The 62,766-nt window shown below is 43.6% G+C and overlaps 1 long non-coding RNA gene and 1 other non-coding gene across 2 annotated transcripts; one reads left to right on the forward strand and one right to left on the reverse strand.

Annotated features, from left to right (window-relative positions):
• Positions 1-46,024: 46,024 nt before the first annotated feature.
• trnar-ucg (transfer RNA arginine (anticodon UCG)) lies at positions 46,025-46,113 on the forward strand. Its single transcript is given in 2 exon segments — positions 46,025-46,061; positions 46,078-46,113. It is a non-coding gene; the product is annotated as a tRNA-Arg (tRNA).
• Positions 46,114-50,673: 4,560 nt separating this feature from the next.
• On the reverse strand, positions 50,674-56,869 carry LOC140724119 (uncharacterized). Its single transcript, XR_012098042.1, has 3 exons — positions 56,457-56,869; positions 54,262-54,294; positions 50,674-50,829 (listed from the first exon to the last, which is right to left on the reverse strand). It is a non-coding gene; the product is annotated as an uncharacterized lncRNA (long non-coding RNA).
• Positions 56,870-62,766: the final 5,897 nt, after the last annotated feature.

Genomic DNA, 62,766 nt, shown 5'->3' on the forward strand with positions numbered 1-62,766 from the left:
CTCTTCATGTTATGTTAAATCTGTTACACAAAAGTGTGATGTCTGCTCTTATTTCCAGTGTGAGTATTAATTTATTTTAAATCCATCTTTTCCAACTGTTTTTCTCGGCGATCCAATCTGGACTCTCAGTTGTCTATAGACTCAGGGCGTCCGTCTTTCCTCACACAATTTTGTTCGGAAAAGTGGGGACAAACACTTGGATCTTTTCCTTCCCCTGTGATATTTCGATAAAACTGCCCTTGTTCTCTGGGTAAGGGCACTGACAATTACCCCATTGATTGGAACTGTTCCAGTCTTCTAGGAACGTCCTCAAGTCTCCCAAGTCAGGGCCATCATGTAGATCAGTTACTAATGGCGATAACATTCCTGATTCTCTTCCGCCATTCTCAGCTGGTTGATATGATACCACCCACGTTCATCCGGAGAAATCTGTTCTTTGTACACTGACGGACTTGTTTTGCTTCTAATTTCACCGGGGCCAGCAACCCTGTAATGTAAACATGAAGAAGGTTGGTGTATTCTAATCATCACTCGTTGTCCTGATGAATTCAGTATCCGGAGTGACCTCTGTGTCAATGTAGATTTTACACTGTTGATTCTTCTACCCTTCTGGTTGGCTTTCACAGACTCTACCATTATTGTACCGAATTTTCCTACACAATCCCATCGATTTCGTGTTCTGACGAATTTAATCCTAACAACTCTTCTAAGCTGTTCATGTCCCATCCAGTCCTGAGTTTTTAAGGGGAGCAATTGTTGAAGATGCTAATATATTCCATATTATTATCAAGGCATGAGGCAAGGCTCCCTGCCACGTTTTTCCGCTGCACCATTTCTGCAATGATAGTTTTTCATCGTTTGATTCATCCTTTCCATACTTCCTCTTGACTGTGGTCTACAGAGTATATGAAGTCTTTGTTTGATCTCTAATAGTTGCATGTCAACTTGCATTATCTGTGCCGTGAAAAATCTGCTTTAATCAGTTTCCCTACTCCGGGATAGGTCGCAGCTAGTGAATTTCTTTTCCGAAATGATTTTTGAAGTAACCTTTGCTATGTCTGTCCTAGCTGCGAGAGCTTTCACCCACGCCGTAAAGCTATCTATTATTACAACCGTATATCTGTATCGTCCAGAGGTGGTCGGTAAGGGACGAACGATATATATCTACAAAGTAGTCCAAGTCCCTTATGCCGGTCTGGTGTGTCCAACGGCTCTTTTCATTACACTTATGCAGGATTATGTTGTGCAGAAATCATCAGTTTAAAGGCAGTGACATTCAGTCCCACCAAGCTGCCCATATCCCCTTCTGTCGAGGGACAAGTTACAGAACAGCCACTCTTCTCTCACACAGAAGCTGTGTTCCGGAAGACAGAGAACCCGACAGCTCATCAGTTGCACATTCTCGGACAGCAGTGACATTCAGTCCCACACTAAGCCCAAGCTGCCCATATCCCCTTCTGTCGAGGGACAAGTTACAGAGCAGCCACTCTTCTCTCACACAGAAGCTGTGTTCCGGAGCAGAGAACCCGACAGCTCATCAGTTGCACATTCTCGGACAGCAGTGACATTCAGTCCCACACTAAGCCCAAGCTGCCCATATCCCCTTCTGTCGAGGGACAAGTTACAGAGCAGCCACTCTTCTCTCACACAGAAGCTGTGTTCCGAAGCACAGAGAAACCGACAGCTCATCAGTTGCACATTCTCGGACAGCAGTGACATTCAGTCCCACCAAGCTGCCCATATCCCCTTCTGTCGAGGGACAAGTTACAGAGCAGCCACTCTTCTCTCACACAGAAGCTGTGTTCCGGAGCAGAGAAACCGACAGCTCATCAGTTGCACATTCTCCGACAGCAGTGACATTCAGTCCCACAATAAGCCCAAGCTGCCCATATCCCCTTCTGTCGAGGGACAAGTTACAGATCAGCCACTCTTCTCTCACACAGAAGCTGTGTTCCGGAGCAGAGAACCCGACAGCTCATCAGTTGCACATTCTCGGACAGCAGTGACATTCAGTCCCACCAAGCTGCCCATATCCCCTTCTGTCGAGGGACAAGTTACAGAGCAGCCACTCTTCTCTCACACAGAAGCTGTGTTCCGGAACAGAGAACCCGACAGCTCATCAGTTGCACATTCTCGGACAGCAGTGACATTCAGTCCCACACTAAGCCCAAGCTGCCCATATCCCCTTCTGTCGAGGGACAAGTTACAGAGCAGCCACTCTTCTCTCACACAGAAGCTGTGTTCCGGAGCAGAGAACCCGACAGCTCATCAGTTGCACATTCTCGGACAGCAGTGACATTCAGTCCCACACTAAGCCCAAGCTGCCCATATCCCCTTCTGTCGAGGGACAAGTTACAGAGCAGCCATTCTTCTCTCACACAGAAGCTGTGTTCCGGAGCACAGAGAACCCGACAGCTCATCAGTTGCACATTCTCGGACAGCAGTGACATTCAGTCCCACCAAGCTGCCCATATCCCCTTCTGTCGAGGGACAAGTTACAGAACAGCCACTCTTCTCTCACACAGAAGCTGTGTTCCGGAACAGAGAACCCGACAGCTCATCAGTTGCACATTCTCGGACAGCAGTGACATTCAGCCCCACAATGAGCCCAAGCTGCCCATATCCCCTTCTGTCGAGGGACAAGTTACAGAGCAGCCATTCTTCTCTCACACAGAAGCTGTGTTCCGGAACAGAGAAACCGACAGCTCATCAGTTGTACATTCTCGGACAGCAGTGACATTCAGTCCCACAATGAGCCCAAGCTGCCCATATCCCCTTCTGTCGAGGGACAAGTTACAGAGCAGCCATTCTTCTCTCACACAGAAGCTGTGTTCCGGAGCACAGAGAACCCGACAGCTCATCAGTTGCACATTCTCGGACAGCAGTGACATTCAGCCCCACACTAAGCCCAAGCTGCCCATATCCCCTTCTGTCGAGGGACAAGTTACAGAGCAGCCATTCTTCTCTCACACAGAAGCTGTGTTTCGGAACAGAGAAACCGACAGCTCATCAGTTGTACATTCTCGGACAGCAGTGACATTCAGTCCCACAATGAGCCCAAGCTGCCCATATCCCCTTCTGTCGAGGGACAAGTTACAGAACAGCCACTCTTCTCTCACACAGAAGCTGTGTTCCGGAGCACAGAGAACCCGACAGCTCATCAGTTGCACATTCTCGGACAGCAGTGACATTCAGTCCCACACTAAGCCTAAGATGCAGATGCACATTTTCAATACGACTGTTACACTAACAGACAGCCAATCTTTCCATTATATTCTGTACCAGAGTGTCCTGCAGGCCAACACACAGGCCCAGACCCCACATCCCCACCAACGCGGCTATCCACAGCCACAACAGCGTTGGCAGAGTCAACGTGGATTCAGAAAAGGACAAACAGATGCAAAGTTGGGAACTGATGAATGTGGTGCGGGTGGAATGTAAGATATTTTCTGATAAGCACATGAGAATGCGGGTAATGTATTTTTGTGGACTCAAAGCTAATCAGCACGTTAAAGGCAGAGAGACGGAATAAATCGGCCTGTTTCGATGTTGGAAGGCGTGACCAGTCGGTTTACATGGGCATTGGACCGATTCCCCAGCAGCTCTCCCTACAGAGAAAAGCACTAAACCCTGGCCAAATATTCCTCGCGCTCCCGATCTCCAGTGTCCGTCGTATCCACGATGGTCGGTCTCTCGTTGCTGAAGAGTTACCGTCTTCATTCTCATAGTGTTCCTCATCATATGAACTGTTGGATCCACATCCCATTGGCTCACCGTCACGTGAGCTATTTGCGTCACCTTCTCACTGATCACTTTACAGGACTAGAACCAACACTGTGTCATGGCTCTGCCCACCCCTGCCTTTCTTACTTGTGTTTGTTTTAATTCTGACTGGTCCAGACCAGTTAAATATAGACACCAGACAGAGTCTAACGAGATTACAGATTGCTTCTTTTAGAGCTCTGGCAGTTTACACGGTAAGCAGCTACTTCGCCGAGAATGGTTTCAGATTTGGCAGGACATTACCTGACATTCCTTGTGAACATATTCAGTTGCTTTAAATAGACAGCTGCTTGTCTGAAGATGGTCTTGAGTTTAGCAGGTAATCACAGGAACCTTCTTGCCTCCACGTTAGATCGTTCTAAATACATTATCCCAGAGTCAGTTCAGAGACCACGAAATCGGTGGAAAACAAAGGCAACCTTATTTTTCTGCTTCAGAGTCGTCTAGGCCGTGTATTATTATCTGATGACTAGTTGCTTGAAAAAGCTCTCGAGGATCGTCTTTGGGCACACATGCCCCAATATCTTTAGCGATATCTTTAAGACGCTGTACACCGAACGGTATGGTGTATGTTATATTCCGATATTGATTTGCTCCCTCGGCTGACCCCTCTCTAATGGTAACTAGTTGCGCCGTTGTTAGGGCGACCGTGGAGTTCCTCGGGAAATGCTGCTTTGAAATTATCGTAAACTGATCTGGTTGTTTCTGTCTCAGAAGTCTCTGTGCAGCTTCAGTTTTGGAATCTGCTTTAAACACCATGTACGATCTTCGGTGCTGCTGTTCCTTTCCTGTGCTGATTTCTGAATCACATTCATAGCCGTCTTTGAATCAGTGCTCTGTTTCCTTATTCGTTCCACTTTATCCTTCGCTATTCAGCTGCTTCGTCGTTAAGTAATTTCTTACATTGAAACTGGTTCATATGCATCGCGTCCATACCTCTTAGACTAACCCTTTCTCTAAAGGTTTCTACTTCCTTTTAGAGCCTTTTTTGTTCTATTTCACACCTATCTCGCTCGGCTTATACGCAGAATTTTGTTTTCCGATTTTAATCTGAGTCGTTCTGAATTAGCATTTTATCATAAGGCTAACAAATTCTCACTTAAACAGCCAACTCCTCCTGGTTGTTGTAATTGTTTATACTTCCTACTCGTCACCTTCCTTGAGCGATTTTCCATAAGTCATCCCTAGCAGTTTTTCCTTCACAGCCATGGTGACCGACAATCTCCTTATATTGCGGCCACTTCTGCAGCACGCACTTCTGGAGGTATCCACTCCAACTACAACAATCCAATGCAGTTTCCTATATTTTGCAGGCCGGGTTAGTAACCGCTAACTACCCAGCCCCAGATCGCTCTGTAGCTCAGCCATGTGGTCCGATTCGAGTCCCGCGCTGCTAAAGCCTATGCGGGGAAGCAAATTCTGTTCAAGTATCACACCTTGTAATAATGATCACTTAGGTACAGAGAATCTGTAATTACCGACAAATCATTGTCATTGTCTCAACTGACAAATATCTGGGTTCACAAACTATTTACCTTTGTGCACCCGAGCAGAAACCCTGACCATCCATGAACACTCAATCAAGAGAAAAGGTATTACCAGGGAAACAGAGTCTATGCTGGCCGGGCGCTGTTCATGATCCGGATCTCCACGTGTCCGCGGGGTCCTCGTTATCCGCGATAGTTGTTCTCTGGATGCTGGAGATTTATCGCCCCGACGTATTGAAGCTCCTGCCTCTTATAGTTTTCGTCCTCAATTGAACGGTTTGATTGCCATCAGGTTAACTCAAAGTCACCTGAGATATTTTCGTACTGTTCATTAAACAGGGCTACAAACAACATTGTCCCACCCCAGCCTGGTATTTGTGTGTTTCAACTCTGACTGGACCAAGCAGACAGAATCTAACGAGATTACAGATTACTACTCTTTGGTAGTTCTGGCATTTTACGTAATAAGTAGATACTTCCCCGAGAATGGTTTCTGATTTAGCAGTTCATTACCTAAAGATTCTTGTGTCCACATTGAAATGCTCTGAATAGATTATACAAGATCAAGAATCAGTTCAGAGTCCACAAAATTGGGGTAAACAAAACCAACTGGTTTGTCTGCTTCCCCTCTCTGATTGAGCTGCAATTTGCTCTGACTAACACTTAAAGCAACCTTATTTTTCTTTGCACTTATAAGTATTTTTCTAACATCTTCGCAGATGCATTTGATAGCAAATATGTGTTATGAGTATCTGTTATGTCTTTCTCCGCATAATGTAACGCACCACTATTATTCCTAATATATTTAATTTACTCCTGGACTTTTCTTGTACTACTAAATTATTGGGAAATAAAATGCTGGGTCGAATTTAGCATTATCGGCAATATCCTTCTAAACTTATATTTTGGTAGTCCGAAATTCGGACATGACTATGGCTATCATATTTGCATATAACATCATTGCCATTTTTTCTTTATTTTTATACAGCTGTCTTTTCTACAATACTTTATGTATATCTTTATTCATCCAAATCTAAAGATTTTCTAAATATGTTCACAGTCAAAAGATCTAAGATTGTATGTGAAAACATGGATGTCCTTTGATAATGTTTTACTTTCTACTTGGAAAAGTAACAAAGTAAAACAGTATTGTTTTTTTCGCTTCTGACGACCTTGGGTTTTAACGTTTCCTGACAGCGTGTATAACCTTTTTATACTGAATCTGTTGTTCCTCAACTGACTCAACCTCAAGCAGTTCCTTACAGTTTAACTTCTGAAGTTTTATTTGCGTCTGCACAAACGGGGCCTTTATAAAATTCAGTTCAATTGTTTGGGCTTTATTAGTATACTTACCAAAAAAACCCTCAAAACTCTGATCACTTGTTCCGAAGAGCTCGACAGCTTCTGAGTTCAAAATTCTATCCTGAATTGTTACATTATTTCAAGTCTAGGCGGGGCTCCCCTCCAGGTGGTGCACTAACATGCTGGGTCAAAAATATAATTCAATGACTCAATGAATTCACTTCCCTGTAATGCATTAGTCACTGGGTTTCCCCCACTCAATATTTGGGAAGAGAAGTCGCCGACAACTATAACATCATCCTCAGAACTTGTCTTTTTCAATATTCTGATGGAGAAGTAGATAACGCGGAATTCTCCTCAGTGTGGACAATTTCCTGGTCAGGGATGTATGAAGGAAAATGAAAAATATCTGTGATAATTACCCATGGGCCAACGGGAGGCAACAAATGTAAACGAAACCAGAGCAGAACAGTGCTTCATTGAAGATTGCATAGATTGGCGGCAGCAAGCCTCATTACAGCGGATCTGATTATAAGAAGCATCCTTATTTTACATGATGTGGTGATTCGTCTTCAAGAGAAGCTGTCCATATTCATGAGAAAACAATATATTTGCGAGGATATGAGGAGAGAGAGTGTGAGGAGAGCGGAAATAATGTATTTGTATCAGTTTTAGATGGCATGCTAAAGAATAGACTGAGTGATAAGAAGCAAATTAGCTAGTCGCGGTGGAAGGATTGAGTAAAATGTACTGATTTAAATACAAAGCGTTTGTACATTTTGAATGTAATGACGAAATTATTATCAGAAAAGAAGATGAGATCAAATGAAGTGTATAACGCAGACAGAAAGGCTGCTGAGGAAACATTGCGTTTCAGAGAGATATAGTAAACGGGGGCTGGATTGGAAACAGGACGTTAGTACTGCAGGTTGTAACGCAACCCCGAAAGGTTATGTAAATGATAGGCAGCGAACTTCCAAATATCTTCTGCCAGTATTCAACTAAAAAACTCAGGGCTACTGTACCTACTCCTACACCCTTCTCCATTTGTGACCAGCGAGAAAGCCGCAATAGAAGGAAGCGGGAAGGAATCTGAAAGAACAATATAACATGCAGTACAAACTTTGTGTCTCAGCATGAGAGAGATATTAATCATGATACTGGGCATTACTGGCCGCGGAATACCATTGTGAGATGTTACAGGCAACCGATCACCGTAGAGCAGTGCACTGCAGGTACTGCAGAGGAAAGCGAATGGGTTGCTATGGGGAAAATTCATAAGGACATAACACCTGTCAGCCTTTTAAAGCCTCAGAATTATTCTTAACACTCGACTTTCCCGATAATACAAAGATAGGGGAGCAAGTGAAGAATTAACTAATCCGTTAAGTTACTTATGGACGTTAACAGAGGATGCTGCCAGACGTGATAACCAAATGTAACCTGAGTACCGGCAAGCACCCAACGACATTTACGTCAGATCTATGACTGGTGTTCCAAGGGCTACAATTAATCAACATTATATCGGGACAATTTGAACCAGAAGTCACACATATTCCAATCAAAATTTTAGTGTCTCGCAGCACCGACGAATCTGGAAAGTCTTTGGGGAATGTTTGGTCCCGCTGTCCTTACACACAGTGAAGCATGGAGACTTAGTAAACACTTATCATGTGTGCATAAGAAAGTACAGTTGCGGCATTATAAGGGAAGTAACACACTGATAAAATATACCTTCAGTAAGGCGAGGAAGGAGATAGTTCGGGACTGGAATTGGTGGGGAAATGTTTCCTGTACAGTGTCCAAATATTTTCATTCAGCGGTGGTAATGAAGATAATTAAACCCGGTACTATACAATAAAACTTCCATTTAATCTTAATCCTATCTTTGGTCAGATATTACAGGCAAGGGAACGTGGAAGCCACTTGAGATTTTGTGAAGCGGTGACGTCATGTTTTAAATTGTTGAATATTAACTTGCGGACGATATGCAACTTCTAGCGTCCTTCTGCTTTAAACTCGGAAGCATTTGTTAAATGTTGTATGATTCTAATTATTGATTATTCGTGAACAGTTCAACACTCCTGTGGCCTGTGAAGACGAAAATATTATGTCCAAAGCAGCGCAATATCTTAGCCTGCTTTCTCTAATTACCTGGGTATATCACCTCTCGCACCGGAAAATTATTTACTTTAATGTTTTACAAGTTTCTAGAGCATAATTCGTAACGTCAGAATGTCCAAACATTTCAGTTTTTTTTTCCACGATATAAACATATTCAAAAAAGTTGCGCTCACTGGTGAATAGCGAAGCAAAGTATCATTAAGGACCTTCACAGCCTCCTTGAACTCCAGACATATGCTTACTCTATTTATCCCTGAACTGTACTACCCTCTCTCTAGTCATTATCACTTACTTATTGCAACTCTCCAAGGTCTTCCCATGTCCCCGTTTATCTCTTCTAAGTCCATTGTTAATTTCCTTCCTGGTTACATCTTGGCATTCCATAAACTTGCCTGATCTTTTATTCCTGACCCTTAAGTATCTTTCTTTCTTCTTCCTGACGAGCTTTTCCATATCTCTTGTCAACCAGGGTTAATTTTCACTACGTTCCGTTCTTCCCTCAATGAGACCAGTCTATATTGAGTCCTTAGCAAATCCTCCGTTAACAATCAACTGTTGCACATTAATGAGTCTAAACGTGAATATAAACTTTGGATCTCGTTTCGGCAGTAGTTGGCAGTATCACTTTCCACACGATGACAAATCGCAGTCACCGGCCACAGTTCGAAATTCCCTGGGAGAACGTCATGAGCTAACTCATAATTATTGGCAATTCATTCTTGAAATTATTCCTCTGCACAAAGCTCTCCTGTCAATAGGGTCTCCCCTTCAGTTTGGCTCCTCCAAGCCTCTACCATTGTGTTCTTTTCCACGCCCCAAACGGGACTACTGTTCTTCAGAATCAGATCCTGCGCAATTCTCTCGTAACTTCCATTGCATCCCACAGGACGCAATGTTTCAACACGCTACAAAACGAACTTGGCTGGCTGACACAGCATTCCTACTTTTGGCAAATGGTTCCTTGTGTTACGTGTGATGAGAAAATCAGATGGAGATGCGGTCCAGAGTTGACTGCCCCCACCCTGTGAACTATGCTTCTAACAAAAGAGAGATGGAGAACAGAGGGAGAGGCATCTGATACAGATAAGAGAGGGAGACAGACATGATTTAGTATTCTGGCTTCTTCATTGATTATTTACGCTTTTCTACAAGGACACTTCTTCGCTCGTTAACATTCCTCCTGAGACAGGAATTTGCATTTGCATGTATATTTGCATGTTTGATACTGTATAGCTTAGTTTACTAATAAACACCTTTAGTTACAGTACCACCGGACTCCAACGTATCAGTCCATTTCTGCTGGTTTGAAACCCAGTAACGGGGCTCATTACAAATTGGGGGTCTTCCAGGATTTGATTACTAAATTTGAGAGGGGGGCGTGGGTTGATTGGGGTACATTCCTTTATCTGCTTGGTTGTGTGGGAAACACAGAAGGCAAAAACAGCAGAAATAGAGTTTGAGGTTAATAAGTTTGTGGCGGATCCAACCCCTGAGGGGCTGGACGAAGTTAAAAGGGAAGTACTGCTGGGAATTGCTCGGAAGTTAGAGATTAATGTGACTACTCGCATGAGGAAGGCTCAGGTACAGCTGATAATAGCGCATCATTACGTAGCCGAGGAGAATTTTGAAGAGGAGGAGTTGGAGTTGTTTGTTGAGGGTAAACCACTTACTGAGGCTGAGGTTCAGCTTCAGGCGGATAAAATAAAGTACGAACATGAGTTCCGAATAAAACAGTTGGAAGTAGAAAGACAGAGGGAAGAAGCAGAATGACTGAAAGAGGAAGGAAAGAGGGAGGAAAGGAAAAGGGAGCATAAGGTTCGATTAAGGAAGCTGAAGGCAGAGAAAGAAAGAGGAAAAAACGCAGTCTGAGCTAAAAAAGATAAGAATATTGCAGCCTGGAGGTCCAGTGTTTAACACTGATGATGTATATAACTTGAAAGAGTTGGTTGTAATTGATGAATTTAAGAAGTGTGTTCCCGATGATGAAAAGGAAGCCGTTATCATGAGGGAGTCTGCGGGTTAGCAAACGAGGTTGTTTTAACCCGCAAGGTTGAGTTTACTCCGGATAGGAGTTGCCCAGAGAGGAAATGTGAGGATCAGGGGAACTTGGATTTGGAAATTGGGGCTGGTATTGAAAGCCTGCAAGAGGCAGATGTCCCGTTTGCCTGTGGGCAGGTTGTTGAAGTACCTGTGAAATACTATGCAAACTCAGGAAAGGTCTGAGGTGTTTGATTTGGTTAAAAAGGAATGCAGTCCTTTTGGGTCAGATGGACTCGGTTCAGTGAGTAAGGGGTTTACCCTGGCAAAGGTGGAAAGTGAGGATTCTCAGTCTCTGGTGTTAGACGTTGCTCTAAAAGTTAGTGATGAGATGAAAGCTGGTGAAGGGAATTTAATGGACAATAGTGGAAAAGGGGCCGTGTCTGTTTTTTTTTTAAAGAAAGAACTGGAGAAGTTTGGACTGGTTTCACGTCATTTGACCCTACTTGCAGGACATTGGTTTGTTGGAAAACTTGTCAGATTGTTAGATTATATTTTAGAAGTTAAAAGTAAGCAAGGTCATAGAGCTGTTGGTTAACATTACAATTGGAGGAGAAAAGATTGTTTTGGTTTTGAGAGGCCACCTGCCTGCGTTACTTTGGGGACGAATCGAAGTAAAAATCGAAGGAACAGATTAGATAGGTTATTTGGAAATTTCCAGAATGTAAACATGGTTTTCATTAGTTTAGTTATGGTGTTGAGCTTGGTAGACATTAAATTGGCACCTATCCAGGGTGAAATTAAATGAGCAGAACGGCTAACGTGCACGCTCCTGGCTGGCAACCCACGCATAGATATTGGCGCAGTTAGCAGAGACAGGAGTTTAATTTATGGAAGTTTGTCAGAGTTTTTTCTGCCTTTCATGTTACAGCAGGATTTGGAGAGTAAGGAGGATGAGAAAGGCTTGTCTTTCTCAAAGGATGAATTTACAGCTGAGCAAAGTAGGGATTCTGAAATTACTGCGTTAAAGGAGATAGTTATCGCAAAAGAGGGGGTTCGGAGAGGGTCAGCAGGATATTACCTGAAAGATGGGGTACTGATGAGGAGGTGAAGACCACCTACTGAGTTTGCAGATAAGGATTGTGCGATTGAACATCAGGTGGTTGTCCCGAAAGTTTACAGGGCTGAAATTTTAAACGTGGCTTATAATATGTCTTTAGGTGGAGACTTCGAAGTGGAAAAGACAGTAAATGGAAGTGAGAAGGAGCTCTACTGGCCTAATTTAAGGAAGGATGTTGTGAACTTGCGCAGGGCTTGTCATACCCGTCAGGCTGCAGGAAAACATAATCAGGTGATCCTAGCAGTACCTTTTAGACCGATACCTGTTCTTGGTGAACCATCTTCCAGGGACATAGTGGATTGTGTGGGCCCATTGCCAAAGACTGAAGTGGCTACGAGTATCTGTTAACCATCATGTGTGCTGTTTCTAGGTTCCATGGAATGGTGCCCCTCTTGAACATCAAGGCAAAGACTGTGGTAAAAGCACTTATGAAATTTTCTACTCTGGTAGGTCTAGCTAAGTGAATCCAATCTGTCCAGGGTAGTAACTTTACATCGAGAACATTCCAGGGGATAGTTAAAGAGTTGAGAGCTAAGCATATTGTATCACCCTTGGCCTTACTGAGGGAGCAATGGTCAGAGCAGAATGAAAATGTGATTAAGGGTTATTATGATTCCTGCCCTGCACCAGTGAGTACTGTTATGACAACGGAGGAGATTGTCGTGTCTGGTACTGGAGTACCCATTCACTCCACTGAACACCCTGTAGTTTTCAAAAGACTCAGAAAGTCTGAAGTTTTGGAAAATATTGATGGAAAAATTCAACATTTGCAGTCAAAGCAGCAAAAACAACCGAAGAGCTTAATTGAGAAGTATAAAGGTTTATTCCATGATATTCTAATACAATACATGATGTCATTGTAAATTCAGGCCAGGCTATTAAGCAGCTTCCCTACACAGTGACCTTGGAGGAAAGCAAGCTGGTAGAAGAACTGTTTAAATGGCTGTCTGCAGCCAATCTCACAGTGAACATCACCGGAAGTGAGTTCAACCATGCCATGGTCACGTACCTGGGGTATGTTGTAGGACAGGGGCAGCTGTCCCCTGTGCAGGCGTAAGTACAGGCTATTTCTGAAGTTCCCGTCCCGACTGATAAGAGGGCTGTGAGAAGGATTTTGGGAATGGTAGGGTACTATCGCAAGTTTTGTAAGAACTTTGCGAATATTGCCCTTCCTCTTACAAAGCTCTTGCAAAAGAATGAAGAGTTTGTGTTGAGCAATCCTTGCCAAGAAGTCTTTGAAAGTCTGGAAACATAATATGTTACCACTCTGTGTTGAAAGCGCCTGAATTTTCAAAACCCTTCTGCCTAGCAACAGATACCAGTGACGAAGGGGTCATATCCGAATGACCACATCAGTAAAACGGAACAATAAGACAATGGAAGGTTTGCCTGCTGCAGCTGCTTACATCTCGCTCGCTCTCTCTCTCTCTCTCCAACGTCACACCAGCATCTATTTCGACCTAAGCTAAACTGAACTGAACTGAACTTTCACCATCTCCTAAGACTATTCATTTACTCCTAGACTTTGGAAGAGCTTGGTTTTTGATTCCAATTACCGCACTTCTGTATATAAATATATATAAATATTATATATATATATATAATTCTAACCTGTAACACACACACACACACACATATATATATATATATACACACATACATACTTGCATTTTATTTTTGTACTGTATTACATAGTTTTCTAATAAATTTATTAGTTACAAGTAATTACAGACTCCAACGTGTCTTTCATTTCTGCTGGTTTGTTAACCCAGTTACGGGGTACGTAACACTATGTGAGAGTGTGGGTTTCATTCTATATCTGTCAGTCTCTGCTACAGTGTGAGAGTGTGGGTTTCCTTCTGTATCTGTCAGTCTCTGCTACAGTGTGAGAGTGTGGGTTTCCTTCTGTATCTGTCAGTCTCTGCTACAATGTGAGAATGTGGGTTTTATTTTGTGTCTGTCAGTCTCAACTACAATGTGAGAGTGAAGGTTTCATTTTGTGTCTGTGAGTCTCAGTTACAGTGTGACAGTATGTCTTTCATTTGGTGTTTGTCAGGCTCTGCTCGAGCCGAAAGCGTATCGTTTCTGTCAAGTACCTGCGAATATCTGATTCAGTATGTGCGGGTGTATATTTCTCTCCATCTTTCTCGCTCTTCCTCAAATCAAGTAAATATAGTAAATCTAGTAAAAACATTAAAGTAGATTCTGTATTCCCAATGCTATTTGTTAGAACAAGCGTATTCTGCAGTTGGTGATGTTAAACGTGCGAGAAGGACAATGCGCTTATTAATGATGACGTTTTATGGAGCAGTACGCCCTGTGTAATAGAGTCATATGGCAAACAGACCGTTCGGCCCGTCTTTGTTGCTCAACCACATAGAGCCAAGTGAGCAGCGCCTGATCTGAAACTTTCTATGGCTTGGCAACACAACTCCGTATACGTTGTATGAAAATAAACAGAACATTGAAATTAATTAATTTTAATAAATGAGTGCGTAAGTAAGTTCAGAATTTGATAGGAACAAACCTCTCAGATACAGCGCGTTTCATGTTCCAGCAACATTTATATGAATACATTTCTCTCAGCAATTCTAAATTGCTACCTTCACCGTGTCTCTCTGCTCTGTTATGTTTCCCGATTCTGTTATCCATTCCACTATGTTCACCAGAGTTTATGGAGCGGCTGATAATACAGAATCTGAGGCCACAAACCAGGCACGCCCGGGATCCGCTTCAGTTTGCGTATAAGGAGAGGGTGGGAGTGGAGGATGCTATCACGTATTTGCTGCACAAATCACTCTCTCACCTAGATGGGGTCAGTTGTGCTGTGAGGATTACATTCCTTGACTTCTCTAGTGCCTTTAACACCATCCAGCCCAAAATCTTAAAGCACAAACTAACGGAGATGGGAGTAGACTCTCACATGGTGGATTGGATAGTGGACTACTTGACAGAGAGACCTCAGTATGTGCGGTTGGGAGACTGTAGATCTGACACGGTGGTCAGCAGCACAGGAGCGCCACAGGGAACCGTACTCTCTCCGGTCCTGTTCACCCTGTACACATCAGACTTCCAATATAACTCGGAGTCCTGCCATGTGCAGAAGTTCGCTGATGACACGGCCATAGTGGGGTGTGTTAGGAATGGACAGGAGGAGGAGTATAGGAAACTGATACAGGACTTTGTGATATGGTGCAACTCAAACTACCTGCGTCTCAATATCACCAAGACCAAGGAGATGGTGGTGGACTTTAGGAGATCTAGGCCTCATATGGAGCCAGTGATCATTAATGGAGAATGTGTGGAGCAGGTTAAGACCTACAAGTATCTGGGAGTACAGTTAGATGAGAAGCTAGACTGGACTGCCAACACAGATGCCTTGTGCAGGAAGGCACAGAGTCGACTGTACTTCCTTAGAAGGTTGGCGTCATTCAATGTCTGCAGTGAGATGCTGAAGATGTTCTATAGGTCAGGTGTTGAGAGCGCCTTCTTCTTTGTGGTGGCGTGTTGGGGAGGAAGCATTAAGAAGAAGGACGCCTCACGTCTTAATAAGCTGGTAAGGAGGGCGGGCTCTGTCGTGGGCAAAGTGCTGGAGAGTTTAACATCGGTAGCTGAGCGAAGGGCGCTGAGTAGGCTACGGTCAATTATGGAAAACCCTGAACATCCTCTACATAGCACCATCCAGAGACAGAGAAGCAGTTTCAGTGACAGGTTACTGTCGATGCAATGCTCCTCAGACAGGATGAAGAGGTCAATACTCCCCAATGCCATTAGGATTTACAATTCAACTGCCAGGACTTAAGAACTTTTTTTAAAGCTATTATTAATGCTTTTTTGAGTTAGTGATTTTAGATGCATATCATATTATTACTGAGTTAAGTATTGTATGTAATGAGTTTTTGCTACAACAAGTGTATGGGACATTGGAAAAAAAAATGTTGAATTTCCCCATGGGGATGAATAAAGTATCTATCTATCTATTCGAGCGCTGTTTCACTCAGAAATAATATAATATTCGTTTCGATTTTCCTATGACAGCCTCAGCTGGTGTGTTGTATGTATTGTATATTTTTTAGGAATTGTGATAAGACGGCGCACTCTTTGTCTGTGCCCGTGAGAGTGTATGATGGGACAGTGCCGAGGGAGTTTCACTGTTTTGGGACATCCGTGATATACTGTATTTAATCAAGCAACTAATTCTGTTGAACCCCTGTCATGCTATCGCGATTGCATTACTGTGCTGGACCATTGCTGGGTCCTCGGAGATATTGTCGCCCGAGATTTTTACACTGCTCCGCGTGTCCGCTATTGAGCTATGCAGGGTGCCCAAACTTTTGTTTCTGACACTTTTCCTATTTTTGTCATTTTGAAACTGTAAAAGATGAAAATAAAAGAGTAATCGTGCTTAAAATATTAAAGAAATGTGTCACCTTTAACTTTTTTTCTTTTGGATATCAGGTCATTTTTTACTCGCGCTGTTCACAGTAACAGAAATTTTGACCAGTGGTGCCCAAAGATTTGCATGCCACGGTATTTTGGTTATTTTTGTGCTGAAATTTATTCCTGCCACAATTTCTTCCTTTCACATTTCCCCCGACAAGTCAATCTCCGAAATCACATGCTGTGTGAATCATTTGTGAATGATTCCCTCATTCGTGCATCTCCATCCATTTCACAGTTTCAAAATACATATATTTTAATATTTTAAATATGTGAAATTCTGCACATGATGAAATCCAAAGCAACACAGAAAACGCTGGAGCAACTTAGCATGTCAGGCGGCATCTGTAGACATGAATAAAATAGTTGACGATTATTCCATCATCTACCCGAGACATTTCTTCACGTCTGGCAGGTAAGCGGGGAGACGCCAGAATAAATGGCGTGGGGAGGGAAAAGAAGAGGCGAACTGGGTATAAAAGATAAATCGCTGGAGAGGAAGCGATCTATTAAGAGGGGGCAGAGGAACACAGAGAAAACGGAGCAGGACGGGGCGACGTGTGTGGTGATAGGCGGATGGGAATGTCAGGTCGGGATTAGGAAACAGAATTCTAATGTCTCGACACCAGAAAGCTCCGATTTTAACGGCTGGAGAGCTGGAGCTCGACGAAATGAAGCCCAGTTCATCACGGGCCTCGCCAACGTGGAGACGGCCGCAACAGATCAGGAGAAGTGTTACCTCACCTCGAAGACTTTTCCGGGGGAGCTGAATAGGAGGAGGTGAATGGCAGGTGTAGCAGGCTGTCCGCTCACAGGGAAAAGTACCGTGAGTGAGATCAGTCCTAAGGGACAGATGACAAAGGGAAATCACTCCCGAGCGATCCCTCCCGAAAGCGGAGTGATGGGGATGGGATGTATTGATATGTTTCTTTGAGGTATCCCTTTAAAAATATGGTCGGACTTTCCGCGCTCACCTAATCTTCCCGCCGTCTTAACAGCGACAGTGTTCCTTTTGTCCTTATCTAGCACACAATGTCACCCCAAATTCAACATGTTCTACACTTCAATTTCCACCATCCTACCAAGAAACTTATGTTTACCTCTCCCCCACCCCCGACTCTCCGCTTTCCGCACTGTTCAGGCGCAACACTTTTTTAATTCTGTCTGGGAAGCCTGCAATCTAATGGCGTGAATATCGATTCTCCTACCGGTAAAAAATGCTCCCTTGCTGTTCTTCCATTCTATTCTACACATTGGCCTCTTCTCACTTTCTTATCATCCAACCCCCCCCCCCCCCCCCCACAGCACCGGTGTCCCAAACTTCTTCCCTTTCTCCTATGGTGCATTCTCCTCTCTCATCCAAGTCCTTCCTCTCCAGCCCTTTAGCTTCCCTGTCCTGTTGGCTTCACCTGTCACCTTCTTGCTCTTCTCCTTCCCCTCCACCAGCTTTTCTATTCTGCCGGCTTCACCCTTCCTTTCCAATTCTCTCGAAGGACATTGGACAGAAACGCCAACTGTTTTATTGTTTTTCACTTCCGTGAATACTGTCTAAACAGCAGAGTTCCTACAGCATTTTGCGGATGCTATTTGACTATTTGGTACTGAGATATCGTACCGGATCATCCGATTCGAATGTGTTATTGCAATGCTCGTTTTGAACCAGTGGTGCCTCGCTGTATTTCAATGTTGAACTTGCGTTAAATGCTGTTCCTTTTAATATTCAGGTTGGTAATGACTATGGAAACTCACACTCATATAATGAGCTTCAGAGGCCAGGAACTCCCATCCTTGCAGCTACAACAATTTGGAACTAGTTACTGTCAAGAACACCAGGTTGTCATTGCTCTGATTTTGAGATGGTCATGAGTCTAATATTACATTGCAGGAAGACAGTGTTGAATTTATTCGTCAGTTTTACGGCTCCGAGTTGTGACTCGGAAAGGAAAGGGTGCACCTGCTTGAAACAATTGGGCTGCTTAATGTATTGAAACTGAATGAACGGAGTTGCAGATGAGAACAGATGAGACTGTATCAGGGCAGTGTGAGTGTCAGCAAGTGTTGAAACCAGAGAGTCGTGTCCGTCGATCCAGGGAGAACCTGGAGCAACACGGATAATCAAAGGACAATTTTTCTGACCTCCTTCTTCAAAGTAGAGAGAAGGACGCTGGTCAGATGGACCCTCAGTGTCGGATCCGTTTCCAAATGAGAGTGAGATGGGAAGTCAGCACCTGCTTCAGCTGCTGTCTGAACTTAGTCTGGCTGATGGCATAAAGAGCGGTGTTCGTGCAGCAGCTCAGAAGTTGCAACATGTAGCACAGTTCATTTAAAAATGTAGGTATCCTCAACCAATATGGGATGCGCACTGCATGAATCATTATGTTCCATATTGCCATCACCCCGTACAACGCCCATAACAGTATGAAATTTCCCGAGACGACCAGCAGTAAAACGAGGGACTTTCGGCGGCTCTGCATCTCCGCGTCTCCGGAACTCTGACCAGGGCTGGAAGCCCGGAGTCTGCCGCGGGCTCTACTGGCCAGTAAAACGTTCGTGATGGTGAAAGCATTGAGCAGGATAACAACGAGGAACGGGATCACAGTCGTAAAGGCAATACGAGCGACATCGATTGCTGTCCAGAATAGTGACCCCAGTAATTCCCATCTCTGCATGCAAGGCCACTTTAGATTAGAGAAAGTATATACATCTTGGACCATGAAGAACCAGAAAACGTTCTTTAAACAACTCAGTGCAGTCACTGTGCTTAGAACCACAGCCGCCGTTCTCCCAGTGCAGTACCTAGCGTTTAGATCCTGGAAGCAAATGGCCACAAATCGATCAAAGGTGAAGGCGACGGTGAACCAAACAGAGCAATCTGTGGCGGCCTGCAATAAGAAGACGTGGGTTCTACACACGCGGACGTAAAACAGGAAGGAGAAGTCATCCGGAAAAGCCTTCGGAATTTTCATCAATATAACGTCCAGGAAAACGACCGCTAGGTCAGCCGCTGACATGGCCATCAGATAGCGGGTGACTGTTTTAGAGAGTCCGCACTTTCCCCGTGATAGTATGACAATCGTCAGCACGTTCACTGTGAAAAGCAGAGGTACAGAAATTATACATCAGATTCGGAGCATCGTTGTAAAATTTACTAAGAACAAAATCAAATATTTGCACGCTCCAGAGTTAGACGAATGATTCGCTGATTGGCGACGGATTTTGGTTCAGTCGGGGATTAATATTCAATACGAATGCTAGTTAGTGGAAGTAACGTCACGCATTGGACAGAAGACGCTTTGAAATCCTGTATCCGAGTGAGGACAAAAATGAGCGGATGTCGTTTGCACCTTTTCTCTCCCCAAATAAAATATACAAGCTGAGAGAAGCAGCAAATATTAAGTTCAACAATGAACCAAATTCAGTCGAACAAATGGAGCTGATATTTGCCCCGGTTCAGTGTAGATGGGAGTAATGTTGAGAAACAACCGGATATAGTTGCTGCGGAAACTGTCGGACGCTCATTGTGCGCCTCGGCCACTAGACCACAGGTGGAGTATATTTGGAGATTGGTGGAAAGTATTAATACTCAATGAACACACGGTTACACAATGATACTGTGAGAAGGCTGCAGGGAATCGAAACTGGCGGCATAAACAAAAGCAAGAATATTTAGTTCAGCCCGAAGTGTAAAATAAAATAGTCAGGTGGAGATCCGGTGGAGAGAGTACAGCAATGTGACAAACAGTAAGCTAGGTACAGTTAGATTCAGCATGCAGACAACGCATTGTGAATGGCTGGGGTGGTCAATTTCAATTTCCTCATAGCGGCCGGGTCAAGGCATGAAGCTGTCTTGACAACATTAGTGAACCAACAAGCACGAATTTTAATAGGGCGGGATACAGATTACGTAAAACTTCACACACTGAATAGATGGTCTTCATTTTTTTATTAATTCTAAAGCCACTGATTTTCCGTCTCACCCATTGTCGTCTTGTATTCAGGTGCAGAACCGCCCGTAATATCCCAAACTCACTAAACCCCCACCCCACCCACCACGGGACTGATAGAGCTGCTATTTCTCTGTCATGTTACTTCTTTCGTTAAGATAATTAACCTGTTTCTACTAATCTTCCTGATTTGTTCCACAGTTACTCTTTCTGCGGATAGAAAATGTTTGACTGTCTGTCAGTGGTGCAGATGCATGTACTGTGTGTAGGGTAACCCTATCAGAGTTTGCAGCCTGCGTTTTGGACTAACAAACCATAGACACGCAGAAGGTACTTTTTTTTTTCTTCATGAATCACTGTTTGGCCGCGCTGAATACAGTGCGTGCCAACCGGCCTTTAGCGAGAAAGTCAGACATGGTCCAAGTCTTCGTGAGGAGCAGAGTCTGAGGTGCAGCACAGATAATGATTAGAGCTTCGGAAGGGGGACGGTGTGTAAATGAGACTTTTCTCCCTCTACTAAGCCAGGATTGAATAGGTAATTATGGGTTAATTATGTCCGGTGACAGAGAGAGTCAAAGTCTTTACCAGCAGAAGAACTTTGATTCTACGGATGACTCGCTGATCTGTGGTGTTTACTTTGAATATTGAGTAATGGAGAGGACAGAGGCTTGCACTGTGCTCAGAGTCAAAAACAAACAGGCGGATGCAGACCACCACTGCAGCTGCCGGGTGATATTTATGGAAGGTTAGTGCAGTGGGCAGGGACAGAATTTGGAATCGGCGCAAATTTAAGTTTGCATTCCCGATAGGTAAAAAGCAACACAAGAAAAGAGATCGGCGCGAATCATTGAAAATCCGCGGTGACTGGTGCCGTCTGCACGACACACTGGAGCAACTCAACAAGGCTCGTGGACAATTTCCTAACTTACGACTGCAACCATCTAGAGAAGTTCAGGAGCAGCAAAGCATGGCGATTCCGCTGCCTGGACATTTCCCTCTAAAATACGCCATTGTAACGCGGAAAGGAACATCGCAAATCCATTACAGTCTCTGAGTCAAGACCCTGGTACTGTCCCCCAACAGCTATGTGGGATACGCAGTCCTCAAGTACATCAGCTGTTCCACAAGACAACTGACACATCCGTTCGCAAAGACAGGCAGGGATGGACAATTCAATGCTGGGTCAGCTTGAGAAATTCACGGCTCTTGATCAAATAAAACAGATATTGAATGTAAAGATTTGACAGCATCCCTAACTGTCGGAAAAGAGAGTAAGTCGTCAGTCTAACCGGGCGTTTTCAACATTTACCGAATACAAACGTGGAGTTAAGAATATATATCAAGCAATCAAAAAGGACAGAGTGTATTTGTGGGTAACATGGGGAGCAGTGGACGTGACATGCGTGTTATGTGCGATAATAAGACTATGGCATAGCTACCGCTTGAAATATTTTCAGCATGAGACATGGACTTACCAGAGATGGCAACAACAGCAAGAATTGGGTAATAAATCGGAGCAAAGTTCCAGAGCGCGAATTGGATCCTCTGTGATAATGTTAGTTCATCTGAATGAGTTTTGAAGTGAACATCCGCATTGAAACGTTCTGATCCATTGGTGTAACTTTCCACTGAACTGATCCCAGATTCAGACCGAATCCTGAACTGTCCCACTCCACTCTCCAGAGCATGTGCGTCGGAACTCCGATTCCCAGGTCTGTTGAGCAATGTCATTACCGGAGTCGATGCTCGTACTGACAATCATTGTAGGCTGACCCTATTTGTAATACAGAAGCACGCTCCAATGACTTAATCAGACCTCGTGGGTGTTCGCTTAATTAAACCCAGTCGATGAACAGGTGCAGTTAACCCCTGCATTGACAGTGAAATAAAGCGGCAAGGATAGAGTGGAGGGAACAACATGTAAGGAGCGGGGTTTAAACTTATTTGTCATGAGCTTGCGGTAGAGAAACTATCACCGAACATTTTCTCCAGACGGCTGGCGCATTAGATAGTTGTTGTTGTTGGGGTTTTTTTACGTACACGGTCTGTTGTTCACTTGTATAAGCCATTGGTGATAAACTTTCTAATGCTCAAGGAAACGCACGATAAAAAGCCTCATCTTATAAAACAAGAAAGCTTGGAAACAACAAGGTCCCTGTGAAATTTTCATGTCGAAACATGATAGAGCGTATGGCGGATAGTGATGCTCCACCAAGAATATTGCATTCTCCGGTTATACTTTATCTTGTACACTTGGATCTTTAATCAGCTTCATCCCCCATCACACCATGCTCGCTTTCCATAAATTAGGATTCCATTTAATTGCTCCTTTAATCACTGAGCGAGGCACAAGTAACATTTTTCTTTTCTCAATTACTTTGCACCGTCAGAAGCTTCTGATTGTATTTCTCCCCCCTGAATCAACATTATTTGCAATGACGAGAAAATATGCAGATGCTGGAAATCCAAGCAACACACGCAAAATTCTGCCAGAACTCAGCAGGACAGGCAGCATCTATGGAAAAGTGTGAATAGTGGATGTTTCAAGTCGAGGCCATTCATCGGTACCGGCAACAGAAAACTGAAGTCTCACACCAGCGGGCTCAAGAACAAATACTTCACTTTAACATTCGACTCGCAAGCATGTAATTACTGCGGTTCAGCAGCATCCTGACCAGCGATCACTTAGCAGTAAAATTAGCTGAGTTTATTCTAATTGTGGAGCGGACTCGGTGTGGCCTGATTGGACTTCATTACATACCATAAGACTATAAGACAATGAAGTCCAATCAGGCCACACCGAGTCCGCTCCACAATCCCACCATGGCTGAGTCATCAGCTCTCCTAACCCCTATCACCAGTTTTCTCTCCTGATACCTTTGATATCCTTACTTCTCCGGAACCTATCAATTTCTGCTTTAAATATACCCGGTGACTTGGCATTTGGGCGATAATGTCTCTCGAATTAATCTGAATTTTTGAGGTGGTCGACAAGAAGTTGGAGGAATGCACGATGCCATGCATTGGATCCCTGAACATTGGCAAGCTCCCGCGAGATGGCCTGCTCCAGGGTGTTACAATACACAGTGTCCAGAAATTGACATCGTGGTAGGTGACACAATGTGCAACGGGGCTGGGGAATGCCTTTATTTAGGATTGCAAGCCGGTGACCAGTGATAAGCCGAAACGATCGATGTTGGGCCTTTGATAAATCGCTATACAGGTTCTGAATTATAGGTACCAACATCAACACCACGGAAGCATGACTTGCAAATGGTTCCAGGGCAATAAATCAAAATCTGAAATAGAGACTTTGAATTTTCTGGCGGCCTAAACGTACGACACTGCTTCCTATCGACAGAATCGATAGTTTCTGGCAATGTATTGGATGACTGGAAAATTGCAAGCCTTACTCCACTATTTAAGGAGGCAGCAGAAAGGAAACTATAGACCTGTTAGCCTGACAATAGTAGTTGTGAAGTTGTTGGATTTGATTGATGAGGATGAGATTACGGAAAGCCTGGGGGCACATGACAAGATTGGCCGAAGCCTGCATGGATTTCCGAAAGGAAAATTCTGCCTGGAAAACCAACTGCAATTCTTTGAGGAAATTTCATATAGGGTAGAAAAACGAGATGCGGTAAACGTGGTGTATTTGGATTTTCAGGAAGCCTTTGTCAAGGTGCCGCACATGAAGCTGTTTAGGAAGATAAGAGCCCAAGGACTTACAGGGAAGTTATTCGCGTGGATGGAGTGATGGCTGGTCGGCAGAAAATAGAGAGTAGGAATAACGCGATTCTATGCTAGCTAGCTGTAGGTTACCAGTGGAGTTCCACAACGGTCGGTGTTGGAACAGTTACTTTTTATTATGTATGTCAATGATTTGGACTACGGTATTAATGGATTTGTAGCTAAACTTGCCGATGATACAACGATAGGTGGAGGAGCGGGTAGTGCTGATGAAACAGAGAGTCTGCAGAGACACGAATAGTTTTGAAGAATGGGCAAAAAATTGGCAAATGAAATAAAATGTTGGAAAGTGTATGGTTATGCAGTTTGGTGGAAGAAATAAACGAGAAATCTATTAGATGGGGAGTGAATTCGCAATGCAGAGATGCAAAGAGACTTGGCAGTCCTTGTATAAAACACCCTGAAGTTTAATCTCTGGGATGAATTGGTTGTGAAGAAGGCGAATCGAATGTTGGCATTCATTTCTTGATATATCGAATAGATGTGCAGTGACATGATGTTGAGGATCTATAAGACACTCGTGAGACCACACGGAGTATTGTGTACAGTTTTGGGCTCCTAAATTTAGAAACGATATACTGACATTGGAGAGGGTTCAGAGAAGATTCAGGAGAATGATTCCAGTAATGAGAGGGCTACCGTTTGAGGAACATCTGGCAGCTCTTGGGCTGCATTCTCTGGAGTTCAGATGAATGAGGGAGGATCTCATAGAAACATTCCAAATGTTAAAAGACCTGAACAGATTAGACTTGGCAAAGTTATTTCCCATGGGAGGGGATTCTAGGACAAGAGGGCACGACTTCAGGATTGAAGGACGTCCTTTTAGAACTGAGATGCGGAGAAATTACTTTATTCATAGGGTGTTCAATCTATGGAATTTGTTGCCACGAACGGCTGTGGAAGTCTGATCATTGGGTGCATTTAAGTTGGGATAGATAGTTTTTCGATTAGCCAGGGTATCAAAGGGTATGGGCTAAAAGCAGGGGAGTGGGATGACTGGATGAGGTAGATCTGCCCATGATTGAATGGCGGAGCAGACTTGTTGGGCGGAATGGCTTACTTCTGCTCCTATATCTTATGCTCTAATGGTCTTATATCACAACAGAGGAGGCTTAGATGCGAACTGCTAGAGTTTTAGAATTTATGCATGACATTGACACGCTGAACACCGAAAGATTTTTTTAAGCTTTAAATTTTAGTAACCTATCAGAAATAATACAACAAACATAGAAATTATATATTCTTGTATAATTCGAAATAACTCGGCCATAATGACATTAGTCAGGACCAGGTCGACTGAGAACCAAGGGGACAGCACTGCCACTTTAAATACCCCCCAGAGTACTAAGGAATCTGTGTCCAGCTAATTAAAATCCCCAACTTGTGGCAAGACTACAGGTAACCATTGTGGTAAGATTCAAAATTCTAAGGATACTGAATTGGACACCAGCAAAGTGGATACGGAAAACCCGGTGTGTAAGATGCTCTGCGGTTTGTCCGGATGATGGCAGATTGTTTAGTGGAATGAATAAGCAAGCCTTGGAAAACCTATGGACCCCAACTGAAATAGTGGAAAGGAAAGTGACAGAGTCAGACTGGTAAGAAAATCTTCAGAAAAGTTAGACCAGGGGCGTGAAGGACAAAGGACATGAACGGGTGCTGCTCCGCACGACATTCCTACAGTTTCCGACGGTCGGCAGTGTAAGCCGACGTTGATTGGATGAGCAAAAGTCAAGGTTACCAAGGCGATAGCAGTTATGATCATCTAAATCAGAAGAAGAAGAAGAAAGATGAGCAAATAAAAGACTCACTTTTATTGGGGAGAGAATCCCTGTCCGCCACGGAATTAACCCAGCGAACTGTACACACGGATTTCATATGCTCCATACTCTTTTCGCGGACAATAATAGGATTCATCTCGAAACCTCGGCTCCCTATCTCTGCGTTGCCTTTAAAGTCTCCTGGTGAAATGAAATATCATTGTCATTGCATAGTACAATTTGTCATGCACCAATACAGCGAAAATGAGTTTGCAACCCTCGTACTCAATGCTATAAAACAATAAATAAAATAAATAAGCAATAAATAAAATCATGTAAACAGCCAGTGCAAGCAATGTCCAGCAGTACAAAAACGCAACTCAGATGCATGACAGCCATAAAAGCAGTATAAAAAGTAGCAATATAACTAATTTATGGATGATGCTTGATCAATTGGTTTTGTGCAATTATAGCTCTGCAGAAAAATGATATTTTTCATTCTGGAAGTCCCAGCATAGAAACTATTATAGCATCTGCCAGATTGAAGAAGTTCAAACTGATGATTGCATGAGTGTGTATTGTCCTTACAAATGCTTGTAGCTTTCCGTAGGCAGCGTAAGCTGTAGGTGTCCTCCAGGGCTGGCAGCTGTGTCCGGATGATCTTGTGTGCGCTAGAGACGACCCGCTGAAGTGCTTTCCTATCAACTGCTGTAGAACTGAGATACCACACAGAGATGCAGTACGTTAAGAAGCTCTCTACGGTGCAGCGGTAAAAGGTCACCAGCATCTGTTCAGGTAGACCAGCTTTCTTCAGCGTCCTGAGGAAAAAAAAACAAGCGCTGCTGTGCTTTCGTAACTATTGTTGTGGTGTTAGTGGACCATGTAAGGTCCTCTGAGATGTGTATTCCCAGAAACCGGAAACTGGACACTTCCTCCACTATGTCTCCGTCAACGTAGACTGGAGCGTTCTTCTCATCCCGAGACTTTCCAAAGCTGATAATTAGCTCCTTAGTCTTTGCTGTATTAAGAAAATGAGTTTGCAACACTCGTACTCAAAGCTATAAAAAACAAATAAAATAAATAAACAATAAATAAAATCAAGTAAACAGCCAGGGCAAGCAATGTCCAGCAGTACAAAAGCGCAACACAGATGTATGACAGCCATAAAATGAGTATTAAAAGTAGGAACATAACTAATTTATGGATGATGCTTGATCAATTGGTTCAGAGCAATTATAGCTCTGCAGAAAAAGATATTTTTCATTCTGGAAGTGCGAGATCCGCTCTGTACGCTGATTCGTCTGTGTTGGAGATCAACCCGATCACTGTTGTGTCGTTTGCGAATTCGACGATGGTATTGGTGTTAAATGCAGGTACACAGTCGTAAGTGAAGAGGGAGTAGTGTATGGAACTCAATACACAACCTTCTGGTGTACCAGTGTTCAGGATATTAGTGGAGAACAGGAGAGCGTCCCGTCTCACTGCCTACGAACGCTCTGACAAGAAATTCAGAACTCAGTTGCAGAGTGATGAGCTGCCGGAGTTTGGAGATGAGCTTGCTGGGGTTGACGGTATTAAATGCTGACAGAAATCTCACAGAAATAGGAGTACCACCTGTCCACCGTTACCTGCATAGACCGTCCAAACTAAAAAGAAAAAACACAGAAAAATTAACACAATCTCTGCCTCAGTCCTAATGTCCGTAATTTAATCAAAAGTCCTTCTTTCCATAACGTACCACGTGCTTCCAGATCAGCTGATTATCCATCCTGGATATAGTTCCACTGATACAGAATCTATCGTCAGTCTACCATTCCGAAATCCATTTTGATAAAACGCTATATCACTTCTCCCTTCCGAAATATAATAGAAACGCTCGATTATCGTACGTTCTATAATATAAATTGGACTTTAGCGAAACAGGCATATCACGAGAAGAATCAGACGGGGATGTCCCAGCTTTAGAACAGGCAGTAGTACTGCTATTTTCCATGAGCATGGAAGGAGGCCTAACCTGCAATTACGATTTATACAATTTAATAGCATCTCAAAAGTGTTATCTAACAATAAAAATATCATTTATAATCCATTCCTGGGCACACCTGACTTGCACTATTGATAGCCTTCTTAAAGTCACACAAAGCAAATTCTACATTAGAGATATATTCATTGCTACATGTGACTTCCAACCCCTTATCCCCACTCAGTTTAATCTTTTTCGCTTAAGTTATCTTGAAAATGAATCGCAGAAAGTGACCCTTCTACTGTGTCAATCTACCCTGTTTCAGTAACAATATTGTTACCCTCATGAATCGATACTGGAACGTTATTATCCCTGCAAACACATTCCCCTCCCTCTTTGTCTTAATCATTCCCCAAAAATATCTAAGTCGACTTTCTGTTCTAATATTATCACAATATAATCTTCAGTAATCCGTATTTGCAACGTTTACGACGTCCCTCAGCGCGGACTGTTCCCTTTACTACTTATAAGATCACTCTGGAACTGATATTCTTAACTTTCACAAACGCCCTAGTGATCTCCCTAATTGCCTCTGCACACTTCTCAGTCCAGCCTGATGCAGACCTTCCCCTATTAATCCCAATTTACCTGAATCACTTAAAATGCAGTTTGATAAATAGTGTGACAAAACCTCACATAAATCTCAAACTTGAGCCCTAACAGACGTTCATCAAGTAAAAGCTGAATCTTCTCCCAATTTGCTTTATCAAAAATCCACCTGCAAAAACGGCTTACAGACTTCGGTACAAATGCATATCCAAACTCATAACGATGGGGTAATGCTCACTCAACTTCTCACTTCCGACAAATAATTTGAAACCAAAGTTAAATCTACAGCAGTTCTAGAACGATAATGAACATTACATCTCGTGGTGACAAACAGGTTTCCTGAATACATACAATATCGGGAATAAAAGAACAAGTCTGAAATAAACTTCTTAAAATGTTGACCATCAGAAAACAGGCTTTTCGCATTTCACTGCCATATTTGAATTCTATTAAGTGCCTTCACAAGTAGACTGGGATACAGATACTCCACACATTACAGCTTCGTTCATAGCTTCCAACGTAACACGAGTTATAACAAAATACTCCTCTGCGCTTCCACTTTGATGTAAATTTCCACAGTAGGTCTAGATGACTGGGCAGTACAATTGACGGCATCGGTTATAAAGATTACAAATTTGTAAAGCATCTTCAGTAAGAGATCTCTGTTTCCGACATATATCCACTGGCTTCACAGTCTGTACTATGACTGGTAGCACATTAACAATATTCGGAATTCCTTGTCCAGGGCCCTTCTCCATGACTGACATTCATATTAACTAATTATCATGTCGATTCTAAATTGACCGACAGGCGCCTCAGCCGGTAAGAGCAGGCCGCACAGGTTGTTGGAAAGGTGCCCCATGGTCAGCCTCTCCTCTTCTGTTGGTGCCACTCCAACTGCATGTCGGAGCTCAGCGAGTTGCTGTTGTTGGTTCCAGCCGGACTCATCTTCCCTTTTCTCGCGCGGTGTGTCTGGGATCTGAGGAAATGTTCTGAGGCAGGCAGTGAGCAAGGAGGCGAGGTCTATAGACTACATTTGCCAAACGGCTCCACCTACCGGCCTGCTGACCACTTTGCACTGGTTCGTCCCCTCCACACCCCCGCCCCCCCCCCCCCCACATCTTCATGCTCTGACTTATTCTCCTTTTATCAATTCTGATGAAGAGATTTGGCATGAAACATCGACGATTTCCTCTTTTCCATAGAAGCTGTCTGGCGTGCTGAGATCCTCCATCGATTCTGTCTGTTGCTTGAAGTGCTCCAGATTTTTATTTCTTGCACAAATAACCTACGTGTGTAAAGGGAATATAATTGCACTCAGTATTGCAGGGATAGTCACAATAAAGTTCAAATAAGCGTTTGAGGTTATTCTCACTGTTATACCCAGTAAATATTCTTGTAAATAAAATATACCCTTGACCTCCCTCCCTACTCACTGCACCTCAGTCCTTAACATCCTAAACGCACTCAGCGTTTCTGTCTCTACTGCAGATGTAGTTTAACTCTAATTGACACTTTTTTCGTGTTCTTTTCTTTCATGTTAACTGTTTGAAAAAGTTGAAGATTGTTAAATATTCTTACTTTGTAACTTTATGCTGTTGTACAATCTGTCATCTCTTGGCCACCGATAATCGTATCTTAGCAGTATTTACACAAAATTCACTGAAATCGATACTCATCTAATCGGAACATCATGACAGTCTTCATTTTCATTTTTAGAATATTTTCATTGTTGCGTAATGTGTAACAGCTATAAAGTGATACAAAACTTCAGCAGATTAATATGTATAGAATTAATAAAGCTGAAGAAAAAACTGACTGTAAAATATAAAAATTGAAATATATATATATACACACACAAAGAGAAAAACAAACATTAGTAATCAACCGCCCCGGAGCAATAGGTTTGACCATCATCTAAATATTAAAAGAAAACTCATCAACCGCCAGTTCCTATTTAAATAAAAAAGATTGGAAGGAAACCATTTAACTTAATTCAAATTAAATGATAATAATTGGCAGAAGAACCCCATCTTCTCTCAAAATCAAATCGAGGATCAAAAATTCTACTTCATTTTGTTTTTCAATCTAAGACATAACATTACTTAAGAAAACCATTCAATTAATGTAGGGGTAGAAATATCGTTCCATTTTAATAAAATAGCCCTTCTTGCCAGTAGTGTAATAAATGCAATTATATGTTGATCTGAGAATGAGATACACTGAATATGATGCAGAACAATTCCTAATAGAACAGTCAATCTAATACTTTGAAAATGGCCACTGAACTCTATCAAATCCATTTTCAGCATCGAGTGAGATAACGCATTGAGGTTGCTTTGATAACGATAAATATATAATGTTAATCGATCTCCGAATGTTAGAGAAAGAATAACGGCCTTTAATGAGGCCCGTTTGATCCATAGAAATTATTTTAGTCAAAAAATTTCCAAGCGATTAGCCATTATTTTAGAGAGAATTTTTGCATCCACATTTAATGGCGAAATAGGTCTATATGATGAACATTCAACAGGATCTTTCTCTTTTTTAAGAATTAAGGAAATAGATGCTTCATAAAAAGAAGAAGGTAAATTACCCTTCTCAAAGGATTCATGAAATATTTCCAAAAGATACGGAGAATGTAATCTTCCAATTTTTTTTGTAAAATCACACTGAATAACCATCAAGTCCAGGAGCTTTACCAGATTGCATTGAGAAAATAGCTTTCTGAATTGCATGCTCGGGAATTGGAGCATCAAGCATCTGTTGACCTTCAGGGGAATTTTTTTTTGGAAATTTAATCTTATGTAAAAAAAAAGCCTTCATTTTGGAGGAATCTGCAGGAAATTGAGATCTATAAAGATCAGAATAAAAAATCTTGAAATCTTAATGTCCTCATGATTACTTACTATATCTCTATTATTTTTACGAATCTTTAATATTTGTCTTTCAGCTCTTGTTGTTCTTAATTGAGAAGCTCAGAGCTTATTATTTTTATCTCCAAAAATATAAAATTGACATTAAAATTTAAGCGAATATCCTTCAATAGGATATATTAGTAATAAATTATACTGTGATTGTAATTCTACTCTTTTTTTAAATGAAACAACATTTGGAGAGATTGCATTGATGTTATCTAATTCTTTAATTTGTTTAGAGATTTTATCTAATTCCATTCTTGCTTGTTTCTTCAGTTTAGCTATATACGAAATAATTTGACCCTGTAGATAAGCTTCTAATGTATCCCAAATTACTAACTTAGAGACTTTTCCTATATTATTAAAGAGAAAAAGCTTTTTTATCTGAGCTTCGATAAACTCAACAAATTCCGAACTTTGTAATAAATGTTCTGGAAAACGACAAAATGGTCTGGTAGAAACAACATCTTTCAGTTCAAATATTAAGTTTAAAGGAGCATGATCAGAATAACAATCGCATCATACTAATATTTCTGAACATTGAATAAAAGACGAGGGTCAACAATAAAATAGTCGATTCTCGAATATTTATTATAAAAATGTGAGGAAAAAGAGTATTTTCTATCACTAGGGTGCATATGCCTCCAGACCTCAATTAAACCGTAATCAATTAAAAAGGAACAAGTGACGCAGAACGATTAGGGAATTGATATTTGGATGATGACTTATCCATTAAAAGATTCAGACAAGTATTAAAATCACCGCCCATTAATAACATATATTGATTTAAATCAGGTAATAGAGCAAAAACTGTTTTAAAAAATGAGGGATCATCAACATTTGGTCCATAAATATTAACAAAATAATACTCCTATTACAAATTATTCCTTTAACAATCAAAAGTTTAACATTAATATCAGCTATAATATCCTCTTGATTAAGAGGAATATTGGAATCAATAAATATAGAAACACCTCTAGTTTTACTCTGGGATTTTGCGTGAAACTAAGGACACTCCAATATTTAAAAAATCGCTTTTTATCACATAACCTGATATGCGTCTCTTTAGCAAATATTATGTCAGGCTGGAAACGGTTAATAACTTTAAACGTTTTCTTACGCTTAATGGGATAATTCCAACCGCGGACATTCCAACTTAAAGCATTTACCTGTTTAGATATCATCATGGAACTTTGTATATATAAACAATAGTTAGACGCATGTCAGGATAGGGTAGTCGAAAATGGCGGAGATGAACAATGATAAAAATAATTGGCGTATGCTCCGGTATTCCATAACGGGGAAAAAAAATCCCACCCAAACTACAAAGCCCAGAAACAAGTCAATATCAATCGACGCTAACACCAAGAAAAGCATAGATGCAAACCCAAGCACCGCCTACCAAAGTAAAAACAAACAAACAAAAAAAAAATCTCTGTCTCCCTCTATCGAACATAAAACTCATTACAGTCGACATATATTTCAATAAAATTAACTTGGAAGGAAAGTGTTTTTCTTGTGAAACAAACGACCTTCAATTTGAAAGTAACCTTCACAACATTAGATAAGGGATGAAAAATACATCTAAAACAATTATTTAAATATTTGCACAAAAGAAAAACAATCGCCAACTTTAAATTGTCCGATCTATCTTTAGAACATAAGGGAATCCAAATAATTACTGAAAAGTTCCTTACAAAAGCATACGAAACAAAAAAAATTAATTTAAATCTGCAGAAAAAAAATTCTAAATTGTTCAAACTTATTACAGTCTATCAACAGTTCTCCCTCTATGTCTTCTGAAATTGAAGCCATCCAAACCAGTCTGTTTCAGAGATCAAAATGTATTTTGGGGTAAAGACTTCTGTAACCATCAGATCTTCCAATCTCATCACTCCTTACACCCGAGACAATCAAACCAGTATAAATCATTCAAGCTTCAGGCTTCAGACTCGTCATCGGATGCGTCGGATAAAGAATTAATAAAACTCAATGCTTCGACTGGATCATCAAAAATATGAAAGCCAGACATTCTGACAAAAAAACCTTAATTTTGCTGGATACTGAAGCAGTGGAAAGAGCTTTTTTTCATACGCTAATTTCATAACCGATGCAAATCCAGTACGCCTCTTAACCATTTCACGTGGAAAATCTCCAAAAAGGCGAATGTTTGAATCCTGATACTGAAATAGTTTTTTTTTCTCGCAAACTTAATAATATGGTTTTTGTCTCTGAAACGGTGAAAACACACAGCAATATGTCTGTTTACATCTTGATCCAAAAATTTCATTTATTTATTTTTTTGCAATTTATTTTTTGTTATTGAAGTTCATCAAACAATCATTTCCATAATGTTACGTACTCGTGACATGACAGTGGTACCCTTTTCACGGGACTGGGGTAGAAGTTATACTGGACTTGAGGTAATGGTCTTGTGATGTTGGAGTGACGTCATTTTCCCGCCAGTAGAGGTCATGTGACAGTTTTTTTTTTACAGGTTATAAAAGGAAGACCCCACCCTGTGAGGTGGGGCAGTTCGTGGCTGGATTTGCCAAGTTGACTTCATGCCACTGCGTGATTTAATGTGATGACGCAGTTTAGTTGAAAGATGAAGTTTTATCTAATGCCTAAAGTTTAAAAGGTCATTGCCAGCAGTTTCTTTACAATACTGCTAGTTTAAGAATTAGTGGGGAGTGAAGATCGGAGTTCGGGAGTTAAAGATCGAGGAGAATCCAATTTCGACGGTGAAACATGTTCGACCTTGTTTGATCCTTATTCGGAAGGATTTCGTTGACTATTCTCGTGTTAATCCCTGGAAAATACCAGAAAGGATTGAGAATGGTGAAAAAGGAAAGGTCAGTGCCTTTAAGCCGTTACGTTTCATAAAATTCTTCGTGGGAAGAGTTCGACTTTGGAAACTGAAGAAAAACGACGTGGAAGAGAATTTAAATCGCCTTAAAATGTCTCTCCTTTTTAAATGGACTGTGAGCATTTTGAACTTTTGGCAATAACACTTTAAAGAACTGTTTTTGCAACATCGCTTTAAGAACTGTTAAGCTGCCGCACAGCAGCTGATTTCCGGTTACGTTAGTGTTTGTTTACTTTTGGGGGGTTTGTTTTCAGTGTTTAATAAACGTGTTGTTTGTTATATATATCCTTGCCTAACTCATCTGTTCATTGTTGCCTGAATACGTAGCAATAAGATGTATCTAAGTGCCGATTCTGTGAGCCATTTCGATATCTGAAGGCTGTCAACAAACCTCCGGAAATAAAGACTGAAACATTTTTGTGAAATAATCCAGTGTGTCGGCCGATTCTGATTTCTCATTTAATCCAACAATTCCGATATTATTCCGACGTGATCGAGCTTCGAGATCGACGATCCGTTGTTGGACTTTTTTCCAAACGAGAAGAAAGGTCAGCAGCATTTCAACTAACTTCTTTAAGATCAAGGCTCAGAGAGTCAACTTTTCCTTCGAATTCCTCTGTTAATTGAGTTTTCTCAATGCCGATATTGCTGATTTGAGATTCTAGTCTCTTTACCCAGGGGGATTCCTCCGAGAATTTGTCATCTTTTTGGTGCTTCCCATTGCCTAGATCCGGATTTCTTTTGGCACTTCTGAGAGCATCCATAATTATAACTGTTCCTCTACAGATCCGACTGAACAAAGTTGAAATTTCAAAGTTTAAAACGGAAAAGGGTGGTCAAGAAGCGACTTTGTCTTACATGTCCATAAACGTGGGGCGGAGCAGGAATTCAATTATATTATGATCACTGCCTTTTAATGGTCCCTAATAAGATCTGGGTCGTTACACAACACCCAATGTAAGATAACAGTTCCCCGATTAGGCTCAACCATCAGCTGCTCTAAAACACCATATTGAAAGCATCCGCTCTCTTGCAATCTGACACATTCTGACTCTCCAAATTCTCCTGCAGATTGAGTCACCCACTATAATTATGTCATTGAATTTATTACATAAATGTCAGGAGTATCTGGGGCAGAAGTGAGGATAAATGTTTTTACCAAAGAAAGAAGGTGTTTTGGAAGCTAAAAGGCCTGAAGGTAGATAAGACTCCTGGACCAGAAGGTGAACCCCGCCCCAGGGTACAGAAATATCCCTCTATGTCCTTCTCATCCCTGGACCTAAGTAAACGTCTTTTAAACATTGAAATCGTCCCTGCCACTTGCTCTGGCATCTCGTTGCGCATTTTCCCTCCCTCTGAATGAAGAAGATTCTCCTTAGTTTCCTCTTAATCTATCAAGAATGAATAGATTTTGCACTGGTTCTGGCCGACTAGAAAGTTGCAAATGTCACTGCACACTTTAAGAAGTGAAGGAGGCAGAGGAAATAAACTTTTATGACAGCCATTCTAATCTCAGTGGCCAGGAAGATATTCGAGTGTAATAACGGTGAGTGTTTTGGGTACTGTAATTGGGGACACATGATGAAGTAGGCCAAAGCCAGCAGGACTCCTTTCGAGGAAATCTTGTCTGACAAATCTCTTGGAATTCCCTCAGGAAATAACAGTCGGGATAGATAAAGCAGAGGCAGAGGATGTTGTTTGTTTCGATTTTCAGATGACCTTTAACAAGGTGCCCCATGCAAGGCTCATTGAGATAGTAAGGAGGCATGGAATCCAAGGGGACTTTGCTTTGTGCATCCAGAACTGGCTTTCCCACAGAAGAAAAAGCGTGGTTATAGACAGGTCATATTCTGCATGGAGTTCGTTGACCAGTGGTGTGCCTTCGGGATCTGTTCTGGGACCCCTGCTTTTCGTGATATTTATAAATGACGTGAATGAGGAACTGGAGGAATGGTTAGTAAATTTGCAAATGGCACAAAGATTGGGGGGTGTTGTCGATAATGTGGAGGGTTGTCAGAGGTTACAGCGATATATTGATAGGAAGAAAACTGGGCTGAGAGCTGGCAGATGGCGTTCAACCCAAATAAGTGTGAGGAGGTTCATTTTGTTAGGTCAAATATGATGGCAGAATGAAGGATTAATGGTAAGACTCTTGGCAGTGTGAAGGATCAGAGGGATCTTGGGGTCCGAGTCCATTGGACACTCAAAGCTGCTACACAGGTTGACTCTGTGGTTCAGGAGGCGTACGGTGTTTTGGACTTCCGTAGGAATGGGTTTCGGAGCCGAGAGGTAAGGCTGCAGCTATTTTGGACCCTGATCAGACCTCACTTGGAATAATTTGCTAAATTCTGATCACCTCTCTGGAGGAAGGATATGTAAACCACAGAAAGTGTGCAGAGAGTATAAGCAAGGATGTTCCCTCTAGTGGGGAGCATGTCTAATGAGAATACGTTGAGTGAAGTCGGCCTTTTCTCCTTGGAGTGACGGAGGATGAGAGGACACCTGATAGAGGTGTACAGGATGATGAGAGGCATTGATCGGAGGAGATATCAGGAGTAAGTTTTTTTTAGGCAGAGAGTAGTGAGGGCGTGGAATGGGCTGCCAGCGTCGGTGGCTGAAGCGGAAACGATAGGATCTTCTAACAGTCCCCGGGATAGGTACATGGAGCTTAGAAAAATCGAGGGCTATGGGTAAGCCTAGGTAGTTCTAGGGTAAGGACATGTTCGATACAGCTTTGTGGGCCGAAGGGCCTGTATTGTGTTGCAGGTTTTCTATGTTTCTAAGGTGCTGCAGGTGAGGCTGCTTAACAAAATCAAAGTCCATGGAATTACGGGAAAGATACTTGTATGGATCGACGATTCTCTGACTGACAAGGGAGAAAGAGTCAGAATAATGTGGGCAATTCTGTTTTGCTGTCGGTAACTAATGGTGTTCCATAGCGGTGGGTATTGATACCGCATCTTCTCATTTTAAATCTGAATAATATGGATGAAGGAATTGATACCTTGGTGAAGAGCTTTGCAGTTGATACAAAGATAGGTATGGGAAAGGTATTTCAGAGCAAAGTGAAAGTCTGCAGACGGACTTCGATAGGTTTGAGGAACAGGCAACGAAGTAACAGATGAAATACAGTGTATTGAAGTGTACGGTCATGTACAAATGGTAGAAGGAATAAGGGTGTAGAAAAAAAGTAAATGGGAGAAAAATTTTTAAAAAACAGAGGTGCGTAGGTATTTGGGAGTCCTTGAGCAGAATCCCTATAGGTTTGCTTGCAGATTGAGTTGATTAAGGATGACAACTGTAATGTTAGCAGATAAGAGCAAGGATGTGATACTGTCGCTTTATAACGCGCTGATCAGATCACTCTTGGTGTATTGTGAGCAGTTTCCGACCTCTTATCGCAGAAAAAGATCTGCTTGTACTGGAGCGGTTCCGGGGAAGGCTCATGAGAGTGATTCCAGGAATGAAAGGGTTAACGTTTGAGAGGGGTTAGATGGCTTTGACCCTGTACTCGCTGGTCTGGAATAAAGAGAGGAATCTCATTGAAACCTATTAAATATTGAAAGGCCTCGACAGAGTGGCTGTGAAGAAGATTCACCCTACACTCTGTGAGTCTGGGACCAGAGGCCACGGGCTCAATACACAGGTCATCCACTGAGCGCAGAGATGAGGAGGAATTTCTGTAGTCAGGGAGTGGGAAATCTTTGGAATACATTACCACGGACGGAGTAGAGGCCAAGTCATTGAGTGTATTTCAAATGGATTTTCAAAGATTATGTGGAGAAGGCAGGAGAATGGGGTAGAGAGGGATAATCAATTGGATACAAGACAGAGCAGACTCGAATGTGTGAGCAGAGATATGTGTCTCATATCTCATGGTCTATGGTCTGAAGAAGAGGCTATTGAGGTAGCATTAGGGTTAGGTTATTGTTAGGGTATCCACGCCGGGATTATTGTATTCAGTTTTGGTCGTTCTGCTTTCGGAGTGAGGCCGTCAAGCTGGAATGAGTGCAGAGATTTACGAGATTACTGCCGTTACTGGAAGGACTGAGTCCTGGAGAAATGGGGAATGTGTGCTATCCTTTTCCCCACTTTTGTGAAAACAACAACCAGACGGCACTGGTTTAAGGTCAGAGAGGATTGGGTTACTAGGGATCCCAGGGGAAAATTATTAATCCACTCCCCCTTCCGGTTCATTATTTAACTAACACGGTGAGTGCACTCTCAGATTGGAGGAGCAACACCTCATATTACATCCGGGTAGTTTACAAACCGATGGCATGAACATCGATATCTTTAACCTTATCTCCACCTTTTCTTTTCTTCCACCCACACGCCCGTCTCCTCCATTCTGTCTCCCACTTCTGTCTTCTCCACTGCTGATCGTCACCCTCTGGTTCCTCTTTTACTTCCATTTTTTACCCACTGTCCGCTCTCATATCTTATCAGATTCCTTCTTTTCAGAGGAAACACAAGGAAATCTGCAGATACAGGAAATTCAAACAACAACACACACAAAATGCTAGTGGAACACAGCAGGCCTGACGATGGGTCTTGGTCCGAAACGTTAACAGCGCTTCTCCCTATTGATGCTGCCTGGCCTGCTGTGTTCCACCAGCATTTTGTGTGTGCTGTTCCGTCTTTTCAGTCCTTGTCATTACCCACCTACCACCTCACAGCGTCTCAGTTCATCTCCCACCTCCCCCACCCACTCACCTTCACTCTTATCTGGCTTCACCGATCATCTACCAGCTTGGACTCTTTCCACTCCCCGCACCATCTTATTCCGGCTTCTCCCCACCTCCAGTCCTGATGAAGGGTCTCGGCAGGAAATCTCTGTTTTGCTTTATCCCCCTTTATAGAAGCTACCTGACCTTCTGACTCCCTCCAACATTTTGTTTATATTAGTCTGCATCTCCAACATCTGCAGAATCTCATCGGGACAGAGTGCAGAATGCAGAGACTACATCGGCTCTCACTGATGTCGAGGAGGCCACACCTGGAAAACTGGAAACAGCAGATGACTCCAACAGGCACGATGTTGAAAAGTTGCCTCATATGGAAGGACTGTTCGCGACCCTGACTAGTGAGGAGAGTGGTTTGTGGCAGGTCTGGCACTTCATTCACTTGTAGTTGGCTTCCAGCCCCCTACACCCCACCTTATCGCTGTAAAACCTCTCCCTTTTGTGGACAACACTTATCCTGCGCCCGAGAACCGATTGCAACCTGGGTGTCTCGCTTTGGTGTACCGGCCCACATTACCTCCGACAGAGGCGCCCAGTTCACCTCCAGCCTGTGGTCAGCTATAGCCAGCCGTTTGGGCACATAGCTGCACCACACAACTGCCTACCACTCACAGTCGAACGGACTAGTGGAGCGTTCACCTGCAGTTCACCTGCAGTCCGATCTCATGGCCCGCCTCAAAGGGCCGAACTGGGTGGACGAGCTTCCCTGGGTCCTGCTCGGAATCCGCACAGCGCCCAAAGAGGATCTGCACACCTCATCGGCCGACTTGGTGTATGGCCCACCCCTGGTCGTCGCAGGAGAGTTCATACCAGCCCCAAGGGGGCAAGAGGACGAACCCGCAGCAGTCCTGGAAAGGCTACGTGAGAGGCTCGGTAACCTGGCCCCCATACGCACTTCACAGCATGGGCAGAACCTGACCTGCGTACCCAAAGACATGCAGACTGTAAGTTTGTTTTTGTAAGACGGGGCGGACACCGGACACCGCTACAACGGCCCTGCGAGGGGCCGTTTACGGTGATCACAAACAACGGGTCTACGTTCGTGCTGGACACTGGGGGGAGAGAGGCGGTTTTCACAGTGGACCGACTCAAACCGGCTCAAGTGTACTTGGCGCAGCCGGTCGAGATTCAGGCACCGCGGCGCAGAGGCAGACCTCCCAGACTGAGAACACTGGGGAGTGTATCGCCAGTTCTGTGGGTGGGGGGGTTATGTGGCGACCAACTTACCAGCGCACTCAAACCGGCTCACAAAGTGGCGCGCCGGCATTGAGGCCGGACCCAAAAAGGGCGCCAGGCCTTCTTCACCAGCAAGGGGAAAAGCCCGCGCGCGGGACAGGTCCCTGAATATGCGCACGGGCAGGGCGAGAACATGAAGGCTTTAAAGCAAGGCCGAGAAGTTTGAATAAATTTCTTTTGCAACTGCAACTCACCGACTGCGTGTCGTTAATCCAGCGCTGTGTGTAGCACACCGCTACAATTTGTCATTTTGAAGCTCTAAAAGATGGTAATAAAAAAAATAAAAAGTAATCTTGCTTAAAATATTAAAGAAACGTGTCATCTTTAAATTTTTGACTTTTGGATATCAGGTCATCTTTTACTCGCTTAGCTGTTTACAGTGACAGACATTTTGACTAGGGGTGCCCCAATTTTTGCATGCCACGGTATTTTGGTTATTTTGCGCTGAAATTTATTCCTGCCACATTTTCTTCCTTTCACATTTTCCCCGACAAGTCATTCTCCGAAATCACATGTAGTGTGAAGCATTTGTGAATGATTCTCTAATTCGTGCGTCTCCATCCATTTCACCGTTTCAAAATACATCTATTTTAATATTTTAAACATGTGAAATTCCGCACATGATGTAATCCAAAGAAACACACTAAACGCTGGAGAAACTCAGTCGGTCAGGCGGCATCTGTGGACATGAATAAACAGTTGACGATTATTCCATCATCGACCCGAGACCTTTCTTTGCGCCTGGCAAGTAAGCGGGGAGACGCCAGAATAAATGGCGTGGGGAGGGAAAAGAAGAAGCGAAATGCGTATAAAAGATAAATCGCTGGAGCGGAAGCAATCTGGTAAGTGAGGACAGTGGAGCACAGGGAAAACGGAGCAGGACGGGGACGACGTGTGAGGTGATAGACGGGTGAGAATAAACATGAGGCCAGAGCGGTGAATAGATGTAGAGAGGAGGAGGAGGGATGTTTTTAACCGACATTCGTGACATCAGATTGTTGCTCCTACGTCTTGAGTTTATCCTCACCGATGGCACAGGAATAATCCATAGACCTGCTGGAGCGATGGTGCTCGACGAAATAACGCCGTCTCCTAGTTTATTTTCCTCCTCACGATAGCGTTAGAGAAGGCCAGAAACATAGAAAAGTAGTTACAATATCAGTGGATGAAACATTCATGTGTGGTGAAATAATGTTAGCCGCGCACAAGTATTCCACAGTCCGAGTACCTGAACCCTGTGGCTATGTTTGTTCTCTAATGCACTGGAGACATCATTGTGAACACTGAAAGTGCAGCAGCCGAGGTCGGCAGGTATGCAACAAAACTGCTGTGTCAGTCTCTTCTATCAGATTTAACCGGAGAAATTCAACACATTTCGCTATGGTACTCTAGTCAGACCAATATTATATACCATTCCATCATGATTTTTCCAGTCAGCGAAGGTAGGTATTCGGAATGTATTGAACACTACGTTATCAATCTGCCTGACTGCCTCCAATGATGTTTGAACTTCAATTTCCTTGTTTTTGTCTACATCAGCCCTCTAGAGAGCCTGATCACTCATTATGAATATCCCAGCCCTACTCATCCATGGAAGGTATTCACCACATACCTCAAATCTGACCCTCGTCTTCCCTTCAATGGTCGTCTGGCAAACTGATCAATTTCTTTCTAGAACTGACGACGGAATCACTTCCTACTACATAGTCCTGTCAAACCCACGGATTCGGCAGTGCAGTTAGGACAATTGTGATTGCGAATTTGCACGTGTCAGCTAAATATTACTTATTCGTCATTGTATTTAACATCATACTTGCCATCGTAGTACCTGTCCAGACTTGGACAGAGCATAGCAACGTTTCGCTGCCGTTTTGCATTGGCCTTCCCTGAGATATTGGACTTACAAATCAACTCCTTTTGAGAGCTTCAGTTAACGGCCCTCTTTGGCCCAGCGTTTACTGTTTATTTTCCCTTTAAACGCCAATTCACATACTTTTCTATATTTTTAGATGGTGGTTAAACGTACTGCTCCCGTAGGTTGATTCCTAATGGGTTTTATTTGTAGTTTTTTTTTCTCAGTCAGATGAGGTTTTTTTTCCCTTCTTTTTTCTATATATATATATTTCATTTTTATAAATTATGATTAGTTTTTTTTCCTTCAGCTCTATTAATTGTATACATATTGATTTGTTGATATTTTGTATTATTCTATAGTTGTGGAAGATTATGTATGAATAAAAAGATTCTAAAAATGAAAATATTTTCCCTTTAACGCTGTTCATATTAAAGTCTGTGGAATATCGACCTACTTCAGTGTCTCTCACTCCGCACTTGGGCGATATCCGAACGTGGTAACAAGTCTCTCTAGACACAGTGAACGGTTTTACTTACGTGCAATCCAGTTCAGACCATTTAATGCACAAGTACATCAAGATTGATAATTTACTGATCGAAACCGGCTTCAAAGATTACCGGGAGAAGGCCAGGGAATTGGGGTTGCGGAGGAGTTAAAAGGATCAGTCATGATGGAATGGCGGAGCAGGATTGATGGGCCAAGTAGCCTAATTCTGCCCCTACATTTTGTGATCTTATCGTTACTCGTCCTGCCAGAGAGCTTCCACTGCAGAAAAGGCGGTCATGGGCCGACATATCGGATCGGGAATAGAGACAGGAATTGAGGAAGTTAGTCACTGGGAAATTGTGCTTTATTTTGTGGCTGGAGCTCAGGTGATCGACGAACCCTCAATTCTTCTGAAGAAGAGACGCGACCAGAAATATCGACTGCTGATTCATGCCCAGTTGCTGACCTGTTGAGGCCTTCCAGCATTCTGTGTAGGCTGCAATTAATTTAATTAACGGGTTCAATACGTTCAGTGCCTTTGTAAGTCTGGATGCTATATTAGTTTAAAACTCTTCACGATATTAACTTACAAACATCATATTATTTTTAAAATATTTCCATTGCAGGATCTATAACTGAGATAATTTCCAGCGTGAAACTGAGCTTCCCAATAGCAGGAGGTCATTGATCTATGATGAAAAATTCCGTGGAGCTCAGGAACGGACAAGATCAAAGATAGTAATCATGAAACCGAGAGGTGAGACTGAGAGTGTTTCGCAACAACTTTCACTGAATTCTCGCATCGTCATTTCTTCGCCTTTGAGATTTTGCAATTTCGTGTCAAGCTATCCATACCTGATCACAACTGGAATTTTACTTGAATAACATCATGTTTATTTTTACCCCAGCTGTTGGAAGACACGTCAGTCTTGTGTAGTATTGAATATTCAGTGTGCTGGAGCGAGTATAAACGAATGACCGTGGAGATTCATCAGCTCAGTGTTTCTTCAGCGAGATCGCGGGCAGCTGGAAGACAGACTGAATCTCACACAGAATACGTGAAACATTTTACCGTGTGAGAAAGATATATTACATGCTCATTGCCGTTATTGGTGTTCCTGGTAAGAATATAGGTGAACTAACATTTGCAGTCCTGTGTGAGTGGTCTTTGGACTCGTTCTGTTACCGACAGCGTTGTGATGCCGGTGTATCAGTCAGTGCGGTGCAGACTGCTGAGAAAACTCTACGCTCGGTCAGAAGCTCCCTTGCAGTTTAATCAGTTGCCTAGGCTGAAACTAAGCTCGCAATTAAAACGGATGTAGAATGAAGATGGGGGAGATGGATTCATGTTGTGAAATCATGGCAGGCAGTTTTGACTTTTCAATGCAAAGCCGTTCTCAGAGTAAACTCGGAAAATGCAGCGGGCTCTGACACATTTCGGGGTTCTTGGTGTTATTCCATTTCAACAGTGTAACATATTTTAAATTAACGAAATTGCTGCAGGTTTACAGGCGATGCTGGAAGCGGATCGCCGGTGAGATTCAGGCAAGAGCGGCAGACAGCACTTGTGAGTCAGTATCCGAACCGTCGGGAGTTCGGAAATTTGAAATAAGGGTCTGTGTGCAGTTTCGTGAACCAGGGTTTGCTTCCATGCCCTGATTGAAGAGGGGGTTGAGAAAACACAGAGATGCACGATGGGGATCAGACCAGATAAGTTTCATACGATACTCCGCTCTGGAACAATGAGCATCAATGTATTTAGAATAATGCTGCAGTGGCTTAGAGTAATCCCCGGGGGGTGGGGGGGGGGGGGGGACAACAACAACAAATGTTTTGAAGGACCTATATTATTCTCCCTTGGAAATCGGATGTTTTGAACACTAAAGTCCAGAATACCCGGAACATTCGGCGGGTCAGGCAAAATCTTAAAAAGCGAAATTTAAAAATTTCTGATCGGTTACCTTAACATAGTGTGAAGGAACAGCGGCCAAGCGCAGTTGCAGAATATAAAATAAGGGAGCCAAGCGAAGCTCCTGGACGAAATAGGCAAACGGGAGTTGAGGAGGCGTCGAAGACATAAGAACGGGAGAAATAAATCAAATCATGGGCTGACCGAACTCTTCCAGGCCTCCCATTCCCTTGCCTTCGATTGATTTCAACGAGGTCACCCCTAATTCTGCTGAGGTCCGGTGAATAGAGACCCAGTGAAAGTAGACGCTCTTCATGTGACAATCCGTTCAGTTTCAGTGCTAAGGGCACAGACACAGATAAGAACGTCCCTTTAGAACAGGGATGAGGAGGACATTCTGCAGCGGAAATAAAGCATCTGTGGAATTCATTGTCATGGCTCGTTGTGGAGTCCATCCTATTGGGTTTATTTAAAGCGGAGGGTGACAGGTTCTTGATTAGTAAGGTTGTCAAAGGTGACGAGAAAACGCTCGGAGAATTGAGTTGAGAGGGATAATGTATCAATCATGATGGAATGGCGGAGAAACATCGATGAGCCGAATAGTATAATCTGTTTCTATGTCTTGTGGCATTGTGGCCAAGTTCGGTGACGAACTAATGGTGAATATTGTTTTTAATGACTCACATACCAACCTGTCTGGCGTCTCTGGGACAAAAGGCGGAGGTTCGGAAGTGATTGCTTCAAAGATGGTTTCCCAGATAAACATGGCGCGACGAAGATGGGAGTCGAACCCACGCGTGCCGTGCACAATGGATTAGCAGTCAATTGCCTTAACCGCTCGGCCACTTCTTGCTCTTGTGATTGGAGCTTCTGAATCTCTTCAGAGCAATTACAGACTCTGCTTCCGATTCACACATTTGTTTTCAGATTCTATGTCGATTTCCTTTGCTCTCTGTGATGACCAGAGTTCATGGACATGGATAAGGAAAGTGTAGAGAGATTTGTGCCAACCACAGGAAACTTGGAAATAGCTAATGCAGGCACCTTCGGCGCTATGGACATGCTGTGGCAAAGGCTCCATTCAGTGCTCCGCAACTCGGAGAACCCGTGACTGTTTTCTGTTGTACAATGAGATAAATTTATGTTGAATTAAATAAAATTTCAGTAGCTTTCTTATCATATTGCTCGTTTTCAAGTGAACAGATATCAAGGGAATTTGCCACCTGGCTCTAGAATGACGACTTTCCGTGTATTGAGCAAATGCAATAACCCGATAGCTACTGTATTATAGACACGCTGAAGGGCACCCCCGGCTGTGCGCAGCCGCAGATCCGAACACCCCAATGCTTACACGACACAAACACATGGCTGTTCGGTTCTGGATTACCAAACCAACGGCTGAAATATCTAAAAAGAAATCGAGTTCACTCTATCAATAATGTATTAAATGTGGTGGGCCATAAACAATTATTCCATCACAAAATATAACGCGGCCGTAAAAGACAGTGGTGTGGGCATTTTACAATTCCTTTCTGTGTGACAGAAAGAGAATATTGAATTTAAATGTACAGCCTAAAGCAGGAATGAATGGAGAGATATTAAGAACAATGATCTAATTTTCACCTTGGGATAACAACACTGCATACCAGTACTTTTAGTTCGGTCAGGAAACCATTCTACACGTGGAAACTCCTGGCAGCAGTCAGCATGTTCCCCATTTTTTCCATTGGAATTTCCCATAGAATGCGGCCGTGTGGCCTAATGGATAAGGCGTCTGACTTCGGTGCTTGAATCGAAGTAATCAGAAGATTGCAGGTTCGAGTCCTGTCACGGTCGTTTTACTAAATTGGTGATTTTGGTTCCATTCTGTCTCTCACTCTCTGCAGCATGGTTGTCCCAGTTCCGTGTGGGGACTAATCGAAGTATACCACCTCAGTGGAAAATGTAATGCCACATCATTGTTATACGCATCAAATAATATTATACGTCAAGTCTGTGAGGTATTTCTGCAAACGCTTTCATAATCAATTCACTGGAGCTCCTCAGATGTTCGGGTGGAGCGGTTGTTGGGACGGTAAGTTTATTTCACAATCAGCTCTGTCTCCGAGCCCACCTTTTCGGCGAGAATTCCCCACCCAGTACCGACGGTACATTCTCCTGTCTCCAACCCTCCACCTATTCTTGGACAAAGCGTGCTGTTTCTCTGCCTGCTCTGGATATCTGCATCACTAATTGCCGACGGGGCATCACCGCTTCAACAACAGGAATACACACTTCAAATCGAACCTTACCCGGTGTGAATGCACTTCCCCTCCAATCTGCCAACATCAGTGTCAAAGTTACAATCGATCCCACTGTCAAAGTGGTTGCTGTTGTAGATTGGCGGTCTGACCTCTGCATGGTGAGAGCAGGTGGTAATAGATGGTAATAGGACCTAGTTGAGTCATTACCTGTTCAGGTAAACACATTAGAAAGTTGATACCAACTCACTGGAGACAGGTAAACCCCAACGTTGAAGTTAGGACCTCTGTGCACGTGGATGTTGTCTGCTCATAGCGTGTTGAAGGGCGTGCCGATGTAGAGTGCAATCAGCTAAATCTCTTTGCCGTGCTGCCCACTCAATCCGAGCAGGAACCAGGCCCGATCTGATCTCAGGAGTACTCAGCGCGAATTCCGCCAGTTCGCCTCGAGACGGCAGTATTTCCGCTGACTTTTCCTTTCCCTCCATGTCACCGGAAGCTAAGGCTTTGTCGGTCACTTGACCGATGGAAATTTACACTGGGGTATGGGATTCATTATCGAACGTACTGTGGTTCTGACGATACCGGAGATATAATGAAAAAAGAAAAATAAAAGGGAGGAAGAGTTTAGTAATTGGTAGGAAGTGAAGTTCGGAAGCTGCGATCGCCGAAGTTTCTGTTGCCGTGCTCTGTCACTCCCGGATTCTAAACTAGTTTTATTCTACCTGCTGCCATGTTCTCTGATGAGCGCCAATTCTATAGTGTCAAGATGGAAAACACTGCGACTGCCTCCGGGAAGAACTTAGATATTATGTTTATCAATTAATGGAATAATTGCCAGAAACGGACATTTCTTTACATTGATGAACTGTTGCTTGAACTTGGTCTTCGTTACCCCGTAAATAAAAGTGTTTGTGCAGCAACTTAATGTCAGCAACATCTCTCCGGAGTTGTTCTGTGCGTTAGATGTGGGAATTCCGGATATCTCCTGCGTTCCTGATATACACATCTGCTCCAGGTTGGGGAGCAGGTGGTCGCAGTGATCTGGTGTCTGGCACTCTGGTGGCATGGAAGAACAGAGAGACGAAGAGGACTGCGGTGGTGATGGAAGATGAAATAGTCAGAGGAACAGAGGCTAGATTCTGTCGACTCGACAGTGGCACATGGACGGCATGTTTCTCCGAGGCGTCAGGGTCAGGGAAGTCTCTGATCGGGTCCACGGCATTCTCACGGGGGAGTGTGAGCAACCAGAAGCCGAGATACATCTGACCACCGGTAACATGCACGGGGAAATAGGCAGACACTGAAGAGAGATTTTATGGAGCGAGACAGAAAGCGGACAAACAGGACATTCAAGGCAGTTATATCTAGACCACTGCCTGTGCACTCGCCAGTGAAGGCAAGGATAGGATGATCTGACAGGTGCATGTGTGGATGAAGAACTGGTGTAGGAGGGAGGGATGGATTATCGGGATCTTTATTTTTAGGGAGACATCTGTGGAGGCCGGGTTATTTGATATATAAAAGGCAGAAATTGATAGATACTTGATTAATCGGGGCATGAAGGGTTACGAGAAGACAAGATTGGGCTGAGAGAGATCGGAGCAGACTCGATGATCCAACTGGCTTAGAGCTTTTTTCGTATATATTACGGTCTTATTGTCTAAAACAGAGCTAGACCGGAAGGGTCAGTTGGGAGATAACCCGACAGGACGCGTCTGATCGCAGAGTGTCAGCAGAGGATGGAAACCGGAGGGATTCGGCGAAAGGTATTTGCCGGGGAGGGAGTTGAGTGATGATTGCAGAACGCAGCAGAAATTGGACAAGGGGCATGGATAGCGAGGGTGGCACTTCACATTGGTTCAGAGCGGAACAAGTTTCAGGCTTGAGCGCGGCACGGGCTCATTTGTTCTCTCATGTAGCTGCATCCACTAGTTAAAGTGGAGACCGGTGCATACTTAAATGATGGAGGAGCTGTGGACGATGGGGTCCGGCATAGGAGTGGATCTGAGACATGGGAGGATTAACCATGGTCATGCAGATTGCCAGCGCTAAGTTTAGGGGTCGTTCGGCCTCCTGTGCTTTGCTCTGCTGCGAGTACCGGAACAACCACAGGGTCGGTCCATTGCAGTTCGCAGGCAGCCTGTGTGCTCCGCGTCCCTCACTGTGTTAACGAGATGGGTGGACAGTCAATCTCCCAGAACTGCTATTCCTCCCTGAACTCTCAGTGATCAACCCTCCGACGCTCCACCCATTCCACAGGGGGCCACTGCGCAGGATCGGAAAGGCTACAGACAGTTGCAGCCTCCGCTAAATTGATGTCAGGCATTGTCCTCTCCAGCTCCAAAGGCATCTTCGACAGGCGATGATCAGAGATAGGGCATAGATCACTAAGTATCCCCATCACCCAGTACACGCACTCTTCTCATTGCTACCGTCAGGGGGAGTTAACGGTGCCTGAACACCCACATTCAACATTTCAGATACAGTTTCTTAACGCTACGCCACCAAATTTCTGAATAGAAAATGAGTCCATATGTACGCCCACATAATTTCTCTCCCTTTATGAACTACGTATACATTGAAAAATACGTAATTAATATTAATATATATTTCTCAATGTAATTTATTCTTTTATAACTTTGTATTTTCTGTCTCAGTGCCATAAGACAACAAATGTCATGCAGACAAAAATATGCGCCAGTGATATTAAACCTGATTCTGACATCCCCACCGTCAAACACACGGCGCTCCCTCCCGGGACCCTCGGTCATAAGACTCTCCGAACTCATCCACATCCCCCCCCCCCCCCCATCACTTCCACAGTCACGCCCAGCCACAGCTCCCTTCTCAGATCTGTTACTGATTACGTCTCCGAGCCCCTCGTCCACCCCAATCCTTTCTCTCTAAACAATTATCACCCCCTCCGACAGCAACATCACCTCCAACGGTATCCACACCACGCCCCTCATCGAATGTCCCCTCTCCACATGCTGATTCTTAATATCACTGTTCTCTGATTCTCACACCTCCCATTCCAGATGTCACTGTCTCTCTGCAAAATACCGTTATGGGTTTGGTGCTTCGCCCCGAGTAGATTGAGGTGGTTAAGAGGGGGAATGTTGTGGGTATGGCGTCTGTCCATTGATAGCTGGTAATCTGGACAATATGGTGGGAGAGACCATTTGGGCTGTAGGCCCACGTTAGTAATGTGACTGCTCGCATTTTCCCTGACGGTGTACCGCTCCGGTTCCACACGACCCTCCCCGCACCCCAGGCGGCGTCACTATCAGCTGACAGTTTTCCACAGAGTGGCTCAGTGTTGGAAGGGAAGAGGGGTGAGCTGTTAGTGTGGGTGTGTCAGCATGCTGTTTTCACTGCCCTAGGAGCTGGTTATTCCCGGTGGGGCTGAATGTACCTTCCCAATGAACAGTCGGATTTGACAGCAGCGAGCGTTTGACAAGAGATGCAGACCAAGTTAATGCAAACAGCGTTGGCTTTATTGATTCATGCAGTTAATTTGGGAAATGGTTATACCACCGCGGGACAGATGTCAGAAAGGTAGTGTGGTCAGTAGTGAGCTCCGAGAAGGAGCTGCCACATGCCGTGGAAAAAGAAATATTAGAAACCCTGCTGCCATCAGAGTACACGAGAGTGTTTACAGTTACATCAACACAGGAAGTGGATCATATCAAACATCCGCCGGCTGTTCTGCCCAGTATTTACACAGCTCTGGTGCCGAAAACCCGTGCGGTCCGACAGAAGTGGCCCGTGTCTCTTGACTTTCCGCCGTGCACTCGCATAAGAGACACAGACATCCACTCGAACCTCAAACGTCAGTCTGGGATTCCTCGCGGTTTTGGACGTGTTATCTATCGTACTGTTATGCCGGGAATGAAAGAGATCCTAGGAAACTTCCAATCTGTCTGGTAATCGTGACAAATCGAACCAGGCCGACAAGGTAATATCATTTCTGGGCCACATCGCATTACAAAGGTCAGATAACCCTGTGTCACCCGAAGGACCACGGTTGCTAACGTCCCAGAACTGGGCTCCCAATAAAGCCACTCTGCGGCCCCTGTGAGAGTAGTTGATGATCCCACACGGGTTGGTCACGGGTATTCGATGTCATGCCGGGGTGAACAGGCCAGTGCTGAGATTACTGAGTGACGGTGGTGGGAGTTAATTAACAGTGGAGAACATGCAGAAAGCGGCGTTTAACAGGAAGCAAGCGGAGGATCCAAAGCGTCCTCGTTGGCCTCACGGGGCCGGGCAGTCGAATCTGCCGGTGGCAACGAACCATATCTCCTGACTGAAAGATATAACAGAGAGTTGAGGGGAATCTTCCTGAGTGTGGAAGAGCAGTCCCTTTACTGAAAGTATTGATCTCTTCATCATTAAACCGGTCCCCTCCAAAGAATATAAAACAGCGGCGTCACAGAAGCAACGGGTGACTTATTGCTAGAATTTTCCGACGCCCATGGGATTCTTTGTTTCCTCCCTCACAAGCAAAATCACATCCCTTCAATATTGTAGTGACCACAGGTGTACACAATCCTGCAGGTGAAGTGTAAACAACATGATGAACAGTTGTCAGGTGACCTCCCAACTCTGGGTGCCAATGATTTTACAGCTGCAGGGCAACGGGTCAGACATCTTCACCATCTCTCTGTCTGTGTCTCCAATCCCACCGATCCATCTACCTTTATCCAGAGGGATCCATTGTATGTCACCTTTCAGCTATCTTACAATTTGGGACCGTGTCAGACCTCTTGTTTACCTGTTCAAAACACCTGATCAAATTTATGGAAAGTGATTTTCCTTCTACAAAGACACCCTGGCTATGCCTAATCACTCCAACCTTTCCAGATGGAGGTGGATCCTGTATCCCAAACCCCACTTCGGTAACTACTTCGCCTCATGAACTGGAGGGAAATCTTGCAGACAGGTTTGATAGAGGTGGCGGGGAATGGAAACATAATTCGGGAGGGGAAAGGGATATGTCAGAGGAAAAAAACAGTGGCGTATTGGGACATTGTGAGGAAGGAGAGGCGGTGAACCTACAAAGAGTAGGTTGGATTGTACTGCGCCTATTTTATTGCGAGAAGTGTGGGAACAAGGGAGATGTATTTCGAGAGCAGCTCAGTACATGGAACTACGGAGTTATGGCCATAACTGAGGCTTTGTTGTTACAAGGGCAGGAATCGCTTCTGAATGTTCCAGTGCTTCTATGTTTCAAACGGGACTGGGGGAAAAGTGCAAGAGTCGGATAATCTCATAGCAGCACAAATGGAGGAGTCACGATCAGATCATTCAGTGAGTCAATGTGAATGGAGGCAGAATCCAGAAGAGTAGATATGCTATTGGAAATATGAAGTAGACGGACCAGTTAAATAGCCAAATAACGACCGAGGAATAATTCAGGAGATTGATTTTGGAAATATGTAAGCATAAAGACGTTTATTATTGTGACATTAACTTCCCTTATATTGACTGGAACCTCCTTAGAGAAAAAGGTTTCGATTAGCAGAATCTGTTCGAGGAACACATAAGTGGTTTCGACTCAATAGTGGCAGTACATCTGAAGGAAACGCCATACTAGACCAATGAACCAGGTCACCTGCCATATTTCCCGATGCGATACTGCCAGACCTCCTATCACAGACAGTGACCACAACTCCTATTCTTTACCCTGGCATTGAATGAGGATAGGAAGAGATGGTTTTATAAATCAGTTGATTGGTGGGAGAACGAATTATGATGCTATTAGTCGGGAATTTGGAAACGTAAATTGGGAAGAGATATAAACAGGGTAATGCACAACTGAACTGTGGAGTTTTTTTTAAGGAAGAGCTAGCATGTTCTTCTGGATAGGTTTGTCCCATTGAGACAGGGTCGGCGATGGTAGAGTAAAGCAGTCATGGTTGACAAGAGATAGTCCAGAGAGAGGAAGAAGCAGACTTAAGATTTAGGAGGCAGGGATCAGAGAGGTTTCAAATGAACTACAAGTTAGCCAGGCAGGAGCTTAGAAACCCAAAGGCCATTTACACCTATGTGAAGATCAGACGGATGACTGCGTAGGACCGATCAGGAATAACAGAGGAAATATGCGCCTGAGGTCGGCCCGGATAGTGAAGGTCCTTAATGTATATTTTCTTTCAGTGTTCACAATTGAGAGGGAATTTTTCAAATGTGAGAATGATGTAGAAGAGGCTGATATGCTTGAACATATCGATGTTTAGAAAAAGGATGAGCTGAAATTTTCGAGAACATTAGGGTACATAAATTCCTATTGCCGGAGGGGATGTATCCCAGTTTTCTACAGGAAGGGACGGAGGATACTGCTGCATCTTCGGTAATGACCTTTCTGTGTCATCTGGCTATTGCAATAGTATCACAGGATTGGACGTTGCCAGCTGTTATTCCTTTGACCAAGGAAAGAAACAGGGAAAACGGTGGGAATTACAGACCAGTAGGCCCAACGTTCGTGCGGTCAAACTGTTGGGAGGATATTTCAACAGTATTTCTGGACAGTTGAAGAACGATAGTCTGATCATGGCTGTGAGAGGGGCAGGACATGTCTCAGGAATGGAATCAAATTCTTAATTATTAGACAAAGCAAACTTATGAAGATTTTAGGAAAACTTTCTCAGCTATGGGTGGCAGGCAAACGTGGCTACTGTAGATAGCACTAGCTTACCCACAGAAAACAGAGAGTGGTAATAGCTGGAAGGTATTTCGCTTGGAGGTCTGTGACCAGTGGTGTTCCGCAGAAATCTGTTCGGGAAGCGGGTGATCATTTCCATTTCCAGATGACATTTCGGGATAGTGTGGATTGTGTTGTAGGTTACAACAGGGCAATGAGGAATGCAAAGTTGGGTGAGAATTGGCAAACTCTGAGCTCAATGTGGAAAAGTGTGAAGTGATACACTTTGCAAAGTCGAATTTGAATGCAAAATGCAGGGTTCATGACAGGTTCATTATCAGTTTGCAAGAACAGAGTCATCTTTAGTTTCACGATCATAGACTCATCAAAGTTGACACGCAAGTTGAACAGGTTGTTATGAAACTGTATGAGATGTTGGCCTCAGTCATCGAGGGGTTGAGTTCAAAGCCACGAGTAATGTTGCCGCTCATTTAAACTTGGGATATTGTGCTCAATTCTGGTCGCCTCATTACAGGAAGTATGTAACAGCTTTCGAAGCTGAAAAACTGAGATTTACCAGTATGCTGCCTAGACTAGAGGGATATTCATATGAGGATAGGTTTAGCGAGCTATGGCTTTTCCTTTTAGAGCGAAGTGGGTGAAAGGCGACTGCATAGGGTTGTACAAGTTAAACGGCATAGGTCATGTGGATGGCCAAAGACATTTTTCCCAGTGTGGAAATAACTATCAGGAGATATAATTTTAAAGTATTTAGACTGAGGTATAGGGGCTGCCTGGCGTATGTATTTACACATAATGGTGGCTGTGTGGAACGCGGTGTCAGGAGTCCTGTAAGAGACATACCTACCAAGTACATTTAAGAAACTCTTAGACACATGGATAATAGAAAAAAAAGACGGCTCTGTTGGAATGAAGGTCTTGAGTCGGCAACAATCAAGGATAAAGGGCGAACATAGAGGTCTAGTGTTCTATATTTTCTGTTTCTGTCCGACCGTCAGCATGAGCACCCACCTGATACCGCAGCATCTCAGATTCATTAACTGCCCGATCACAGTCACAACATTCCCCTGCACTTACCCTTCCGACAAACGTTGGAACCACCTTGAATCCCTAATCGTGGTTGTGGAAAAAACAAATAAAGAATTAGAGACCGCACATCAACCAGTTAACTGTGACCAACTCTTCCCTTATCACTGCCACCCGACGCCTGAACCCTTCCAAAGATGCTCAGCGGCAGCGCCGAGATACCAGCCCACCTTCCCTCTGGGCACACTGACCCCTTAGAAGTCAACATCAAGTTCAACAATCCCACCAAATTCCTTCCCTCTATTGATGCCAGAACCGGAGTGTTCTCTGGAACACTGACCGAGCTTCTCTCTCGGGACACACAGTGTAGCCTTTCACACCATTTCACCCCTCAGAGGAGCAGTGTGATAAGTGAGCCTTCCATCTGATAGCGCCAGAGCTTTCCCTCCATTCCCTAGGGACGGACACCCAACCGATACTGCAGCGGCTCTGGTTCATTTACCGCCCCGCTCGCACACAGAGCATTCCACATCCATTTACACTATTTTACCTAAAGCTACAGACCTGTTTCAAGGATAAGATGAAGGTATACAATTACCGAGAGACTCTCAGCTCAATGATAGATGTAGTTTTGAAGAATGAGCTGGAAAATCATGGACCATTATAGCCTGGTTAGAGTAGCTGGAGAGAGGACGTCTCCTATGGGGGATTGGGGATTGGAGCAGAGTGCGTAGCCTAAGAGAGGATGAAGAATTCCTTTCGCTAGAACATGGAAGATAGAATAGTACAGAACAGTGCAGGCCCTTCCGCCGCAATGTTGTTGTCGACTCTTAAACCCTGCCTCCCATATAACCCCCCACCTTAATAGAACATGCTGTAGTACAGCACAGCACATGAGGATCAGAAGATGCTGAATTTGAAGAATTCATTGCCATGGATGTGGAGGCCATGTTTGTGATTTTATTTAAGGTGGAGTTTGATCAGCTTTTGATTCGTAAAGGTAACAAAATACAGAGATTAAAACAGGAGAAATGAGGCGAGCGGGATAACAAATGAGGGAAGATAACATGGTGGAGAGTCTCGATGGGCTGAATCGTTCAATACTTCTCCCACATCTCATTATCTTATCGAAAACTAATTATAAATCGTCCGTGTACCGCTACCTGCTGGTGAGATTTTTGAGTCATTATTGAGGGTGAAACTTTGGAGTATCTTGTGATAAAACAGTCTCAGGCCAGCAGTGTTTTGTACAGGGGAGATCTTGACTAAGAAATCTGTCCGGAAAATTTGAAAAGCTTAATAATTTATTGCAGGGCTCTGTGATCGAACAGCATTCAGCCATTCACTTTTAGAGTCGAGGACAGTCGTTCAAACGGTCTCTTCCTTTTGAAAGAGCAGCGTGAGGAGAAGGGGATCACCACGGGAGAGTTTCCACCCCTCTGTCAGGCTGAGCACCCTAATGATACATTGCCTCTGATTTAGTTATCGCCTCGCTCCCAGAGACAATCTTCCTCATGCATTTACTCGCCAATTCCGAGCCTTCGGCCGCAAATTGTTATTTGGCGCCAGAAGCTGAAGAAGCCTCAGTCGTGTGCAGCGAGGTGAACCCAGAGACGTGGTTCACTGCTCGCTCAGCAGGACGTACACAATGCCGCCTCGCACAACACGGGGATTCATGGTGCCTTCATGCGAGGTCTTGTCTTTAGATGGGACAGTGATAATGGTCTGAATCTGACAGTGCATGAAGTGACTTTGCAGGAAGGTGGGACAAAGATGCTGACCAACTGTGTCTGGGCATCCAAAACGGGACACTACATGGTGGCTCTGCTTTAGGCTCTCCGTTGTCTCGGAGCACAAGCAAAGAAATTCAGATATTTTGCCTGGGACAGGGATTGGGAGAGGGAAGAGTGGTTGTTGGTTAACCTGGATGAAATCTCGTGTTTCACTTTCCAGTGCTGTATGTGCATGGGGTTAAGATATTTGCTATTGGTGACGTGGTGAGAGTGATGGATTCACCCTCGGAGTAAGTGTTCCTCACACCACGGGAATGGGGTTGTCCTGTGTGGAGGCATCCTGCTGTCATTGGATATTGGGAAACTGTGGGTTCTGATGAGGAAGCTGTGCATATGATATGTTAGCTCTGGAAACGTGGCAAAATCTTGCGAGCTGCCCCAGTACATTCTAGGAAAGCCCGTTGGTCACTGATCGTAGAAAAACCTAAATAAACGTGTCGCTGTATGACCTACCTCAAGCAGGAATACACGAAGAAGTTGGAATTGTTGACATGGACATTCTGCGCAGTGAGCGTGCGGTTGAAATCACCTACGTCGGAAAAGCGAAACCGATGGAATTTCCTGGCGAACACATCCATCATTGGTAAACGAGTGACGAACAACTGAGAGATGCAAACAGCATAATATGGCAACAGGGAAATTCCGATTCACCAGCCCCGGCTTTCCACCCTGTTCTTCCATTCAATCAGTTGTCAAGTCATATCTGAGATCACTTTGCAGTTCCACTCACCGCCCAGATTCCGGACCCGCGATACTTCCCCCTACACCTCCTCTCCCTTCAGTATCCCGGAACAGAAACAATCGGTTAGAAACGCACCCACCATGACTCACTGCATCTACCTCAGGTTCAGATTCAGATACACTGATTTATCACACTTCCTCGCCTTGTTTCAGACTGGACTGTCGTTTCCTCAAAGAATACCTGCATATTTGTCAGGCATGATTTCCCGTTAAGATAATCATGCTATGTTCGTCCTTTTGCACCGTGTGCATTTAAGTAACCCCAAACACTTCCTTCATATTGGACAGCAAAAGCATCTTGAGGTGCCGAATTCCACACCCTCCAGGAAAACATTGACATTATTCGGTGCTGACAGATCTCTAGGTCTTAATCTCAAACACCTGAACCAACGCCACTTTTCCCTCCTGGTCAAGTACTCGTGTCTGATTTCAGATGCTGATAAAGAAGTTACATTCAGACGATTCTGCTTGACTCCTTCCTGAACACCTGCTTCTCTAGAGATTGAGCGGGATGGGGGTCAGACGCAATACAATGTAATGTCTGCTTTCAGCTGGTACTCACTCGTGGGTCGGTTGCTGTTGGAGGATGGTCCCAGAGCTCTTGGGGAAGCATGAAGTAGACTGTAGGCACTCCATGCTCGGTGAATGAAAAGAGAACTTGTCCAGTCAATTGGATCTTCATCCCTAAAAGTGTTGTAGAATATTATAATCCTTAATACATGTCTTTGGAAACACTAATATACTAAAGCGTTAGTTTCTATACAAACCCTATGTTCCGCAGTGTTGTGACTACATTACAAGCTATTTAAAGATCAATCTGAATCTTCACTCCCACACAGACCTCCGTATGCTTATCAAGGAGTTTTCTAAGTGATCTATTGTGCCTGCCTCTGACACCACCCCGGGCAACATACCACATGCGTTCTCAATAACCATGTCAATTTCTGCTGCAGGTTTAATGGATCTGTGGTGCGGATCCCAAATTTCCTTCTCAAATCTAACTTCACACTTTCGGGGTTGAACAACACCTTCTCTTTATTAGCCTACCGCCACATCCTGTCTCTGTCCTGCTGCATCCTACAGCAATACTCCACATTATCTCCAAGTCAGCAAAGCTTCTTGTCATCTGCAAGCTTAATATTCCAATTTACACTGCCTCATCCAGTTCATTCTGAGTCATGGAGTTATCGAGTTATAGAAGAGAACAGCACAGAAACAGGCCATTCGGCCTATCTGCTCCTTGCTGAACGAGTTAAAGTGCCCGATTCCTTCGATCACCACTGGGATCCTAACCCATCATTCTCCCCCCATCTATGTTAGTATCCAAACTTCACTTAAACTTTGAAGACGAGCTCGCATGCACCAATATTTGCTGTCAGGTCTTTAAACGTTGCCATAACTTTTGAGTTAAGACGGATCCCCTCAAACTTTTCACCTTTCACTCTTAACCTCTGCTTGTATTCCCACCTAGCCTCAGTGGAAAATGCCTGAATGGTTCAACCTATCTATACCCATCATAATTATTAAACCTCTGTGAAATATCCTCTAAATATTCTGTATTCCAGAAATTAAGGACCTAACCAATTCAATATTCCCTTATAAGCTAAGGTCCTTAAGACCCAGGAATTCCCCATAAAAATTCTTCTGTCCTCTTGCAAACTTGTTTATTTCTCAGTTTTGACAACTTAAACATAACTTCGCATCTCCTTTACTCAATACGTTTAGTTAAGACCAATCTACAAACATCTTTTATTACGACCCGATCAACCTGTGATGCTATTTTCAGTCAATTATGGACCTGTATTCCCAGATCCCTTTGCTCTGCCACACTCCTCAGTGCCCTGTCTTTCACTGTTTAAGATCTACCGTGGCTGGTCCGACCGAAGTTGCAAATCCCGCACTTGACTGAATTAAGTTCCATCTGCCGTTTTAAGCACAATTTCCAGCTCTCCCGAATCCCGCTGCAGGCCATGACAGTGTTCCTCACTGTCTACTACATTCCCGATCTTAGTGTGGTCCCTGAATTTTACTAATCGAGTTAACCACATTATCATTCAGATCCCTTAGATAGATGGCAAACAACAACGGACACGGCATCAATCCCTACGGCTCTCTTCTAGTCACAGGTCTCCAGCCAGAGAGGCAACAATGTACTTCGCTGCTCCGCAAAGCCAGTGTCTAATTCAAATTACTACCTAATCTTGAATGCATCGCAACTTCTTGACCAAACGCCCACGCGGGCCCTTCTCAACTGGAATACTGAAATCCATGTATACAATGTCCATAGCCTTGCTTTCATCAACTTTAGTGGCAACGGCCTCAATAATGTATAGGCACAAAGCTAAGCTGATTAATCCTCATCCATGTTAAAACAGATACTTATGTATCCATTTGATTAGAATACCTTCAACTAATTTTGCCACTATTAGTACCCGGCTTGACCGCCCGATAGTTTCCTGCTTCATGATTACAGCAACAACATTACCTATACTCCAGTCCTCTGATACATCACATACTTCTAACTGTCACTTTTAACACGCCGGTGTTGTTTCCACTTGCATCCCTAAGTTGCGACAGGGCAACAAACACGTCCTCCTCTGTGAAGATGTTGCCGCTTTGCCTCTGTGCTATAGATACTGTAGCGGTCTACTGACTAAATACAGATGAAAAAGAAAAATCTTTAATGACCTCCCCACTTCTTTTGACTACACACATGGAATACCATTCAGTTTTTCCAGAGGTCTAATTTTTGTCCTTTGCAATGCTTTTGTTCTTAACATATATGTAGTATCCCCGATCATTCCCCTTTACTTGTCTTTTGGGGTAAACTCATGCCTTCCATTGGCGCTCCTGATTCCTTTTTATGTGTTCCATTGCATTAGGGTTACTCCATAAATACATATGTTGTTCCTACCTGCTTATACGTGATACACATCTCCAGTTCTTCTCAGCCTGTGCCTCCACATCTCTAGATAACCACGGTTTTCTACACTTGTAATTTTTACCTTTTACATACAAGCATTGTACTCTCATAACGACAATTTTCAAAGCCTCCAACTTAACAAATACATAAGTGTCTGAAACAGCCTGTCCCAGTTGACAGACGACAGATTCTTTCTGATACCATCAAAATTGGGCGTTCTCCTACCTTCCGAGTTTTGCTGTTTGAAATAGTCGTACAGCAGTACCATGACATATCCGTGAAAGAAGACCCGGCTGACGTGCATTCCGACCCAGACCGATTCATTGTAACGGCGGAACTGTTGACAGAGGATGGAGTTCTTACTGTACGGATTTGTAAGAGGGGTTCGGTGATGTGCGTTTCGGAATTGAGGAGGAAGGCTAGCTTCCGGGGAGGCAGAACGAAGAGAGCACAGCAACGGATAGAATGTCATGACACTGACCAGGGTAAGGGCTTAAAGTGGCAGAAGTTCCTCTGAACAGATACACTCAGTAATGCGCACATGTATCAATAGTCCCTTCGTGGTCCGAAGGTACCCTGGCAAGTCGGCAGCATATTGTAACAACCAACGTAGAGTTTTATAGCACTCGCAAATGGGTTCAATTCCCCGCCGTCCACATCATCATTCTCGGCTGTAAAGAATTCTCCGTTCTCCCCGTTATCGCATGGGTTTCCTCCGGGTGCTCTGGTATCGTCCCATATTACAAGGACGTATTTGGTCATGAATAGTCATTTGTCGGCAGATATGTTGGCAGTCGAAGCGTGCCAATCCTGGAGAACTACCGCAGCACATCCTCAGAATGTGTTGGGCGCAAATGATAATGGCGGATTTACTGTCTGTAACAATGTAGCTGTAGCAAATCGACCAAAGAACGGGGAACATAAAGAAGTAGAACAGGCCTTTCGGCCTACAGTACTGAGTCGGGTCAATTAAATTCATAATCAACTGGTTAACTAAGCTAAGTTCCTTTCTTTTCACATTGTCCTGACCCTAAGATTTCTCTTCATGTGCCTGTCTAAACGCCTCGGGAAAATTTCTAATTTATCTGTTTCCACCAAAATGAGAAGGATGAAAGGGATTCCTGTATGAGGGCGGTCTGGCAGCTCTTGGGCTGTATTCCCTGGAGTTCAGGAGACTGAAGGGGGATCTCATAGAAACAGTTAGAATGTTAGAAGGCTTGAACAGAAAAAATATGGCACGTAGAAGATGCTACGACAATTTGGCATGACTTCAGAATTGAAGGACGTCCTTTTAAAACTAAATGCGGAGAAATTACTTTATTCAGAGTGCGGTAACTCTGTAGAATTTGTTGCCACGAGCGGTTTTGGAGGCAAAGTCACTGGGTGTATTTAAGGCAGAGATAGACAGGTTTTTGATTAGCCAGTGCATCAAAGGGTAGAGGGTGAAATCAGGGGAGTGTGGATGACTGGAAGAATTGTATCAGCCTATATTTGAATGGTGAAGTCTAGATGTTCAGAATAGCCGAGTTCTACACATATATTTTATGGCCTTATGGTCTAACAATGCAGGTCGCACACTCGAGGCACTCAGGGTGAAAAATGTTGTCTGTAAAACCTCATAGATTCATAGAGAATACAACACAAGCCCTTCAGCAAACTAATCCATACAATGACTATTAAAACTGCTGCTCCAGTCGACCTGCACCGACACCAAAGACTTCCAGACCCCTATCCTCCATGTAACGATCCAAACTTCTCTTAAATGGTCAAATCATGTTCGCATGCCTCACTTGTGCGGGTAGATCATTCTACACTCTCACAAAATTCTGAGTGAAGAGGTTTCCCCTCATGTTTCTTTTAAACTTTTCAGCTTTCACACTCGACCCAGGAGACTGGTTGTAGTCCCACGCTAACCCAGTGGAAAATCCTGCTTTCATTTACCCAATGTACACCACTCGTAACATTGTAAACATCTTTCAAAACCTCTCTCAATCTTTTACCTTCCAGGAAATACTGGCCAAACCTTTTCAATGTTTCCTTGTAATGCAGGTGCTCTGGATACGGCAATATCTTTGTAAATTTTCACTGTACTGTTTCTTAATTACATCTTTCCTGTATGAAGCTAACCACAAATGCAGTCAATACTCTAAATTGGGCTTTACCAACGTCTGAAGCACCTTCAACACAAGATCTCATTTCCTGTACTCAATACATTAATTAATGAAGGTCAATGTGCTGAACGGTTTCACGACGACCCTACTATACATGGCGATACTTTCAACGATATATGTACCATATTTCAGATCATTCTGTTCTACCACACTGTTCAGTGTCCTGATGTTCACCATATAAGACTTATTGCATTTAGTCCTGCCAAAGTGTAAAGCCTCGCACTTCGCTGCATTAAGTTCTCCCTGCCATAATTTAGGCCATTTTACCAGCTGGTGCATATCCCACTGGAAGCCAAGACTGTCTTCCTCGCTGTCCACTGCACCCCCAGACTTGGTGTCATTGGCATTTTGCTGCCCCAGCTATCCACATTATCATCGGTCGCGTTGATACACATGAAATAAAACAACGAAGAACACAGCACAGTCCATAACACATCAATTATCCCAAGCCACAGTCTGAGAGACATCCATCTTCTGCCACTATCTGGTTTCTCCCACAAAGCTTCTCCCACAATGCCTTGCCTTCATCCATTTATTTTCCTGGTAGCTTCCTGATAAACTTACAAATTGGTTAGAAATAAACTACCAGGCACGAGCCCATGCCGATGGTACTTAATTAGTCAACGTCTATCCAAATGCTTCTACATTAGGTCCCTTGGAATAACTTCCATTAACGTTTCCTCAACTGATGTCAGATATTCCTGTTTATAATTCCGTGCTTTATGGTTAAAGCCTTAAAAACAGCGGAATAACATTGGTTATCCTCTAATCCTCTGGTATCTCTCCAATTGCAAAGCATGTTTTAAATGTTTCTGCTCAGGCCCAAGGAATGTCTGAGCTGTCTGCCTGTGGGGCCCGAGGAAGCACATTATTAGTTCCTGGGTATTTATCCACTCTGGTATGCCTCAGGTTAGGAAACACCTCTTCA

Source organism: Hemitrygon akajei, unplaced genomic scaffold (genome assembly GCF_048418815.1).
Source record: "Hemitrygon akajei unplaced genomic scaffold, sHemAka1.3 Scf000164, whole genome shotgun sequence".
NCBI lineage: Eukaryota > Metazoa > Chordata > Chondrichthyes > Myliobatiformes > Dasyatidae > Hemitrygon > Hemitrygon akajei.